General features: G+C 35.7%; 3 protein-coding genes across 3 annotated transcripts; 2 read left to right on the forward strand and 1 right to left on the reverse strand.

Moving 5' to 3' along the window:
* The first annotated feature begins 18,666 nt into the window (after positions 1 to 18,666).
* LOC149252219 (endoglucanase 1-like) lies at positions 18,667 to 26,101 on the forward strand. Its single transcript, XM_089454101.1, has 5 exons — positions 18,667 to 18,756; positions 25,250 to 25,450; positions 25,552 to 25,671; positions 25,730 to 25,891; positions 26,015 to 26,101. The coding sequence occupies exons 1-5, from the start codon at positions 18,667 to 18,669 to the stop codon at positions 26,099 to 26,101; spliced, it is 660 nt and encodes a 219-aa protein (XP_089310227.1).
* Positions 26,102 to 26,861: 760 nt separating this feature from the next.
* Positions 26,862 to 28,795, forward strand: LOC149252220 (peroxidase 51-like). The gene is made up of 5 exons (XM_089454102.1): positions 26,862 to 26,921; positions 27,048 to 27,135; positions 27,345 to 27,506; positions 28,207 to 28,526; positions 28,655 to 28,795. The coding sequence occupies exons 1-5, from the start codon at positions 26,862 to 26,864 to the stop codon at positions 28,793 to 28,795; spliced, it is 771 nt and encodes a 256-aa protein (XP_089310228.1).
* Positions 28,796 to 28,910: 115 nt separating this feature from the next.
* LOC149252221 (endoglucanase 1-like) lies at positions 28,911 to 30,597 on the reverse strand. The gene is made up of 4 exons (XM_089454103.1): positions 30,577 to 30,597; positions 29,388 to 29,588; positions 29,194 to 29,286; positions 28,911 to 29,108 (listed from the first exon to the last, which is right to left on the reverse strand). The coding sequence occupies exons 1-4, from the start codon at positions 30,595 to 30,597 to the stop codon at positions 28,911 to 28,913; spliced, it is 513 nt and encodes a 170-aa protein (XP_089310229.1).
* Between the last annotated feature and the right edge of the window lie 41,492 nt (positions 30,598 to 72,089).

Below are 72,089 nucleotides of genomic sequence, written 5' to 3' on the forward strand. Positions count from 1 at the left end.
TTCGCTAGATAATCCCCTAGCATGCTATCTAAAAGTTTTTCAACTATATTCATCTCAAATATTTTGAACAAAGTAGAACTCATGCATATCATTATTTCTCTCAAACATTTTAGGAAGGGAAACAAGCTTCTTAAATCCAAATGAATGTTCAAATGAACATTTGAGTTGAATTTTCAGTTATATAACTGTAGGTGAGATTTGAAATATTATGAGGAAAACAATGGAGCTGAAAAATGAATGATACATTCCATTCATTCGTATTCATTAAATGCATGCATGTCATTGATGGATGATTGATCTACTTGCAGTCACATTCACAAGATATCTCATATAGATCTTTCATACACAGAGTCCTTAAGTACAGATGACATCCTTTGAACCATGTTATGGGTATGCGGCAACACAATGATGTTGGCGAAAATTTTAATCATAAAGCAAAGGTGAACATTATAAAACTCCTAAAACTTTTGCGTATGGGAGAAAACTAATAGCTCTTCATGGACACCATATGTCACACAATGAAATAAAAAGGAAAGAACATATCACTTTTAAAGACGATGATAGAGTAAAAGCTCAATGACCCATATTTTGTCATGTATGACCACCTCATTACGCTGATAATCCTATTTTGTGTCTATGTCATTATGTTAATACTCTTGTTATTGGATGTTGATAGATGAATATCTCATTTATTCTAATTTTATGATCATAAAATAGGTGGGCATCTTTTGGTTGATTTTTTACATTGATTAATTTCAAATATTCATCTCATTTATTGATTATTTCATATTTATAGTGATAGATACATTTTATTTTGAAATAAATTTTTTTTTTTTATTTTCATTATTTAAAATATAAAAAATTATAGATTGTCTAAATTTAATAATATGAGAATATTCTTGGTCGCATATATGATCTAATGGATGAAATCAAAGGTTTCCAAACAATTTTTACATTTCCCACCTCCACTCTTGTCTTAGACTTACAAATTCTCAACGTTAGAAATGGTGGATAAGCATTTTGATGGTTATCGTTAACCACTTAATTTATATGGTTATGCTAGTTATTTAATGCAATTATGAAATTCCATGCAAGTTATCAAATAACAAATGACATCATGGTAAAATAACAAATAGTATATCATATATGGAAAGTGAATGAAATAACAAATGGAAAATGACATTGATCTGCTTATATTAACCACATTTACTGATGTGGTTGTGATAGTTCATTAACTTAAATTAGTGTGAAAACTTGTTGGGTCCCTATAATACTAGTGATTACCCCATTACTATTGTAGTTGTATCCCTTATTAATATTGTTGTGCCCCTATTGTCCCCATATTGTTATTACTGTGCCCCATAGAATCCCTCTATTGTTATTTTTGTGGCTTTATATTATTATTGTTAGGTCGACTTGGTTATATTGTGACTCCTTAGACTCCTATATATATAAAGGAGGTTTTTTCATTTGAATCATCCAAGAATTGTTCATTTGTGTAATGTAAAGGAGGTTGCCCCCTCGAAGAGGCTGAATTCTAAGGCGTTTATCTCTCTTTTCTATCTTTTTGTGAGCTGGTTTCATAACATTTGGTATCAGAGCTTTGGATTCTAGGGTTTCGCTGCTCCAAACAGGTCATCGTGGAATTTTCGCTATAAGTTTTTTCTGTGACATTTCAGAAGCTAAAAAAAAACCCATTTGAGAAGAAATCGCGCTGAATCTCGGGTCTAAATTTTAGAGATTTTCGTGCTATATTTATGGAGATATGATCTGAGGAAGTTGGTCTTTTTGCAGACTCCTGAATTATATTCCAAACAGGTGACCTGGGGAAATCATCATAACTTTCTCTTTGAGAATCAGATTGAAATTTCATAAGAAGGTACAGAAAGAGGACGGACTGTAGTTTCTTGTATATATTTTTTAGAGCCAAAGGTCGAAACAGTGACTCGTGGCACATCGTACAAGTTCACTCTACTGAACTAGTCTATAATCAGGTCATCTTGGGAGATTGTGCATAACTCTTCCTTGGAGAATCCAATTTGGATCAGACTGGTGGCATTGGAAAGAGGACACAAAGGGCTACTACAAATCATAATTTCAGAACTGTATGATCCGAAATTACAGAGATACATCAGATTCAATATCAAGCTTCTACAAAGTGGACAAATGTGTGTAGTTGTTTTTAAATTTTTGCATAAGCTTGGTTTGAAAAATTAGTTTGAATTGGTAATTGATGCCCCGAGGAAAGAAAATGCAAACACCTAGTAAAAAACCTGAAAACTCTAGCATGAATCATGAGGAAGAGGAAGAAATGCAACATGAAATATCAAAATTACGAGACCAAGTGCAACAAGTGTCACTTGCACAAAAAGCAACAAAATCTAAGATGGATGGTTTAAGGAAAGATGTAGAAGCTAAGATGGATCATTTAAAGAAAGGTGTAGAAGCTAAGATGGATTATTTAAAGAAAGGCGTAGAAGCTAAGATGGATGGCCTGGAAGCTAAGATGAATGGCATGGACACTAAAATTGATGGCATGGATGATAAGATGGAAGAATTGAAGATAAATACGAATAAGTTGCTACAAGAAATGGTCACTAATGGTGAAAGGGTAGTAAAGGAAACTCATGATGAGAAAGAAAGAAATGTTAATCATGATTCCATAGACTCTAATGTTGGATCGAAGACCCACCATATTCCAAAAATCGATATGAGGAATTTTGATGGCAAGGATCCCGCAACATGGATATTACAGATGGAGCAATTTTTCGATCTCAATAATGTGCAAAACACACAAAAGGTACGTATTGCAACTTTATATTTGGAACCAAATCAGTTTGTATGGTATCAATGGCTTTGCTCTCGTAAAAAAATTATCACTTGGGCAATTTTTACGGAAGAATTGACAACACATTATGAGGATACAAAAAGCAACACTTTTTTTAGCCAATTGAAAAGCTCAAACAAAAGGGTTCAATAATGGAGCACATTGAGGAGTTCCAAAAATTGAACATAAGGGTAAAAAATATTCCAGAGGAGCATAGGATTGATGTGTTCATAGGGACTTTAAAGGATAATATCCAACATGATGTTCGCCTTTGGGAAACTGATTCATTAGAGAAGGCATTCAGGTTAGCAAGAAAAATGGAAAGCAAAATTATGGCAACCAGGAAGCATACCACTCACAACTATAAAGATGGAAGTGTTGTTGCTCCTAGTCTTTCACAACCTATAAGGTTGACACCACAACAATTGGAAGAAAAAAGAGAAAAAGGGCTTTGTTACTTTTGTGATAGCAAATACACTAAAGGTCATAAGTGTGCTGAGAAGAAATTATTCTACATAGATTGTGAAGAGGAAGAAGAAAAGGAGCAAGAAAGGTCAAAAGAAGAGGATATACTCCAGGAACAAAGCCTAGATAAAGAAGAAATGAATCCGACCATATCTTGTAATGCATTGGCGGGAATTACCACTCCTCAAACCATCAAGATAGAAGGACAAATCAAGAAGAAAAAGGTAATAGTGTTGATTGATTCAGGAAGTACCCACAATTTTATTCATTGTAAGGTAGCAAAAGAATTGAATTGCTTCATATATCCAACACCAGAGTGTCAAGTGATGGTTGCAAATGGAGGAACAATAAATTGCTCTGGAAAGTGCCATAATATCAAGCTATCCATGGGAGAATATGTATTGACTAGCCCAATGCTTTCCATTCCAATGGGAGGTGTTGATGTTGTACTAGGAGTCCAATGGCTACAATCCTTGGGTACAATAGCTTTTAATTTTCAAGAAATTTTCATGAAATTTTCTATGGAAGGAAAGGAAGTTGAATTAAGGGGTATTGCAGGGAAACTAGGAAAGATAATCAGCTCTAACTGTATGACAAAGCTTTTAAAAAAGGAACAAAGAGGTGTAATTGCACAATTATGTTCACTAGATGTTTCCACATTGGAATCATCTATTTCTCCAGATCTCCAAAAAGTCTTGGACAATCATTCCAAGGTATTTGAGACTCCCAAAGGTCTCCCACCTATTCGTGATCATGATCATGCTATTCATCTGATTCCAGGAAGTGTTCCTCCAAACATCAGGCCGTACAGATATCCCTATGCCCAAAAGAGTGAAATTGAACGTATGGTTGCAGAAATGCTAGAGGCTGGTATAATTCAACCGAGTCAAAGTTCTTTCTCTACTCCAGTAGTATTGGTGCACAAGAAGGATGGATCATGGCATGTGTCCGGATTATAGGGAGCTCAACAAGCTCACTATTAAAGATAAGTTTCCCATTCCTGTCATTGATGAATTACTGGATGAATTGCATGGATCAATTTACTTCACCAAGTTGGATCTTCGTTCAGGATATCATCAAATCAGAATGAAGACTGAAGACATTCCAAAAACAGCATTTAGAACTCATGAGGGTCATTATGAATTTTTGGTCATGCCTTTTGGCCTTACCAATGCACCTTCAACATTTCAAGGTTTGATGAATTCATTTTCAAACCATTCCTTAGAAAATTTGTGTTAGTATTTTTTGATGATATACTAATCTACAACAAGTCTTGGAAGGATCATGTTGAACATGTTGACAGGGTGCTACAACTATTGGAGGAGAAACAATTATATGCAAAAAGATCCAAATGTTTCTTTGGGTACAAGAGGTGGAATATCTGGGTCATATTGTATCTCATGAAGGAGTTAAGGTAGACCCTAGCAAAATTAAAGCCATTAAGGAATGGAAAATCCCCACATCCATAAAGCATCTGCGAGGATTTCTCTGGTTGACAGGGTATTATCGCAAGTTTGCTAAGAATTATGGGAGAATAGCAGCACCTCTAACAACATTATTGAAGAAAGATGCATTTTCATGGACTCCAGAAGCAACAAAGGCCTTTGAGCATCTTAAAGAGGCAATGTGCCAAGCACCGGTCTTAGCTACACCAGACTTCACAAAAACCTTTATTGTGGAATGTGATGCTTCAGGAAATGGAATTGGTGTTGTTTTAATGCAAGATGAAAGACCCATTGCTTTTGAAAGTCGTCCAATCAAGGGAATTTTTTTACACAAAGCTATTTATTAGAAGGAAATGTTGGCAATACTCCATGCACTTAAGAAATGGTGACCCTACCTAATGGGAAGACACTTCAAGGTAAAAACAGATCATGATAGCCTTAAATACCTTTTAGAACAAAGATTATGCTCTGAAGGGCAACAAAAGTGGGTCACAAAGATGTTGGGTTATGACTTTGAAATCATCTACAAAAAAGGGAAGCAAAATGTGATGGCAAATGCACTCACAAGAAAGGATGAGGATGTGGAAGCATTGTTGTGCACCATTACTATTATCCAACCAGATTGGATAAACGAAGCAAGGGAGGAATGGAAGAATGACGAAGAAGTGTGGGCACTTATTCGAAAGTTACAACAAGACTCCAGTACGTTTGATACATTTAGCTGGAAAAATGATTCGTTATGGTACAAAGATCACTTATACCTCTGTAAGAATTCCCAGCTAAAACAAAAGATTCTTATGGAATTGCACACTTCTCCCTTAGGAGGGCACTCAGGATTTTAAAAACTTACCACAGGGTTAAGAAGGAATTTTTTTGGGATGGCCTTAAATCAGATATTCAAAAGTTTGTGGCGGAATTTTTGGTTTTCCAACAAAATAAAGTTGAAACAATTAAGACACCGGGTCTATTACAACCTTTATCCATTCCAAGCCAACGTTGGGAGGAGGTTTCAATGGATTTTATCACAGGTTTACCCAAGTCTGAGGGAAAGAGTGTCATCATGGTGGTAGTTGACAGACTTACCAAGTATGCACACTTTTGTGCATTATCACATCCATTTAAAGCCAGTACAGTTTCTACTGCATTTATGGAAACAATTCAAAAGCTACATGGAAACCCAAAGATTATTGTAAGTGACAGAGATCCCATTTTCACTAGAAAGTTTTGGACAGAATTATTTTCTTGTCTTGGTACTCAGTTAGCTCATAGCTCATCTTATCATCCTCAATCTGATGGGAAAACTAAGATAGTAAACAAATGTTTGGAAGGATATCTTCATTGCTTTGTATCTGATAAACAGACACAATGGGTCAAATGGTTGCCTCTGGCTGAATGGTGGTATAACACTTCCTTCCATACAGCAACAAAAATGATCCCATTTATGGCACTTTATGGATATTAACCACCATCCATCACATCATATTTAAGAGAAAATTCTAAGGTTCAAGCAGTGGAACATCACATCGAACATCAACAACAAGTCCTCCAACTCTTAAAGGATAACCTTGTGTTGGCACAGAATAGAATGAAACAATAGGCAGATCAACATCGCAGTGAAAGAAGTTTTGATGTAGGTGATTGGGTATTCCTACGGCTACAACCATATAAGCAAATGTCCCTCAAGCAAGCTAAGAAGGATAATAAATTATCACCAAAGTATTATGGTCCGTACAAGGTGTTGCAAAAGATTGGTACTATAGCATACAAATTGGAGCTTCCTGCAGCTTCTCGATCGCACCTAGTTTTCCATGTTTCATGTTTAAAGAAGCTTATAGGCGACAATCTCCTAGTTCAAACAATATTGCCAGAACTTGACGAGGAAGGAAAAATTATATTGGAACCAGAAGCAATCACAGAAACAAGAACTCGACAGTTACGAAATCGATCAATTTCGGAGTATCTTATCAAGTGGAAGAACTTATCAGCTGAAGATTCCACATGGGAGGATGAGAATTTTATACAGAAGAATCCAGAACTACTCAAGTGTTGAGGACAACACTTTTTTGAAGGAGAGGGGCATGTTGGGTCCCTATAATACTAGTGATTACCCCATTACTATTGTAGTTGTATCCCTTACTAATATTGTTGTGCCCCTATTGTCCCCATATTGTTATTACTGTGCCTCATAGAATCCCTCTATTATTATTTTTGTGGCTTTATATTATTATTGTTAGGTCGGCTGGGTTATATTGTGACTCCTTAGACTCCTATATATAAAAAGGAGGTTTTGTCATTTAAATCATCCAAGAATTGTTCATTTGTGTAATGTAAAGGAGGTTTCCCCTCGATGAGGCTGAATTCTAAGGCGTTGATCTCTCTTTTCTATCTTTTTGTGAGCTGGTTTCATAACAAAACTTGTCTTCAACCAAATATCTACAATATAGTCTTAAGATACATACACACACACACACACACATATATAATATAATAAAATAAGATAATATACCCACGCCAACTATAATCAATATCTTCTCAAAGAGGATAGAGTATGTACACATTCTTAAACTTCAACAATCAAATTTCAAGTCCCTTATCCCACAAACAAAGGAGTCTAATACACGAATTTGTTGTTTGGCTTTGCAGTAACCTTAAAAATATATCATTTATTATGATGTTGACAATAAATGTGATCACAAATATTAACAACAAACACACACTCTCAAAGCATCTCTATATATACTAGCATGCCTTACAAGCTAGGGAAAGGAAATGCAAAGGGAATTTAAATAATTGTGTCAATAAAGAGAAGAGGGGCATTTTTTGATGGTTCATGAATAATTAATAGAGGATCCATATATTGGAAAATAGAAAGAAAGTGGTAGAGTCAATAGTCATAGCAAAAAGTAATAATAGGTAGATGATATGGGCCACTAAGAGTGCATGTCTTACAATCCACTTTTTTCTTATAACCCCAAAGTAATAAATTAAATACGAGGAATAAACTATATTTCTCCTCCTATAGCATGTCATTTTACTAGTACTCAAATTGTATTGAACACACTTTTTAATGTATCTTCAATTTTTATCAATGTGTGTCTTCTAAAAAGTATGTGCGATGGGTACTCATTTGATGTAAAATTTAATTGAGTGTCTACACTTGAAATTTGAGTAAACCTATAAGGAGATAAGCCAAAAATACAATTAAAAAAATAGTTTTTCTTCTTTTCCCTCCAAAATTTTTACAAGTACCTCTTTTTAAATTTAAAGAATTTTGATTGGTTTACATGTTATGACATGGAAATTACATTAAAATTTCGTGGGAACTTTTAGGCTAAAATTTCCTCTAATGTATAGCTATAATTAGATCCAGGGTCAATCGAAATAGAAATAACTTGATCACAAAGCTTACCGTCCATCTTAATGATAGATGTATGATAGTCTGCATGTTTGCTATGCAATGTTGCATAAATAAAAGGAATACTCTCACCAACATCCCCAACAGTCTGTGCATTCTATGCACTATATATCTAAGGCCTACTACACTAATTCTGTGGGGAACCTCTCTTGTGATGATCTTTGCCACAAATCCAACATTCTATAGGCTTCCAACCTACACCCTTGTTCTTTTCCTCAGATCGATGCCCCTGTCCTCTATCTGATGCATTTAACTTCTTAGATGGCATTATATTCTCTTTATTACCTGTACCATGAAGTGTTGCTCGCTTTTTGTTCCATTTTCATTTTTTCTTTGCATTACTTTTCCTATCTGGCATAGTCTCTGATCTGTGCTCCGATTGTTCATAACAATGCCTTAACCTTTGAATGGCCTCTGCCAATGATCTAGGCTCATCGAACTCAAACCTGTGTTTGAATGCAACCAGTAATCCACTAATGAACCTCTAAATCTTGGCCTTTTCTTCAATGAGATAAGGCTCATACCGTAATAACTCCAAGAATCTACTAGTGTGTTCATCATCTGTCTTTGATCCCATCTTTAGCTCATAGAATTATTTTTCCCTATCATCAAAGTATCTCTCTGACAAATACTTCTTCTTGAATAACCTCTGAAACTCACTCCAAGTCAAGTGTTCCTTATGAATACATCTGCCATTCTTCACATCTTGCCACCAAATGTCTGCTTTACCTTTGAGAATGAAAGTAGCTACTATGGATTTCATTTCTCTGAATAATTGTGAAACCTGAAGAACTTTCTCATGCTAAGCAACCATGTCTTTGCATCCTGTGGTTTCTTCATCTCTCCATCAAAATTAGCTGGCTTTGATTTCTTAAAATAATTTGGCAAGTATCCCTTATCACTCCTCTTATAAGGATGATAATGATGACGATCATAGTGCCTATCTGAATCAGAACTAGAATAGTACATGTGTCTATCCCCTCTCCTATTCGGAGTGTCCAACACTATTCCATTTCAAACCATTTCATCTCTATCTGACCTATGACCATCATGTGATCTACTACCATATGCCCCATTAGTTATGTCCTCCTACTCATAGTTGATCTGACATGGTCCTCATTGCTGAAAACCTAACAAATTCTGAAGTATCATTGAATTCACCACTGCTTGTTTCTCTTGTTCGTGCATGATTCTGTCATTATCTGCCTTACAACTCCTTAACTCTTCCTTTAATCTTCTCAATGTATCTACCAAATTGGAAGAGTTCCCAACACCATACTATTCATTTGATTCATAGGGAGAGTCCTTGTAGTCTACCATCTTGCTATCCATTTGATATTTCTACCTGCAAGGTATGTCATGTCAGCTAAACCAAATCACAATAAACCAACATACCTTATTATAGCTAAAGGAGGATACCCTGTCTGAAAGATCAACAAATAAGTGTGATACATGTATAACATAATCATGACAACATATAGAAGCATAATGCATAAGCATGTAACCATGCAACCATCATTCTAGCTAGGGTCCAGTCATCAATGCATGACCTTAAAAACAACACACACCATGACCTTATGCATCACAACAATCACTATATCACTGCACAATTGACCACATGAAAACATTAACATGCATAAGAAATCTGTAACCAACCACACACATGTATAAACACATGTACTTAAGCATAAACGAACAATACTTGTAATCAAACCTACAAGAATGATATATGTAACCAAGCATACAAGAATGAAAACAAACATACAAGAATGTAACCAACCATGAAAAATGTTACATGAAAGCGACGTATAACAACATTTAACCAATCATACACTCACGATGATGCACTCCACAATAGCAACATCAACTTCCACATGATGACACCACTACAACCATGATCAACATTATGCAAATGCAACAAGCACATGGAATGCAAGTGTAAGAGAGACACATACAAATGACATGCCTTCATGACCAACACACAACCCATCCAATCCAAAGGGTGAATCATGCTTTGATACCATTAAGTAACACCCTCCTCCCACATCTACCCAAGCAATCGGCCAGCCGAGGTAAACATGTGATGAAAGGCCACTATGATATGATTCAACCTCCTAACTCATGTTAAGGAAGTGGAACCAACGGAAACACACCATACCAACATTCAACACCAGCATTAGTACCCTCAGAAACTAGTCCAACCTTTCTACTAACCAGCCCCTAGGTCCCACTGACCTTTTAGACCACTTGAACTCTGGATGATCTCATTCTATGGGCATGCTAGTGTCTAGGGACCTTTGGACACTCTCATAGGCATGCAAGCCAGCGTCCAAGGACTTTTTTACACAATGTTGTGCAATCATCCCCAAGATTTGACCCACTTTTTTAGGCCCAGAGCCCAAGTCATTGACCAAAATAGGATGACATCTTCAGAAAAGTAAAATAACAAAGAAATGACAATATAAATGCAATCACTTGAATGAGACCTTGACTTGACCCTTACTAGCCATGGAAGGCATTTCGTCAAACATATCACGAATATGTAATCTACATGTGTAAATAACATATCTGAGCATAGGGGTCTCATACTTAGCTAAAAATTGCTAAGAGGCATCGATGCCTCAACACATTGACTATTGTTTCATCCATTAGGTCATTGATACATTGTTCGTTCATTTACAAGTAAAAACATGATGAGAGCTATACATAACTACTGTTATAAAACACATACATAACTAGAATAATAACAATAGAAATACCAATGAAATCATAGCCATATAATCCACATATAGACAAGTATAATACTCATAGAAATACAGGGAGAAATAACCTCATATTGATGATGCAAAATCCAAACATGGGACTTCCACATTCCATCTGACTGTAGAATGGTTAAGCCAAATCTCTCTTCAACTATTCACCCTCGTGCCATATTCCAAGCATGAATGTGGGATCTCATAGAACACATCAATCCAAAACCATCCAGGGCTTTCATATGCCATCCACGTCAACCCATCAAATAGTGATTCCACCTCATGGATGGACATCAAAACCATCATCATATTAGTCTTCATCCAATCCTTCCAGGGCTTCCAAAGAATTTGTTCCAACTAAGGCTTCCAGGACTAGTAACTCAACCCACAACTGCCACTGGGCTTCCAGAGCATTTGTCCATCTAAGGCCTCCAAGACTAGTAACTGAACTGACAAAGGGCTTCTAGATCATTTTTCCAACCAAGGCTTCCAAGACTAGTAACTGAACTCACAAAGGGCTTCCAGAGCATTTGTCCAACCAAGGCTTCCAGGATTATTAACCCAACCCAAGCTGTTACAGGGCTTCCTGAGCATTTATCTAACTAGGGCTTCCAGTAACTAATAACTCAACCCAAACTAAGGAAACATGAGAACCAACCAAAAAAAGACAAGGAAATAAGCCCACAATCTCCATGACTATCCAGAAAATGGAAAGTATAGGAAATCCATTTGTCAATCTAGGCAATCCTCCATGCTAGTGACAGATCATGGCCAATAATCCACATGCATATTCCATGCATGCCAAAACTAGTGAGGAAAACATACACGCAACTCGGTACATGTAAGAAAATCCTCTTGTAGTCGTTGATCTTGATGTCCTCTTTCCCTTTCCTTCTCTTCCTTTGCCTTCTTGCTCCAAAAATCCAAGTATTCCACACCCTCCAAGAGTGCTCCAAGAAAACCCTAAGTATCCAAGAGTATGAGAGAGAGAGAATAATGAGAGAACTTTAACAATGAACTAACAAAAGGTTACCAACTGATTCTCAAAGGCCTTTTTATGAATGAGGCCTCTATTTTCTTCATTTTCTATTATTTTCCTTCATTTTCCTCCTCACATGCAACTTGTGACCTTTCACCTCCCTTTTTTCTCCTAATTTCCATTATTTTCATAAATAAATGTGCCAAGAATACCATTTTGTCTTTCCAAAGCCTTAGGCATTGCCTTTTCCAATTTCCTTAGCCATTAATAAATCACAATTGATCCCCATCACTAGGATTCTTCCCAACATTCAGCTTGGAATAAGTGTCCCATCAACTGTGGTTATTATTTTTCCTTTATTAACTTTTATTACATGGAATTTTCACCAGGGTTGTTACACATCAGAAGCTCAATTGAAATTATAACATTGAGAAAATGATACGTTGAGTTTGGAAAGTAAATTGTGGGCTTGAAAACAATTGTAAATTGGTAGATCTTTGGATATAGGAAAAAAAACTCCTCTTTGAGATTCTCTTCACTCCTATTATTTTACATGGATTTGATGTGTGGGGTTGCAGTACATCCTTGGATTCTTAGAGGAAGATTGATCGGATCCAAAAGCAGCTTATAGCCTTCAATATCAATATTAAAGGAAATACTCAATATTCTATCCTCCTGATTGAAGCCATCCTTCCCCCCATTGAAACAATGGAAATTACTAGGTAACTTATGGAAAGGAAGAACTTATTCAACATGGAAGCAAAGAGATTTTCCTAAAATTAATTCTAAATCTAGTAAAAACCTCTGCCTTCCACTCAAGTGAGGATAACATAAAGATGCCCAAGCTTGGCTAGCACATTTGGGGATAAAGGAGGATATCATTTTGTAGAATAAGGATAATATTAAACATATTATTACTTCTAAATTTAATGTGAATTTGTGGGGAAATAAAGAGTTAGAGGGAAAACAAAAAGTAATCTATTATAAGGAGGTGATCAACCTCAATCTAGAAAACCAAAATTATCTTTTTGTCTTAACTATTGTTAAGAAAAAAAATGAACATTGCTAAAATTAGAACTAATTCACATGAGCTCCACAGTAAAACTTGGAGTTTGTAAATTCCCAAAACATGTTGGGATGAAAGAGTCTATCACCTATGCGATGCCAAGAGCATTGAAGATGAAAATAATTTTCTCTTAAATTGTGTTTTTTATACTCACATTTGATCTAATTTTCAAAATATTTTCCTTGATACTAACCTTCTTGACTTTTTAAGTTAGCAAAAAATTTGGCGACCTAGGGACACTTCTCTCACTTATTTTCAAGTATAGAAAGAAAATGTTAAAGAATCCTAATTAACCTCTTACCTTCTTAATGTTTACTATACCATCTAGGTATTTTTTTGATGTTAATGATCATCACCATCATCATTAGAAGTTTGATTCCTTCATAATCAGGTATGATTATACTAGCAGTGACTATGGGAAAAAGCATGGATGATATCAGCATGTCGAAGTCTCATATGGCTAGGACCTTTGATATGAAGGATATAATGATAGCAAAACAAATCTTAGGCATAGAAATACATATATACAAGAAAAATTGTAAGCTTGAGTTTTCACAATATAATTATAATAGGAAAATACTTGTAAAATTCAAAATAAGTAATATGAAACTTATAAATATCCTTTTAGCTTCTCATTTTAAGATTTCTTTAGTTTTATGTCCTAGTAATGCGGAAGAAGAGGATTATATGTCTCATGTACCATAAGATAATGGACTAAGAAGTTTGATGTATGCGATGATATATACTAGAGAAGATAATTTATATGAAGTGGGTGTTGCTTGTAGGTGCATGGAAAATCTAGAAAGAGAGCATTGAATGAAGTGTAACAAGCAATTTGGTATCTTAGAGGAATAAGCGATTACTGCAACACATTTAATGGTTGTAGTGATTTCGTTTCTAGTAATGTTGATTCATATTTGGTAGGTAATTTTGACAATAGGAGATCTACTTGAGGTTGTCTTTACTCTTGCAAGAGAATCTATTAGTTGGATGTGAAAGCTTCAAGAAATAATTATTTTATTCATTACCAAGACAGAATATATCCCTGACTCACATGCTTGCAAGGAGGAAATTTGATTGAATGGACCTTCTAGGTGAGTTTGGAAGAATGTAGGATGATTTAACTATATTTTGTGATAGTTAAAGTGCTATCCATTTGGATAGAAATCCATATTATCATAGTAAGACTAGGAGTATTGATATTGGTTATCGTTTTGTAATACTAATTATTGATAGAGGTGAACTATAACTTAAGACAATCCACACTCTAAATTGTTATCGAGGTGACAATTCTTAGAATTTATGACAACAAAATTAAAAATAATTGTAAAAAAAAAAGAAAATTACATATGTGAATATTTTCGAAGATTGAATAAGATTGTTGGTTTCTAAAACTTATAAATTTATATAACAAATGTAATGGCACATGATAAAATATATCTAGGGCAATGAGAGAGATGATTAGAGTGGGTTGTAAGCTAGATAGATATATCAAGGCAGCGTGAAAGATGGGTGGAGTGGGTTGTATTCTGGATTTTCTTCTTGATAAATAAAATATCTTATGTGAATTATTCATTGCATCATTATTTCTCTATTATTAATATTTTATACAAGATACAATACTAACAAGTACCCTATTTTCGTCGTTTGCATGAAAGCAAAGAAAAATAGCACACTCATTGACATCTCCAACTTGTATAAAATATTAACATCCTTTAACATCTACAAAACATTCAAAAAATATTATGGTGTTGGGCGTGGAAAAACATGAAGAATTGGCTACAACAAACCAAATCTTGTGCCTCTAGTCAATCTAACCATTCGAAAAACAATAGTCAATCTAACCATTCCAAAACCATTAATATTCCATATCCTCTTGATGATTGTAGTTAGCTTATGATTTTCTAGTGCAACTAGAACTTGTAAAATGTGACATAATATTTTGCATAATAAAACACTAGTGAAATGTGACATAATATTTTACGTAACCTTGATAGGTATACTTTTTTTTATATATTTAATTAATATATAAATATTTGATAAAATAATACCAACTATTACCGTTAATTTGGTTTCAGATTTAATTAAACACAATTAATATTAATAATTTATTTTATTTAAAAAACATTTAAAAATAATAATAATTTTTTCCCTTTGATATATATTTTTCTATGTAATTAATGCAAAATTAATATAGTAATTTCGATTATTTATTAACGAGTATGAGAGAAAAGTAAGATATAAGCCAATTTTGAAAATCCAATACCACACAACATTTCTGAAAATGAATGCTACACTCTATAGTTGGAAAGAAAGCGTATGTTATATAAATTTGCCAATCTCGGATTTAATAACCAAAAAGAAGTTGAATGATAAACGAGCTTCAGATAATTTGTTCAAACTTGGTATAATTTTTCAACTATATTGATAGACTTGACAGAAATGTAAAATGCGGTGTAATCAATCATTTTCGCTTCGTGACAAAATGACGTTCGTCCGTTTCTCATATTTTGATCTCTTTTGCAAGTGGGTAAAATATAATGTGTTATTTTTTCATTACTAAATTTGTTTATTAATAAAAAAATTTAGAGTGCAAAATATAATGTGTTATTTTTTATTATTTAAATTAGATGTTTGAATGTTAAATAGAGTATAATTTTTAATTTTAACTATACATTTTTTTCCTAGTTAGAATATATATATATATATATATATATATATATATATTTATTTTTTTTAAGGGCACCCACACATTCCTCATATTGCCCTATAGAATGAGCCTCTAAACTCAATAAAAAGAGATGTGATTTTTTCATAGTAAAAATTAACACAAAATTTCAAAAAATATTAATAACAAAATAATATTTCAATTTTAACTATAATTTATTAATTAAAAAATGTAACTTTCCAATATTTACTTTCTATTTTTAAGAATATGACAAAAATATATAATTTTTTTAAAAATTGATATGAAATTGATATTCTAACAATTAATATTGAAAAAACAAATAACAAGCACAATATAAAAAAAGCCACAATATAATTAAATATAAGTTATAAATAAAATACTTTGATATCAGTATTAATTAAAATAATTTAATATTATTTTTTCCTTTGTTTTATATAAATAAATAACTCTATCATTTTATAGTAAAACTTTATTATTTTATTAAAAATCATTAAAAAAATATTTATGGGAATTTTAATCAGAAATGAACTCATATGAACTCATATTATGTAAACAGAAATCCTTATGGTTCAAGCCAATTAAAACGCAAACACTAAAAATATATTAATAACAATATTAACCATTATTAAAAATAAAATATTCTTATTTATTTAATATACATAATTTTAAAAAAATTGTATAATTATTTTAATACTTAATATAGAATTGAAATTTAAGTAAAATTGATTTTGCTTGTATAAGAGCTCATTTTTCTAATACTTAAAGAAATAAGGTCCAAGACCTAGAACTATCTAGTAGGAAGTAACAGGGTCCAAGGCCCAGAATCATCTAGCAAGAGTGAAAGCCTACTCGTTAAAGGCCACTAACAAAGTAATTCCAAGTGACATAGTTTTCCTTCAATAATAATGATGTGTCAACTTGCATTTATAAATATAAGTCCCTCACTATCAATTTGAAAACTAAATTATAATAAATTTTCAGGGTATTAAAAAAAATGAATTAAAATTTTCTATATATATGTTGTAGTCTAACTAGCATGAGGAATTCAGGAATTGCCCAAAAAAGTATGGAAATTTAGGTCATATTTAGAGAAAATCTGGCAAGAATTTTTAAAAATCCAAGTTATAGTTGTTGAACTTCAAAATTTTAGGCGTCATAGATATTTTTAATGGTACTGAATCCATTTCCACCATCAAAAACATGATTCAAACATTGCCTCTACAAGATTTTTTGAATTTTTTTTGCCCGGATTCGACCACTTTTAGCCGTCCAAGCAATTTCTCCGCCTCCATAAATGACTCCATTAATTAATAAAAAATATATATAACTTACGTTTATAAAACTTAAATATTGAAATTCAAAAAACACATTTTCTAAAAAAATCACAAAACTGTAATATTAATTTTCTAAGTTTGACAAAATTATATTAATTTTTAACGTATTTCTGGACTCCTTAAAATTAAATGTTTTAATATCAATTTTATATATTAATAATATTTGAATATAAATCATAAATAACCACGAAGCTAAATTTTAAAAAGAAATATCTTATTTAAATTAGGGCACTCATCTTAAACATATATGCTCAATGCTATACGGACTTCAAATAACTTGTTCTATCTTCCATTAAATACAAAATCTCAATATAATTTGTTCACCTGGAAATTTGATCAAACGGAGACAAAAACGCCCAGCAAAATGATTTGAGAACCGTCTTCTTACGGTGTAAAACTTTTATTTAAGATAAAACACATGATTTATACGATTCCCGCTCCAGTGTCAGGTTTTCGTATTTCGGGTTGCAATTTAAGGTGTTAGCAAAATCAGCAGAATAGTTTTGAGCAGTACATGAATTATGAATTTGGCTTAATGCATGGTAAATATGAGGCAATATATGTTAAATTAATAATAATTGGTTGACTGTTACTGTATTTTATTTATTAGACCAGAATAAAAAGTTTTTTATTTGTTTTAATGTATTGTTTTTATTTATACTATTTTAATATAAAGATGTAACATTTCTATAAAGAACCATATAAATTTTGAAATGAGTACTGATATTATTTGCTCTTTCGTGGAGGTAGGAAAAAGTCAACTGAGTTTGTTTTGCAGAGCATATTTTGACATTTTAATTTTTTTTGTTTATAAATATTTGTTTTTAAACGTTAGTGATTTTCATGTTTATTTTGAAACGTGTTGATGTAGTATCAACCTTTTCGAACGTATTAAGTGTCACCAACCCATATACAAAAAAAAATTAACATATAATTATTTTAATAGAACATTATGAATTTACTAATTTTTCCAAATCATTTAACTATTATTATACCCATAATTCATATTAATCAAATCATAGTATATGTTTGTAGGTCGTCGTACAAAGGTGATTTGTAAAGTTCTATGGTAATATTTTATGACTCATATTAATTCTTTCGCTCCATACCACTTAACTGTCTTTCTAAGGTTACTGTTATTACATAAACTATATTATAGTTGAGTTAATGTCGGCTTCCGCATTGGTACCATCCATTTATTACTTAAATTCGGGATGACTGACTGCCTAGGGATGCGAATCTACCTTCTCTGCAGTCTTCTCTGCGGTTGGCAGCTGACCCTTTGATGCTTGGGTGAATGTGTTGCATCAATGGCTTTCCTTGATCTCGCATATTGGATGGTGGAGGCTACATCCCCCTATTCTAAGTGCTAGCTAGGTGAGTAGATCGATTACATGTTGCATTTTTCCGACTGTTGGTTCGGCTTCGACCCTCTATGGAGTTCTTCGCCTAGTGAGTAACCCTATAAACATGTCCTCCATCAATGGCGCACATGATTAGTCTAGTGCGTTTTCTCTGCTAACTGAGGAACATGCCCCATCCTACTACTTTCAGCTATGGCTATTCATATCATCGATAGGGGTTCTGAGATGTTTTCTGTCATTCCGAGTAAGAGTGTTTTGTATTATTTTTTTCTCTAATGTTATACTGGTTTCTCTTTCTATTTTGGCATAACTTCTCCTAAGCGTTTGCAATGACTGGTGTTACAAGCTCAAGCGTTGGAGTACCAGGTGGATTGGTTCCTTCTGCCGGCATTCCCAACCCTCAAGTTAAATTCCACCAGGTATGCAAAAGGGTTCTAGCTTGATGAGAAAGGGTGATTTCTTTCTTGTCGATTGTAATTCTTTTGGCTCCGGTACATTGTTTAATTTATTTAAGTTTCGACCTATGGGTCTCTGACTTGTAAGCCTCTGTTTGGATTTTTACTCTATAATTGTAAAACTTAACTCTTAGCTTGGGTATAGGCTACCAATTTCCTTTTTTTTTTAAGTTAAAGGGTACACAGAAACCCTGAAGAAACCTTACGATGTTTAACAGTGTTATCTGGAATTTTAATCCGATTATCTTAATGGCGGTGATAATTTCTATGTTCCATATGTTATTTTCTGGACATGGAAAATTGTGATTTTAAGAGCGACTGTAGGTTATGAATTCTGGAAATTTTAATATATCATCTTGTAGCCGTTTACTATGTAATCGCATGTCCGTCAGTTCTTGTTTTTTCCATATTTCCACAACAAGATTTTTTTATAAAGACAGGGTTTGGTCACCCATTTTTGGGGTTTCATTTACATATGACTGCGACATGTATTAGGGTCTGGGCAAGAGCTTTATCGTTTTCTTGTAAATATATTATTTCGCCTCTCTTGAATTCCAGGCTTTGCGTTTACTAAATCTCTTCGATGATTTTTACCCAACTGGGTGAGCCGAGACCATAGTCGTTTTACCACATCAGTTGAATATGTTAAAGGGTTGTCCTGTTTTTAGTTTAGACACAAGTTATCTTCGTAAGTTTTCATACTATTGAAGCTTCTAGTTTAACTGTTGGAAATTTGTAAATGTTATTGTTTGTAATTTTATCTTATTCGCTTGATTCAATAGTTCTTTTCTATTTATTAGATTCTGAGCATTATTTATAAAGTTTAGCAAAAATTCTCTCTAATATTCCTTCTTTCATTTAAGATTTATGCTTAATAGTAGTTGATGCTTTACTTAACCTAGCTACAGTAGAGACACACAGAATACTTGAAATTTGTAGATAATAACTTCTAAGTCTTTGATTAAAAGAGAGCATATCCATCCTATCTTTAGTAATAAAACTTCTAATAACAGGTGTTAAGGGTTTCCAGATTATACTTATCTCGCTAGCTAAACCGAATTAAATCCTTTAATCTTGTCTTAGCTGAATCGAATTAAATCCTTTAATCTTGTCTTGCCTCCCAACCATGAAACCCGCACTGCTACACCCTTTGTCTACCCCTGATCTACCCTTTTCTAGGTTTCTCCTCAAGAACATTTTCCTTGAACAACAATAGTTATCTGGTCTTGACTAGACTTAACCACTTCATCATTGTTTGTCCTTCTAGCACAATTATCTTTTTCTTTAAGTACCTCTCAATTATCTCTTTTTCCTCTCAAATCTCATATGCCCTCGTCCTCTTGATCCCTTGAAATAAATCTCCCATAGGAGTAGTTAGGGTTGGGTAACCGCCCAACCTAACCGTTTTGAGAAATAAAACTATCACGCTTTTGACAATACATTCTCATTTAAGTTTAATCAAATAATTACTGCAATAATTTTGGTGTTCTATTTTCATGCAATTAAATCAAAATTACTAATTATATAAACTTAATCAGTATTTAGTTTGTTTAAAAATGCAGTAAATAAATATTTACATATATGGGGGACATCACTTCTCCCCCTCCTAAGATTGAACATCGTCCCGATGTTCCTCAATTGGAAATAACCGTGGATAAATCTCCCTCTTAGTCCATTCATCTTCCCAGGTGGCCTCCTCAGGCCCAAAGTGTTGCCACTAGATTTTAACTTGGGTGATAACTCGTCTTCGCAATATTACTTCTCTCCAATCGAGTATACCCATTGGTTCTACTAAGAACTCGCCTTCCGGTTCGACCTGTATGGTGGATTAAAAACTTCAGTCAATTAATGAAATCAAAACATAAATTATATATATATATATATATATATATATATATATATATATATATATATATATATATATATATATATATATATATATATATAACAGGCCAATGAGAATTCCAACTTTTCTGACTCACCTGAATGTCCTGCCAATTTATTATGTGTTTAGAGTCATATATATATATATATATATATATATATATATATATATATATATATATATATATATATATATATATATATATATATATATATATATATATATAATACCGAAACATGAAAGATGTTGTTCACATGAATATGGATGGGTAAGGCGAGTTGATATGCCACAGGTCTAATTCGTGCTAAAATTTGAAAAGGACTGCAGAATTGAGGTACCAATTTGGTGCATCCATTCCATTGTAGTGTACTCTTCTCAGCCCAAACACGAACATAGACATGATCCCCCACCTGAAATTCTTGAAAATTCCTTTTCTTATCAACAAAACTCTTTTGTTGGTCTTGAGCGGCCTTTAAGTTAGTTCGTACTTCTTTGACAATCTCTTGCATTTCGGCTAGCATATCAGGCCCTAGAATTAACTTATCTTCTGGGCCACCCCAATTTGAGGGAGTCCTACATTTACACCCATACAGTACTTCAAAAGGACTCATCTGTAAAGAAGTGTGATAGTTGTTGTTATACACAAATTCCACTAAATGTAAATACTCTTCCCACTTAGATGGTTGTTGCATTACATAAGCTCGAAGCATGTCCTTGACTACCTGGTTTACTCACTCAGTATGCCCATCCATCTGAGGATGGTAGGCAAGAATAAAATGTAGCTGAGTGCCCAGCCCTTCAAACAAGGCTTTCCATAAAGCTGATGTAAATTTTACATCGCGGTCTAAAATGATAACTCTTGGTATACGTGCAACTTAAAAATAGTTTGCATAAATATGTTAGCAATATGTACCGCCTTATATGTAGATTGCACAGGTATGAAGTGAGCAGATTTTCTCAACTTATCCACTACCACCATTATTGAATCATTTGGTTTCCTTGACTTGGGAAATCCAGTTATGTCTGGTTATAAAATCGATAGAAATGACTTTCCATTTCCATTTCGGAATAGGTAATGGGTGTAGTAAACTAGTTGGGTGACGGTGTTCTGTTTTGAATTGTTGGAATTCCAAACAGCGGGCCAAATATTTAGCCACCTCCTTCTTCATGACGAGCAAGAAATATTCCCTTCTAATTGCAGTTATCATTTTTTGATATCCGAGATGACTAACATAAGGGACTTTGTGATATTCATCTAAAATTAAATTTTTAATAACCCTTATATTAGGTACATACATTCTTTCCCTATAGATCAACATGCCTTCTTGATTTATTTCGTATCCGAGTGATTGTTATTTTTTGTTCAGAATTTTAGTTTGTTGCCACAGAAATTGATATTCCAAAACTTGTACTGTTGCCTCCTTGATTTGTTCTTTGAATGTGTTCTGCACTTCACTAAATGATATTTCATATAAACAATTGACTTTCCTACTTAGTGCATCAGCGACATGGTTCTCTTTTCCTTTCAAGTGCTTAATTTCAAAGTTGAACCCGCTTTGGAAATTGACCCAGCGAGCTTATTTAGCATTCAAGGTGGATCTTTTAGAAAAATTAGTAAAAATATGACGGTCAATCATCAATATAAATTTCTTACCCATCACATAATGTTGCCACATCTTTAATGCATGAATGACTGCTGTCAATTCCAAATCATAGGCTAAGTACCTTTGCTCATGCTCCTTAAGCTTCCTAGACTCGTAAGCAATGACCTTGCCTTCTTGCATTAGTACACCACCTATTCCTTCTTTGCTATCAACAATGTAAACTTTGAAACGGGAACTATAAACTCAAAACGGGAACTCTGGCCCAAAAACCCCAAAACAACCACAAAAACAGTGCTCAAAACGAAAAGTGTGTATACTGGAACGATGTTTTTTTTTTTAGGTGTCAATTTTGCGGCTGTTTTAAAAATGGCAGTGACTATGAAATTTTCTACGAAATTTTCCTGCAAAATATAGCTTCAGAACGAAAGTGTTGATACTGGAATAATGATTTATTTTTTTAGGTGTCAATTTTGCGGCTGTTTTAAAAATGGCAGTGACTACGAAATTTTCCTGCAAAATATAGCTTCAGAACGAAAGTGTTGATACTGGAATCGACCCGCCGCCGGTCCGGCGGAGCGGGGCGGCTCGGGGGTGCCGCTGCGTGGAATTGGTAATGTGGATCGTCATTTGATGCGTGGAATTGGTAAAACCCAAGCTGCCCGTCAATGGAGAATGTCTGCGTCTTTTCACTTTGCCGAGTCTCTCTGTCGCGTACTGTCTCTCTGTCCGTTGTATCACACATACAAGCTGACGTCCACCCTCGAAACATGTAGTTGGGGATGCGAAGGCAACCTAACGTCACCTTAAAATTTTCATCAAAACTATAATGCTAACTATATATAATTGGAGTACAGACAAAATAATAGAGCTCGACCAAATATAGATATCGTTGCTCAAACATTCACATAATAAATAACAAATTTAATATATACAATTAATTTTTCAAAAACATGCTACTTGGACCATTGCTGACCTAAGAGGCATCCTTCACAGTATCATATAATAAAATACAATATATTACAATAGTCTTTAAGAGTCCATGAAGTGTAATATGGTCTTGAAATACACTATACATGTGAGGACTTCCAACCAAAGGGCGTATGCATCACTAAAGAACTTATCCAATCCTAATATTTGTATTGTTCCAAAGCATAAGGGTTCAATGAATATGCATGGTTGTTTTTTAACTAAGCGCAATCATATCTATGAGAATCCTCCTATTTGAATCCTCTCATGCATCCCCTAGCAACTTCCCCTGAATCCTTCTTCTTATTCCAAGAATGGAGGTGAGACACCTCTTTAGTCTTCCTAGTCAGAATTTGCCTCCAAAATTTCTTAGGAGCTAGCTTAGAGAGGTGTAAGAGATTCCCTTGTCTTTGACGAATGTATTGCCTCTTTTTCCTTTTAGTTAGGGCTTTATATATTTTTATCTTGTCCATTTTAAGAGATTCATCAACAGCTTCCTTAATTGCTCTCCTCGCACTTTTACACTCTTTGTCATACCATGGATTGGTTTTGCTATTTCTTTTATTATTTGATATAGGAAAAATTATTTGCAAAATTTGATAACTAATTCTCTAAATCCCTTTCCAAGACTAACACTTGAAAAATCAATTAGGTAACAAACATGCTATTAGATAGAACTATTTGTTTCTTTATTTCACCAAACCAAATTGAAAAAATAATTTTATAAATTAAAAATCAATAATACAATCTTAGAAGGAGTTTAAACCTATTATTATAATCATGATGTGAAATTGAATAGCTAGATTCTTAGCACATCTAATATTCTCTTTTATTCTGCTATCAATGATATCATATTTTCCAACGTTTGATACATTGTGCAAGGCCTATCTATATAAAAGGATCATGAAATACAAAAAATGGAGAACCTTTTCCCACGAGCATGTGTGTGCTTGACACAATGGGTGTTCTGTATGTACAGGTAATATCATAAAGTTAGAAAATAATGATATTACCTGTACATACAGAACACCCATTCTGTATTCTTAATATACATATCATCAATAATTTCAAATTAATCTTTCTTGTCAAGTGGAAATTTGATTACAGTCATTAGATAAGTTTTTGAGAGTGAATAGGCTTATAAGTAATTATACTCAGGGAGAATTTTCTAACTATAATAGCTAGTTTAATTTTATAACATGTTATGTCAAATTTTTCTTTTTCTTTTTATAAATTTTTTCTTTTTATTTTTATAAAAATCTCATTGCCAACTGATTTACCAACCAATGGTGACAAGAAATAAGTACATTTTTATATAGTCAACAAAAAAAAAGCAATATAACTAAACAAATTGTTTAAGTTTGTTTTTGTTTAAATCACTAAATAAATAAAATTTATGATAAGCAACTTAAATACTTATAAATCGAATTTATAATTTCAATAATTTTTGTAAACCAACCTATCAAAAATGCTGCCTTCCTTAAACTCTCAAGTACTTTTAAATGAAAAAACTTTTTCGTACAAAGTCAGATTCCAGAGAATTCCAAAGCTGCATGGAGTTATTAAGTCACATGGAGTTATTAAGTCACATGTAGTAAGTTAATGATAGTTGCATTATATTTTCCTAAGGTTGATTGAAATATCACAATATTCTCATAAGAAAAAGTAGTAAGTCAATGATTTATTTAGTTATTATATAGAACTAAACTTAACTGAATTGTGGTTTCCCAAAAACAATTGTTCTGACTTCATTCATTTGTCAAATCCTAAAATATTTCCAAAAATTTAAAAATTAATGGTTTTAACTTCGTTCTTTGTCAAAATCTCTACAATGAAGATAAAAATGACCATTAAGATAAAAATGACCATTACAGAGTGTTTGCAACTAATGCTTTGATAATGTAAACAATGAACATAAAAATGACCATTACATAGTATTTGCAACTAATGCTTTGATAATCTGTCTAAATTATAACTTGAACTGTATTTAATAACTACACAGGTAGGCGAGCCAAACCAGGATCACCAGTGTTGGGAGAGGCCCGAAGACATGGACACACCTCGCAATGTCTATAAAATAGACACACAACATCCTGGATCAGACGTTGCTGCAGAAACTGCTGCAGCGCTTGCAGCCGCCTCCATAGTTTTCCGTACAACGGACAGTAGTTATTCTCAGCAACTCCTTCAAACTGCAATACGGGTATATTAATTACATCTACTGAACTTCAAACATAATATACTTATTCTTTGCAATCTTTTTTTTTAAATCTTACCGATCAATTTTCTGTTTGGTGAGGTCAGGTGTTTGATTTCGCGGATAAATACAGAGGCTCTTACAGTGATTCTCTAAATTCGGCAGTTTGCCCATTCTACTGCTCTTACTCAGGATATCAAGTAAGAACTCTTTTGATTAGCATACCTGTATAAAATAGGTAATAGATGATGATATGATTGTCATGGCACGGGCCTTTGCTTGCAGGACGAATTACTGTGGGGAGCAACATGGTTGCTAAAAGCCACGAATAAAGTATCATATTTTAACTACATTCAGTCAAATGGCCCGACGCTTGGCGCCGATGATAACGGTGATTTGTTCAGCTGGGATCAGAAGCATGCAGGAGCCAAAATTCTTTTGTCTAAGGTGAAATTATGCACCAACCTAAACACACAGTCGTAATTTTATTGGATTATGCCAGCATCATTCTTTCCCTCTGTAATGTTACTCCAACGTATTATTTACTCTAATTTTGCCTTCGTTGCGTAGGAAGTTCTATTGAGAAATATACAGTCCCTTAACGAATACAAGAGCCATTCAGACATAGACATTCCCTCACCTCGAGAGAGATTGTAACTCTCTCTTCTGTATAGAGTGAAAGATGTTGAATTCCACTTTTGCAAGTTCTAACAGTTTCTCTCTCATCAAATATGGCGTCCTAAACCAAAAATTTGTGAACTAGAGCTCACAAGCTCGTACGGTCGATTCCCGGAATCGACCCGCCGCCGGTCGGGCGGGGCGGGCGGCGCGGGGGTGGCGGGGCGGCGCGGGGGTGGCGCAGCGCCACCCCCGCGCCGCTGCTGCGCCACCCCCGCGCCGCCTCGCCCCGCCCGACCGGCGGCTGGTCGATTTCGGGAATCGACCCGTACGGAGCTTGTGAGCTCTCACAAAAGCAGTTTGAAAAGAATCCGCACTCGCTGCAAAACTATTCACAGTACTTGAAGAACGCGAATCAGTAAACAGGATTTCATCAGAACTGAACAGACCTTCAGAAGATTGTAGAAGTTGGTAGTAAACATTATCAAACTGTGTGGGCGTTTGTGGATCCATGTTTACGAAGATGCCAGAATTTGCGTTCATGGGACATTCCTGTTGCAGTTGCGTGGCATAAGAAGGATCCAGCGTGGGATCAAGTTGATTTGAGGATGAAAAGTTATATAGTCTGTTGGAAAATCCGCTGCAGTGACTAACTCCTATAGTATGAGCTCCTTCACAAGACAAACAAGGCAACTATTAGCATGTAAAGGTTAACTATCTGCATCTAGATTTATTAGGTTGATGGTAGATTTTGAAATATTTTTGAAGTGTAATTTAGATTTACCACAACATAAACGAAATGGCACGAGAGGCACAGAAGATTCAAGGCCGAGACACAGTCAGCTATGTTCGACAATCTGTATGAACAATTATAATAAAGCATACACGTAATACAAATATTTCTTTGTGAGAACCTTAACTTGGGGAAATATTTCACCCAGTATGATCAGTTAATTTTGTTTCGCTTGTTCATGTGCATGTCCAGTGGGAGGATTATTTTGATTCGTATATGGTAGAAGCCAGGTCGATTTCCACTGGTTATCTTCCGACGTTCGAGGAGTACCTGGAGAATGGTACTCATTTAAAATACCATTATACATGTGGTATTAAACTATTAAAAGCCTGTGTTACATACCATGAATAAACATGGAATTCAACCCAACTTAGTTTTTATATATTAAATCAATATGAGCGCTTCTTGGTGCAGAAAATGAATCAGATTCAACGAAACTTAATTTTTATATATATTGAATAGTATAGTTTTTTTTTTGGTTGCAGACAGGAGGTCCTTCATATAGCGTGGAGTTGGGCCGTAGAGATGGATTAGTATCTCTAGCCTCTGAAGTGGCGGCCAATATACCTCCACCGACCTTCGATTTGGACCAGTTGAATGCTTTCTTTTCTGTAAAGGGCCTCTCACAAATAGACATGATTGCTCTTTCAGGTAACAATTTTAAATTATACCTATCTTATAGGTTCATAAGTACGTAGTTTTCAGATTTCAGTGTGAGGTTCATGGGAATGTCAGATTAAGTTTCTTTATGAATTTATTTCAATGAAGTTTTTCTATGAGCTTATTCCAATAGCAGATTTTGGAAATATGATGAATGGGAAAAGGTCAATAGTTTTTCCAATTTTTATTTGTATTTTGAAATTTTTAAAAGTTAAGTTCAATAAGTAGATATAATGTTAATGTTATTTTTGTTAAACATTAAAATTATATTGGTTTATTAAAATTAATTTTAAAATATTGTTTATGTGAGCAATATTTGACTGTTTTCTTTATCCGTTATTTTTCAAAAATATTTCAAAATTTATTATTAATTTTGTTGAAAAAGTAAAAAGGAGAAACACAAAAATTAACACACACAAAACACACTAGACTCTTCTCTATTGATCACACAAATTTGATTATTTAACTTTTTTAAAACTTTAACTTAACTAAAACTCATTTAGTTGACTCAGTTAACTAACTCTCTAAATTCAACTAATTCTAACATGCCAAAATAATTACAATTTCTAACCAACCTAATAAATCTAAATTACACTTCAAAACTATTTCAAAATCTACCATCAACCTAATAAATCTAAATCCAGATAGTTAACCTTTACATGCTAATAGTTGCCTTGTTTGTCTTGTGAAGGAGCTCATACTATAGGAGTTAGTCATTGCAGCGGATTTTCCAAGAGACTATATAACTTTTCATCCTCAAATCAAGTTGATCCCACGCTGGATCCTTCTTATGCCACGCAACTGCAACAGGAATGTCCCGTGAATGCAAATTCTGGCATCTTCGTAAACATGGATCCACAAACGCCCACACAGTTTGATAATGTTTACTACCAACTTCTACAATCTTCTGAAGGTCTGTTCAGTTCTGATGAAATCCTGTTTACTGATTCGCGTTCTTCAAGTACTGTGAATAGTTTTGCAGCGAGTGCGGATTATTTTCAAACTACTTTTGTGAGATCTCACAAGCTCCGTACGGGCGATTCCCGGAATCGACCCGCCGCCGGTCGGGCGGGGCGGGTCGATTCCGGGAATCGACCCGTACGAGCTTGTGAGCTCTAGTTCACAAATTTTTGGTTTAGGACGCCATATTTGATGAGAGAGAAACTGTTAGAACTTGCAAAAGTGGAATTCAACATCTTTCACTCTATACAGAAGAGAGAGTTACAATCTCTCTCGAGGTGAGGGAATGTCTATGTCCGAATGGCTCTTGTATTCGTTAAGGGACTGTATATTTCTTAATAGAACTTCCTACGCAACGAAGGCAAAATTAGAGTAAATAATACGTTGGAGTAACATTACAGAGGGAAAGAATGATGCTGGCATAATCCAATAAAATTACGACTGTGTGTTTAGGTTGGTGCATAATTTCACTTTAGAGAAACGAATTCTGGCTCCTGCATGCTTCTGATCCCAGCTGAACAAATCAACGTTATCATCGGCGCCAAGTGTCGGGCCATTTGACTGAATGTAGTTAAAATATGATACTTTATTCGTGGCTTTTAGCAACCATGCTGCTCCCCACAGTAATTCGTCCTGCAAGCAAAGGCCCGTGCCATGACAATCATATCATCATCTATTACCTATTTTATACAGGTATGCTAATCAAAAGAGTTCTTACTTGATATCCTGAGTAAGAGCAGTAGAATGGGCAAACTGCCGAATTTAGAGAATCACTGTAAGAGCCTCCGTATTTATCCGCGAAATCAAACACCTGACCTCACCAAACAGAAAATTGATCGGTAAGATTTAAAAAAAAAGATTGCAAAGAATAAGTATATTATGTTTGAAGTTCAGTAGATGTAATTAATATACCCGTATTGCAGTTTGAAGGAGTTGCTGAGAATAACTACTGTCCGTTGTACGGAAAACTATGGAGGCGGCTGCAAGCGCTGCAGCAGTTTCTGCAGCAACGTCTGATCCAGGATGTTGTGTGTCTACTTTATAGACAGTGCGAGGTGTGTCCATGTCTTCGGGCCTCTCCCAACACTGGTGATCCTGGTTTGGCTCGCCTACCTGTGTAGTTATTAAATACAGTGCAAGTTATAATTTAACAGATTATCAAAGCATTAGTTGCAAATACTATGTAATGGTCATTTTTATGTTCATTGTTTACATTATCAAAGCATTAGTTGCAAACACTCTGTAATGGTCATTTTTATCTTAATGGTCATTTTTATCTTCATTGTAGAGATTTTGACAAAGAACGAAGTTAAAACCATTAATTTTTAAATTTTAGGAAATATTTTAGGATTTGACAAATGAATGAAGTCAGAACAATTGTTTTTGGGAAACCACAATTCAGTTAAGTTTAGTTCTATATAATAACTAAATAAATCATTGACTTACCACTTTTTCTTATGAGAATATTGTGGTATTTCAACCAACCTTAGGAAAATATAATGCAACTATCATTAACTTACTACATGTGACTTAATAACTCCATGTGACTTAATAACTCCATGCAGCTTTGGAATTCACTTTGCACGGAAAAGTTTTTTCATTTAAAAGTACTTGAGAGTTTAAGGAAGGCAACATTTTTGATAGGTTGGTTTACAAAAATTATTGAAATCATAAATTCGATTTATAAGTATTTAAGTTGCTTATCATAAATTTTATTTATTTAGTGATTTAAACAAAAACAAACTTAAAAAATTTGTTTAGTTATATTGCTTTTTTTTGGTTGACTATATAAAAATGTACTTATTTCTTGTCACCATTGGTTGGTAAATCAGTTGGCAATGAGATTTTTATAAAAATAAAAAGAAAAAATTGACATAACATGTTATAAAATTAAACTAGCTATTATAGTTAGAAAATTCTCCCTGAGTATAATTACTTATAAGCCTATTCACTCTCAAAAACTTATCTAATGACTGTAATCAAATTTCCACTTGACAAGAAAGATTAATTTGAAATTATTGATGATATGTATATTAAGAATACAGAATGGGTGTTCTGTATGTACAGGTAATATCATTATTTTCTAACTTTATGATATTACCTGTACATACAGAACACCCATTCTGTACATACAGAACACCCATTCTGTCAAGCACACACATGCTCGTGGGAAAAGGTTCTCCATTTTTTGTATTTCATGATCCTTTTATATAGATAGGCTTTGCACAATGTATCAAACGTTGGAAAATATGATATCATTGATAGAAGAATAAAAGAGAATATCAGATGTGCTAAGAATCTAGTTATTCAATTTCACATCATGATTATAATAATAGGTTTAAACTCCTTCTAAGATTGTATTATTGATTTTTAATTTATAAAATTATTTTTTCAATTTGGTTTGGTTAAATAAAGAAACAAATAGTTCTATCTAATAGCATGTTTGTTACCTAATTGATTTTTCAAGTGTTAGTCTTGGAAAGGGATTTAGAGAATTAGTTATCAAATTTTGCAAATTATTTTTCCTATATCAAATAATAAAAGAAATAGCAAAACCAATCCATAGTATGACAAAGAGTGTAAAAGTGCGAGGAGAGCAATTAAGGAAGCTATTGATGAATCTCTTAAAATGGACAAGATAAAAATATATAAAGCCCTAACTAAAAGGAAAAAGAGGCAATACATTCGTCAAAGACAAGGGAATCTCTTACACCCCTCTAAGCTAGCTCCTAAGAAATTTTGGAGGCAAATTCTGACTATGAAGACTAAAGAGGTGTCTCACCTCCATTCTTGGAATAAGAAGAAGGATTCAGGGGAAGTTGCTAGGGGGATGCATGAGAGAATTCAAATAGGAGGAAACAAACTAGAAAAAAAGGAATGAAAAGAGAAGTTTAAGAGAAGAGAATGGGATAAAATGAAGTGCGACGAGTATATAGACTAGATCAACTCTTAAAAAAGGTGGATCCATTTTCAACATTGTCCCTCCTAACGTGCGTCTAGAAATAAAACAATTGCATGTGAAGGTGGGAGAATAAAGTATTCATTGTTTGATTCGAAATTACTTGAAGATTTGGGTAGATGTGTTCTAGATCCGCGCAGCGCCACCCCCGGGCCGCCCCGCCCCGCCCGACCGGCGGCGGGTTGATTCCCGGAATCGACCCGCCGCCGGTCGGGTGGGGCGAGGCGGCTCGGGGGTGCCGCTGCCGCGGAGGGGGCGGGGGAGGGGGAGCGGGAGAGGTGGCCGGGGAGGGGGCGGTGGCGGTGGAGGGGTGGGCAGGGGGCCCGGGAGGGGGCGGTGTTGGGGGATGGGTGGGCGGGGAGGGGTGGGCGGGCAGGGGGGGGCGGTGGCGGGGGATGGGTGGGCGGGCAGGGGGTGGTGGCGGTGGGCGGGGAGGGGGCGGTGGCGGTGGAGGGGTGGGCGGGGTGGCGGTGGAGGGGGGGCGGGGAGGGTGTGGGCAGGGTGGGCGGGGGGGCAGTGGCGGTGGCGGTGGAGGGGGATGGGTGGGCGGGGTGGGCGGGGGTGGTGGCGGTGGAGGGGTGGGCGGGGGCGGTGGCGGTGGAGGGGTGGGCGAGGGAGAGCACAACTGTGATTTTCGCATTGATTTTTAAGTTAATTATTATATTTTGAAAAAAAAAAGCTGTTATTATTATTTTTTTGACATGAAATTCATAAAAAAAACTATTATTTGACCATTTTTAGTTAATATTTTTGTATAAAAATTGTGATTTTGACATGTTAATTCTAGCAAAAAATTATCAAAACGTTTAGTTTTTTTGTTATATTTATGTTAAAAATGGTTATTTTTATGTCCATTGTTAAAAAATGTTGTTTTTTAGAAACAATTATTTCATGTGGATTGAAAAATTAATTAAGGATGTATAAATATGTAGATTATCTAAAATTCAAACTATCGACTTTCTAATTTAAAAACGCAAAACAATAAAAACCCCACTAAAAAAAAAAAAAAATTAAGATAGAGAACAAGAAAATATGAATAAAATGACCACTTCAAAAACTATCAAATTTAGAAAATAATTTTTTACATTTCACACACTAGAAAATTTAAAGTCAAAAAATAGGTCTTTTAAAAAAAGGGTGTGATGCAGAATACTCACTTTTTAAAATCAGGATGAAAATCACTACCATTCACTACCATTCTAAAACTTAATGCACATGAGAAAATTAAAGTGCCAAAAACCATGTTCTAAAAAAAACATGTGTATTCTGCATCACCACTTTTGAAAATCGGGTCATTTTTTTGCCACCTCTACAAAACGGGTAACAGTATCAGTTCCCGTTTCAAAGTTTACATTGTTTATCGTCTATACATACCACATCATCTTTATTTGGATCAACGATGCTTAATATGAGTGCGGTGGTGAGTAAGTGTATAAGTTGATCTAAACTCTTTCGACAATCCATGCTCCATTTAAAAGCCCTTCCTTTCTTTTGCAGTGATCTAATAGGATAGGCTACCCTAGAAAATCCTTCAATGAACTGTCTGTAGTATCCAGCTAGACCCATAAATGACCTTATATCAGTTACATCTTTTGGTACCGACCACTCTAATATGGTCTTTATATTTTTCGGATCTACGACTATTTCATCTTTAGTAATGACATAACCAAGATATTGAATCTGTTATTTAAATAAATCAATCACACTTGATGTATTTGGCATATAGCTATATAGCTATCATTTCCTTAAAACTTGTAGGATGATACAGAGGTGATCTTTGTGCTCTTCTACAGTCTATGAGTAAATGAGTATGTCATCCATAAAAATTAACACAAATTTATCCAAGTATTGATGGTATATGTTGTTCATAAAGTACATGAAGGTTGCGGGTGCATTTGTTAATCTAAAGGGCATCCCAACAAACTCGTAATGCCCATATTAAGTTCTAAAGGTTGTTTTTTCTATATGCTCCTCCTTAATTCTAATTTGGTGATAACTCGAGCGAAGTTCTATTTTTGAAAACACAGTTTCTCCTTTCACTTGATCAAACAATTCGTCTATGCGAGGTAGGAGGTACTCTTGATGGTTAACTTATTTAGTTGGTGGTAATCCATGCACATTCGCAGGGTCCCATCCTTCTTTTTAACAAAAATTACTGGGACTCCCCAAGGTGATACACTTGGTTGAATATATTTTTGTCAAGCAGCTCTTGTAACTGCATCTTTAGTTTTGTTAACTCTGGTATACTCATACGATAAAGGGCTTGAGATATCAGAGCAGCCTCTAGTACTAATTCAATAGTAAAATCTATATCCCTCTTTGGCTAAAGTTCTAGAACTTCTTCAGGAAATACATCTAGAAAATCCCACACTACCAATGTATTTTGTAAAGCAACCGAATTTTCTTTTGAATTAGAGTACCCTACTTGTATTGCATAAATCTGGCATCCTTTTCGAATACATTTGGCCAATTGGGAGGCTGTGACTAGCTTCAGCTTTAGGGGTCTTATTATTCCCTGAATTTCTTGTCTCTTTCCTTCCTTTTCCATATAGTTAATAGTTTTAATTTTACAGTTAATAAGAGACCAGTTTTGTTCCAACTAGTCCATGTTGATTAAAATATAATATGATCCTAAGGGCAGTACATTCAAGTCTGCCATAATAGCCTCTCTTGCTATCTATAGGGGAAATTTTCCGACCTTGGCTAGCGCTCTTCTCTTGGCTCCCGTAGCTAATTTCACTAACCAGGGAGTTTTAAACTTAACATCTTGTAAACAACATCATTCTACTATTTTAGGACTAATGTAACTCAATGTAGCTCTAGGATCAATTAAAATAGATAGTTTAATGGAATATTTTACCTTCAAATTCTATCATGGTCGGCTAGTACTCCGACTAATGATCCTCAAGAGCAACATTGATTTTTGGCATGCTTTTGGCCACTTCTTCTATTGTTGATGCTTCTTGAATTTGTGCCACCTGATTGGTTCCCTTTCGGCGTGGACAAATTTTAACATAATGAGGTCTTCCCCATCCCTAACACTATACCGGGGGTCTAGCTGCCATCTCTACTTTAGTCCTTACCGACTGTTCATTTGTTTTTGTCTCACTAGGAAATTTGGGCCTGGGTTGATTTATGTTTATGTTTCTGTGAGTATATCCTTTAGGAGGTTTATTTACCATAAACTTATTTACTTTAATGTTGGAAGAAAACTTTCTCCCCTTTTTTTCATTCCATCTCTTACTTCCTTCCCCTTTTGGCTTACTTTGTTGGTAACATATTCTAGCCTTCCATATGACCTCATCCATGGTTTTCGGGTTATCAAAATCAAGGCACTCTTTCATAAACAATGACAAGCTACTGATAAACCACTGCACCTTAGCCTTTTCTTCCTGTATATATGGAACATATCGCAATAAAGATGTAAATTTGGTTATGAACTCGTCCATAGATAGTTGACCCAATCGAAGGTCATGAAACTCCTTGGCCTTCTCATCATATAACCTTTCGGTCATATATTTTTCCTTAAAATATCTTTGAAATTTGTCCCAAGTTATGCTCTACTCATTTACACCCCGAACTATCTTTACTTCCTCCCACCATAGGGTGGCTTTTCCCTGTAGCTGAAAGATGGCCAACCAAGCTTTCAAGTTAAGATCATATTCGTACAACTGGAAATACTTGTTCATGTTTATGAGCCAAGCCTTTGCTGCCTCTTCTAGTTCACCATCAAAGAGGGGAGGCTTTATCTTCCAGAACTCTCCATGCAGTTCCACTTTTTGCCTCTTTTGCTTGTTATGTTCTGATACATTACTTGATTGTTCTTCCTATTTTTCTTCACCACCTTCCGTTTCTGCCCTCTCAGTATGAAATTCTTGTTCTCTAGTCATGTTTCCCTATTCAGGACTAGGAATTGTTTGTCGCTAGTTCTGTCTATCTGATAGACCCTTCACGATATTTTCCTGTTCTTGCATTATTCGTTCATTGTCTGCCTCCAGACGAGCCAGGGTTGGTCTCCGGAAAGGTTGCTGCTCCTCTTTCCATCATCATTCAGTGTGGTATGGTTCCCATTCTTCTCATACTAGCTTTTTTTCTACTTTTCTCTGTAAATCACAAACGTTGTTAATCCTTATTTTCCAGAGGCCTTAGTTTTGTAACTTGAGCGCTTTGATACCACATGTCACAAACCCATATAAAAAAAATTAACATATAATTACTGTAATAGAACATTATGAATTTACTATTTTTTCCAAATCATTTTAATATTATTATACCCATATATCATAACATAAGCAGAATTCATATTAATCAAATCATAGTATATGTTCGTAGTTGATGGTACAAAGGTGATTTGTAAAGTTATATGGTAGGATTTTATGACTGACATATTAATTCTTTCATTCCATGCCACTTAACTGTATTCTAGTTGAATTAATGTGGGCTTCCGCATTGGTACCATCCATTTATTTCTTAACATAAATTCGGGATGGCCGACTGCCTAGGGATGCGAATCTACCTTCTCTGGAGTCTTCTCTGCGGTTGGAAGCTAGATCTTCGATGCGTGGGTGAACGTACTGCATCAATGGCTCTCCTTGACATCGCACATCAGACGGTGGAGGCTACATCCCGTGGTTCTAAGTGTTAGTTGGGTCAGTAGATCGATTACTTGTTACATTTTATCGGTTGCTGGTTCGGCTCCGGCCCTCTGTCGAGTTCTTCGCCTGGTGAGTAACCCTGTAAACATTTCCTCCATCAATAGCACGCATGATTAGTTTGGTGCTTTTTCTCTATTGACCTAGGAACATGCCCCATCCTACTGCTTTCGGCTATGGTTATTCATACCATCGATAGGGGTTCTGAGATATTTTCTTTCATTCCAGGTAAGAGTCTTTTGTATTATTTTTTTCTCTAATGTTATATTGGTTTCTGTTTCTATTTTGGCATAACTTCTCCTAATCGTTTGCAATGACTGGTGTTACAGGCTCAAGCACTGGAGTACCAGGTGGATTGGTTCCTTCTGCTGACATTCCCAACCCTCAAGTTAAATTCCACCAAGTATGCAAAAGGGTTTTGGCTTGACTAGAAAGGGTGATTTCTTTCTTGTCGATTTTAATTCTTTTGGATGTGGTACACTGTTTAATTTATTTAAGTTTCGACCTATGGGTCTCTGACTTGTAAGCCTTTGTTCAGATTTTTACCCTATAATTGTAAACCTTAACTCTTAGCTTGGTAGAGGCAACTAGTTTTTTTTTTTTTTTTTTTTTTTTAAGTTAAAGGGTACACAGAAACCCTGAAGAAACCTTATGCCATGTAACTATGTTATCTAGAATTTTAATCCAATGAGTATGCTATTCCTTTTATCTTAATGGTGGTGATAATTTCTGTGTTCCATATGTTATTTTCTTGACATGGAAAATTGTGATTTTAAGAGCGATTGCAGGTTACGAATTTTGGAAATTTTACTATATCAACTTGTAGTTGTTTACTGTGTAATCACATGTCTGTCTGTTCTTGTTAGTGCCATATTTCCACAACAAGATTTTTTTTATAAAGACAGGGTTTGGTCACCCATTTTTTGGGTTTCGTTTACATATGACTATGACATGTATTAGAGTATGGGCAGGAGCTTTATCATTTTCTTGTAAATATATTAGTCTGCCTCTGTTGCATTTCAGGCTATGCATTTACTAAATTTCTTCGGCTATTTTTCCCTAATCAGATAAGCCGAGACCATAGTCCTTTTACCACTTCAGTTGAATATGTTAAAGCACTGTCCTGTTTTGAGTTTAGACACAAGTTCTCTTCGTAAGTTTTCATACTATTGAAGCTTCTAGTTTAACTGTTGGAAATTTGTAAATGTTATTGTCTGTAATTTTATCTTATTCACTTGATTCAATAGTTCTTTTCTATTTATCAGATTTTGAGCATTATTTATAAATTTTAGGAGAAATGCTCTCTACCATTCCTTCTTTTCTTTAATATTTATGCTTAATAGTAGTTGATGATTTACTTACCCTAGCTATAGTAGAGACACACATAATACTTGAAATCTGTAGATAATGACTTTTAAGTCTTTGATTAAAAGAAATCATATCCATCCTATCTTTAGTAATGGAACTTATATTAACAGGTGTTCAGGGTTTCTAGGTTATACTTATCTGGCTAGTTGAGCCGAATTAAATCCTTTAATCTTGTCTTAGCTGAACTGAATTAAATCCTTTAATCTTGTCTTGCCTCTCAACCATGAGACCCGCGTTGCTACGCCCTTTGTCTCCCCCTGAGCTACCCTTTTCTGGGTTTCTCCTCAAGAACTTCTATCTTGAAAACCAATAGTTATCTAGTCTTGATCGGACTTAACTACTTCATCATTGTTTGTCCTTCCAGCACAGTTATCTTTTTCTTTAAGTACCTCTCAATTCTCTCTTTCTTCCTCTCAAGTCAGATGCTCTCATCCTCTTGATCCCTTGGAATAAATCTCCCATAGGAGTAGTTAGGGTTGGGTAACCACCCAACCTAACTTTTTTGAGAAATAAAATTGTCACACTTTTGACAATACATTCTCATTTAAGTTTAATCAAATAATCACTACCATAATTCTGGTGTTCCACTTTTCATGCAATAAAATCAAAATTATTAATTATATAAACTTAATCAGTATTTAGTTCATTTAAAAATGTGGTAAATGAATATTTACATATATGGGGGACATTAAGGGTGGATATTTTTTTTAAATGTTACATTTTTTTGACACTTTAATTCTTTTTTTATGTCCAATTATTTTTTAAATCCTGATTACTTAACGATGTTTCTATTTGTCTTATTTCTGTTTTCTTAAATGCAGACTACATAGAAAACAAATATAAAAATATATAAAAAAATAAAAACATAAAAGCATAAAAAATGTAAAAAAAAAAAATCTTTAAAAAATTGGAATTTTTTTTTGAAAAACTATAAAATTAAGTAAATAAAAATACACAAATTTTAAAAACCTTTAACAAAAAAAATTAAAACAAACTAGATTTAAAATAAAAAATAAAAAAAAAAAACCAAAAAAAAAGAAAAAAAATTAAAATGTTTTAAATAATAATAATAATAATAAAAATATACCAACCAAAAAAAACTAAAACTAAATTAAAAACATTTAAAAAACATAAAAGCAAAAATTAGAATAAACTTTAAAAAACGAAAAAACTCAAATTAAAAAAAAAAAACAAAAAAAAAAAAAACAAAAAACAAAAAAACCATTAAAATTATTTAAAAAAAATCAACCTTAAGAAAAAAATTTGTGCCCCAATGGGAGGCTAAGAATTGGCCCTTAGTCGCCTGATGGCTCATGGGACCACAACTTTAAGTGGCGGAGCTGGACGGAATTGGTGCTCAGCCACCCAGTGGCCCTTGGGGGCGCGGGCTTCGGCGACAACCAACCACCTAGCGGCCCTTGGGGACACGACCCTGGGAAGCGGAGCTGCACAGAATCAACCCTGAGCCAACCTGTGGCGGTGCAACTTTTTATTTTTTTTTAAAGTTTGAACTTTTTTTAAATTATAATGTTTTTTTGGTTTTGTTTTTTTTTTTCAAATTTGAGATTTTTTTTTTTGGGTTTATTATAATTCTATGTGTTTTTTTAAATGTTTTTAATTTAATGTTAGTAGTTTTTAAATTTTTGTTTGTTTGTTTTTTAATTTTGTTTTTAAATTATTTAAAAAATTTTAAATTTTTTTGTTTGGTAATTTTCTAGTTTTTTTCTTAAATCTAGTTTGTTTTCAATTTTTTTTGGTTAATTTTTTTTAAATTTTTGTATTTTTAATTACTTGATTTTATATTTTTTTCAATTTTGTTTTTTTTTTTTCCAATTTATTTATTGTTTACCAGATTTTTTTTTTTTTTATTTTTTATACTTTTTATATTTTTATATGTTTTTGTTATTATTTATTTCTTTATATTTTTTTTAGTTTTTTTAATTCTTATATTTTATAGGTTAATTTTGTTTTTTTGTTTTTTTAACATTTTTATGATTGATTTTTTTGTTTGTTTTTTATTTTAATGTATGTTTGATTTTCTTTTTTGTCTTTTTTTATATATTTGATTTTTTTGCCTTTTTGTTTTTAATATATATTTTTATTTACGTGTTGTTAATTTTTTTTTCATTGTTTTCATTTTTCTTTTTATTTTTAAATTTATGTCTTCATTATTCTTTTGAAATTTTAATGTTTTTTCAGAGTTATCATAAAAAAAATTACGCCATTATTTCAAAATGTTATCCTAAAAAAAGAGACCTATTTCATTATCAACACATGTTGAAAATTTACCCTAAAAAAAAAATATTATTTTAACACTTGGTTTTCACGGTTTTTTTTGCACAATTTTGCAAAAAAAATTGGTTTTCACTGTAATTTTTAAAACATGTTGAAAATTTACCTTAGAAAAAAGGTGTTATTCCAAGATCAACACTTTTAGTTTTTAGCACTGTTTTCCATGTTTTCTTGGGTTTTTTTTCTTGGGTTTTTTTTGTAGAGTTTCAGTTTTGAGTTTATAGTTCCCGTTTCAAAGTTTACATTGTTAAATATATTATGATGCATTATGAACCAATGGTTTCACATAAAATGTAAAAATATCATTTATAAGATATCATATATCAATAACAAAAAAAATTAATGATTGAGGTGATTTGATTTTATTGTAAATTTTAAATAGATTTTATTTTATGTTGCAATTTGCTTCCTAACATATAATGTATATGTACCTTGACTTTATTGTAAATTTAATTATTAAACTAATTTTTTATTGGGTTGAAAATGGTTTTTTATAAGATATTTTAAAAAAGATATATAATTTTTTCATTTCTATATATATTTATTATATTTTTCATATTAAAAAGGTTGAAAATCCAATGGTACTTTACATATAGTTAGACTAAATTTTAAATGTAAATTATTATTACATTATAAAAAATTTAAATTTTATTTAAATAAAATTATTGCAAATTTAAATTTTCTTTTTAAAAATAGATTATATTATCTAAAAAATAAATTATACTATTTAAAAATAAATTGTAAAAATTCTAATATTTTATTGTATCCTAATAAACTAAATTTGAACCTGAACAATCACCATCACTTCTTTTGAATCCTATGTTACAAGATTGTAAACTACTCTAATAAAATAAATTAATCGATAGTAGATGATAACTATAACACCCAATCATGTAGGTCAACATTTATTTATTACCAAGTTTTATTTATTACTTTTAATTTTATTCTGTTTAACCTGGATTGTTAAAGAATTAAGGTTGAGAAGCCAGAACATATTTTGTTAATTATTAATTAAAATAATTTGATTAGTTTGTAAAAGGACTAGAGGAATTAGTTAAATAACTCTTGAAATAGTTACAAGAAGTTGCCCATCTTTTCCCTCAAAAAGGGAAATGACAAAACCCTGAGGGAGTTGGAAAAAGAAGAGCAAGGAGTATGTTGTTGATAGTTTCCTTGAGCTGGACGGATTAGCTAGTGGGAAAGGATCGTGAATAACAATAGAAGGGTATGAGACTTGAGGCTGGACCATAGCCTTGATGCCCAAGGTACTAGAATCATTTTATTCACTGTTAGGAGTTGGAAGATCTCGGTGGGGGATTCTAGACGTAATTGCCAAATCTGTGGTTGGGTGGTGAGGCCTTTCAGACAGAGGAAATACATGCATGTTTATAGTTAAAGCACGAAAACAGATAAGTAGTATTTCTATGCTTGGTAATCACTAGTAGGAAAAGATGATTTGTTTTATTATTACGTAGTGAACAGTTATCATGCTAACTAATTACTAGTAAGACTCTGTCATTGAAAATTAATAGCTATATTCTATCTTCTGTTACATTTCTAGCACATTCGGATATTTGCAGATATCGATGCATAAAAGAAGTAGCGATAATAGTGAACCTTCAACCACCGTAGAATAAAAATGCATCAGCTATTTAAAGCAATAAATGAAAGAACAAGTTACAGTAGAAAGAGCAATATCCATGTTACTTTTCTAAATATATATTTCCTTGCTGAAGTTTAAAAAGCATACTGTGTAACTAGAACCATAACACGCATTCTGGAATCATGGTCGAACCATAGGAATTAACAAGTTTTACTCTGATTAACCTCAATAGAAAACATACAAAAATGTCAGAGACAATGAAAACTCACCCAAAAGGATGCTATTCCAACATTGTCTATTTTAAAGATTACTGGAGCTCTAACCAGAGCTGTACATTAAATGAAGTAATCTATGAGGGTTCATATGGCTCTCGATTGAGTTCTGGATGAACCCCCGTGAGCCAACCACCCAAACTAAAATTTATATAATAAAAAATAATGAAAACCCCAAGCTTTAACAGAGAAGCAGAAATATAAATAATCAATATTGTTGATGTCCGATAGTGAAAAGCCAAAAAAAAAACCAATACAGGTTTACATGTGACCAACCCAAACATTAGAGGAAACCCTAATCGCGAGTCCTCATAAAAAGACACAAAGAGAATATGGAACCAGATAAATAACAATTATGTATATATAAAAACCATCAAATAAGTGATATACATGTAAACCATCAATAAAACCCATAATGACGATACTGCAAAATTCGTATCACACTTATGAAGCAGTTCAACCATTGCCCATTATTTTACAACAACTACAATTGCAATTTCGATGAGAGCCATAGCATCCCAGCCGATGAAAACCCAAAGATTTCAACACAATGAAATAAACCAATCCCTTGGCTAATTGAGGTTGGTTTCCTGAATAAAAAATTGCTAGTACAAGTTGGAGTCATGACCAACCTAAAATTGAAGTTAATAATTGTGGTGAGAGAGTCGTCTCGCTCTGAAACCCCTTCCATATATATATATATATATATATATATATATATATATAGCATCCAAAACATACCTGCAGTTAATAGAATGCCAGGGGTTAAACCCTTAAGCCACACATAAGTGAGTATTTTGCAAAGATGTATTTGTGTGGGAAATGTGCTTACCAGAGATGAGGTATATCAAGTGATGGGAGGCGAGGCATGCCTGAAAGAGAACGACAATGTCGTTAGGGGTTCCTAGGGGTAAAAATTGCATGAATACACTCCCATTACAATATCCATTACCTCTTGTTCACCTTAGGATTCCAAATGCGTTCTTCTGGGGCGAAGACACCGGCTATAAATGGTTTTACTTGTTACAAGAGCCGAGTAAGTTAATATGGGAACATATGCCAAACAATGAAAGAATTAAAATAACAGGTGGATTTTGGGTGTTTTGCAATACCTGGCAGTCGGTGGAGATGGCTCTTGTGGGAAAGTTGTTCCATACCATCGCCCGTCATTCCGGTTTCCCATAGTCATAGAGCCGAGATGCAAACCTCTCTATGTGTCCAAATGACCCCGACTTTGATTAGCATTTGAATTATTCCACAGGAAAAAACTCAAAGTTATGGAAGCCATAGATCTCCTCCGATCCGATGGTGTAGGTTAGGCCAGGTGTGGTCTAGATATTTCAGCCAGTCCCTTCTTCACTAAATGCAGGACTACCGTGGTGTCAGCGAAAGGGACTCGAGGTTCTATCCACATTAATGGAGACTCATGCCACCGAATGTATGCCAGCAAGGAGGGAGTAAATGTTGCAGGGATGATTTTACACTTGGGTCTTATAACTTTAACTGCCAACTAACCGAAGCACCTTGATGAAATTCATAAAGTGTGATGGTAATACTATTTTTTTTTTTTTGTTTCGTGTATTAGTGTGTTACAAATGGTATCAAAGTGACAGGCTCGCACACTGAGACTTTTGGGATCAATATAAAGATAAAAATATGAAATAATAATAATAGTAATATGTTTGTATATAAATTTGTAATAAATAACTGAGTAAGTGTGAATGTGAACACAGAGACAGAGATCTGCACCCAAAAGGCAGAAATGCAGAGGAGTTCTAGAACATTAAACCAGTCAAAAGAAACGTATGTAGGGACCAACTGAGACATATGGATACAACTGGGAGAGGAGTCTTGCCAAGCCAATGCTGCTCTACTAGACATAGTTCAACAATTACGTGTAGAGACGAAAAATCTAATGACGGAAAATGAACGATTGAGGCAGCAACAACAAAGAATCCTCAAAAGTCTGTCTGACCGAAAAAATCAATGAGGGCCAGATCCCAGCACAGAGGATAGGGAAAGGACTCCAACAACCCACCATGGTGAAGATAATGCAGAGCCAGCCGAAGGCCACAGAGAAAATGAGGAAGGACGTTCAGATAGCATTTCTGACCAGTGTAAAACCAAGAAACAGGAAATGGAATTACAAGGCAAATTTAAAAATATAAAACCATCGCTCTTCGAAGGAGAATCTAAAGAAGCAGATGAAGCCTGGTTAATCGACATGAGTAAGTACTTTCGGATTTATGACTACACTGAAAAACTTAAATCTCGGCTGGCAGTTTATCAACTAAGGGGTAAGGCCACCCTTTGGTGGGAGCAAATCAAAACTCTAAGAAAAATTGATGAGGAACAACTTACGTGGCAGGAATTTTAGAAGCATTTCAAGGATAAGTATCTAAGGGAGCGGTACTATGATGAAAAGGCAAAGGAATTTCATGAACTAAGGTTGGGAACCTTAACCATGGATGAATACGTGAAGCAATTTACTTCCCTATTAAAATACGTTCCGTATATGCAAGAAGAAAATGCCAAGATTCAATGATTTATTAGTAGTCTGCCAAATTTTATGAAGGAAAAATTAGAATTTGACTATCTGAGGACAATGGATGATGTGGTTCGAAAAGCCCGCATCTGTCACAAACAAATGAGACAGAAGAACGAAGGGTCCAAAGGGGAAATAAGTAGAAAAGGAAGGAATTTACCCTCAAGCAGGTAGATAAAGAACACTAATGGAAAGAATATATAGCAAAGAACATTCAGCAAATTTCCCAGGAACCAGCCAAAAGTTATAGCCTACACCAAGAATAGACAGTCGAAGGGAGTCAATCAACCTGTAAATGACCAACAACTAGAACAACCACTGCAATGTTGGGGATGTGGAGAATCCCATTACTACAAAAATTGCCCGCACAGGGCGAGAACAAAACAACTTTCAAATATGCCATAGGCCTCCACAGTTGGAGACGTAGCAAGGAGCATGCCCAGTATTAATGCTACTCTAGACGATCATCAAGCAGAATACCAGCCCACCATGATCGGATGTGAAGGTATGATTGTTGATCAACCTGTTTCTGTTTTGTTTGATCTAGGTGCTAGCTTAAGCTATATAAGTCCTAAAGTGGTAGGGAAATTCCAGCTGCAAAGGAGCAATTTCAAGAAACCATGGTTAGTCCAACTAGCCACAGGGACGAAAATAAGAGTATCTGCGAAAATAGAATGTTGTCCTATAATAGTTTCAGGACAATCAATCCATGTGGACCTTAATGTGATCCCTTTAGACCTATGATGTACTAATACAGATGGATTGGTTGGAAGGGCATTGGTCCCTAGTTGAATGTAAAAATAAATATGTATGTTATCTCATGGAAGAAAGACAGAGAAAAGAAATACAAGGGATCCTGAAAAATATTAAGCTACGCCCTATTTCTTCCAACTAGTTGGGAAGATGTATTAGGAAGGGTTTTCAGGTTTATGCCATCCAAATAGGATATACCAATTCAAAGATTAAGATGACTTCCCTGGAAGATATTCCTGTAATCCATGACTTCAGGGATGTGTTCCCTGAATCCATTCCTGGATTGCCACCTAAGCGTGACACTGATTTCACCATTGAATTGATACTGGGAGCAGCTCTCGTTTCAAGAGCTCCTTACTGCATGAGTATCCTTGAGCTAATAAAACTCAAGATGCATCTTTAGGAACTTTTGGATAAGGGATACATTTGCCCCAGTGTATCCCCTTAGGGATCCCCCGTGCAGTTTGTGCAAAAGAAGGACGAAACCTTGAGGCTATGCATTAATTATCATCAATTAAATAAAATGACTGTCAAACATAAATATCCCTTACCACACGTTAACTATCTATTTGACCAAGTGCAGGGAGCAAGTGTATTCTCAAAGATTGATCCGAGGTCTGGCTACCACCAAATAAGGATAAAGGAAGAAGATATTTGTGAAACTACATTTCGAACTCGTTACGGCCCTTACGAGTTCGTAGTATTGCCTTTTGGCCTTACTAACGCTCCAACTACTTTTATGAGTCTGATGCATATTATCTTGCAGCTGTTTTTAGAAAAAATTGTGTTGATTTTCATTGATGATATACTGATTTATTCTAAAAACTGGGAGGAGCATGAAAAGCACTTGAAAATAGTATTGCAAATTTTGCAGAATAATCAGTTATACGCTAAGTATAGCAAGTGCGACCTTTTCAAAAGTTAGATACAATATCTAGGTCATGTGATTTCGGCAGAGGGAATAGCAGTGGATCCAGAAAAGATCAAAACTATTATGAAATGGACCACCCCGAAGAATTTTGCTGACATTAGATCCTTTTTGGGCCTAGCTAGCTACTATCGTCGATTCATTAAAGGTTTTTCGAAAGTAGCCTTTCCTATGACATCTCTGCAAAAAAATGGGCGTACCTTCCGATGGACAACTGAATGTTAGAAAAGTTTTAGGTAGTTAAAATAGTTACTTACTACTGGTGGGGTACTAACTCAGGAGGGGAAAGTTATAGCCTATGAATCATGAAAATTGAAAGAATATGAACAATGATACTCTGCTTATGATCTCAAATTGACAACAACAGTGCATGCACTCAAAATGTGGTGACACTACCTCCTAGGGAAGAAATTTCTACTGCTAACTAATCATAACAACCTTACTAATTTCTTTAACCAGTCTAGTTTGAACGTTTGACAGGCTAGATGGACTGCGTTCTTGAGCAAATTCAACTTCGAATCGAGTGGTTGATGCATTAAGCAAAAAATTACATTGCATTTATGAAGTGAAATGCAGTCAAGTATGATCTCATAAGGAATTTCAGTTGGCGGATCATGTATACCTGAAAGTCAAACCCCGGAAAACCACCTTACAGTGGAAGGGTTATGCTAAATTAGCACCCCGGTACTATGGACCATTTCAAATCTTGGAATGGATTGGACCAGTAGCATACACGCTAGCACTCCCAGGCCATATTCAAGTCCATAATGTTTTTCATATCTCTTTATTAAAAAAATATGTGTACGACCCTTGACATATTATTAACTGGGAGAATATACAAGTAATAAAAAAATAGAAATTGGTAATTTATGAATTGTTGTTTTGAAAAAAATTCTAGCAACAGATTATATTTGTGCAGGTCGAAGCCGAGGGAGAATTTCTAGCAGAGCCTCTTCGTACCCTGTTGTTGGGAAAAGTATCCAATACGGAATGACCCTATCCCACTCTAAGGGTGATAGTACCTCAGCAACAACTGAATGCAAAGCTATTCAAGATTACTTCTTTATGAGATGTAAGAGAGAGGAGAAAGAGATCCACTAACCGTTGTCTTCTGCTAATGATTGATCCAATCTTCCTTCTTTGTTGTTTGCTCCCAGCTCCTTGCTCTTTCACTGGCCCAGCTACACAAAGATCCTGTAAAAGCACAAGAAAAGGAAACTACAAGAGGCATACATCCATAATTGATTCAAGGATTAGAATAAATCAAATATACACGCATCAATACGCCAGAGAGACATGCATATAGAAGAACCTCAAATGCTTTATTAATGGAAGAAGTAAAGTTCTGAGAGTGTTACAACCATAAGAGGCCCAATCCAGCAACACCTCCCAGCAGAAAGAAATCTCCTCTTCACCTCCTTCAAAGCAATCACCCAATAGTTATATACTCAAACCAACAGCACTTCCTTACATTCACAAGATTCCCGCCTCCCTAGAACTCATGAGAGAGCTCTATATATAGGAGATTTGGAGAAAGGATGAGTCAGCTTGAGGCTGGCATGAAGCTGACTAGTGTCCTCTCCCACTTCAGTTATACTTCAGTTCTTGAGTCCACTTGGAGTTTCTTGCTTCCACTTGGAGATCTAGATCCTCTTACTCATCACAAGGCGAATTCCCTGATCCAAGTGTCATTTTGGAAGCTTCCTGGGCATTTGACACCTTGCAGAATGACTGTGCCACTTGGCCAATCTCACCCAGCACAGGTAGCCTTCATTAGATTTGACATTCAGCGCAGGTACAGAGTGGAGCAGTTGACATTCAACGCAGATGCTTAGTGGAGCAGCTGACATGATCCAGAATTAGCTTGTTTTTGAGTGTTTCCAGGTGGAGAACTGATTTTCAGTGCTGTGGTTTGCTGACCTTGTTCCTCTAGGGGTAGGAACAACATGTTTAGGGACTTTGGATCCCTTAGATTATTGACATTTCATGCTTCATTCTGTTAGGCACAAAAATGTCTATAACAGTTGCCCTCTAAAGTATGAGGTCGTTTGTCGGGTGAAATGCTTTATCAGGAGGATCTGAAGTTCATTCAATCGCTGAGAGGTGCCCTGTAATAAAATACAATACAATACATTATTTTTCATTCTGCTTTCATGATCTAGCTGAGGCGGGCATTCCCATGCTCAGCTTTATAAATTCATTTTGGTACATAGAACAGACGATCGTCTGATGGTAGACTGATAATTCTCTGCTGAAATTATCATCCTTTGAGTAGGATGATCATCTGCTGCAATGATGTACATATCAAATGTCTTTATATTTCCTGAATATATATCGCAGCCCGGATGGATGAAACTAGATCCGGGGTCTTCAAACTCGTTCGATCTTCACTCTAAGTACAAGTCGATCCATGTGAGAATTGCGCTGAAGTCAAACATGGAAAGACATCGCTTGATTACCGGTCAATAATGTAAAACCGTTAACAAGCGCGAGAGGAATCACCAATAATGACAATGACCGTCAAGGTACTGCAGTACAATTCACGTGGTGTGAATAAAGGACTTGGCGTCGAACACCACGCAAAATCTTCTGGTCGAAGGTCATTAATGTATACCTATCGCCGGAAGTGAGAAACTTGCCATTGAGGCATGCAAGCTTCAAAGTACTGGGGGGGGGTGTCCCTAGATCAACTTCTTGGATGATGAGCTGAAGTCGACAAGAAGCGATCCGTCAAAGGAGGGCCTTAATGAATCCCACATCAGTGACACGGAATAGAGCTAATGATTTTAGTGGAGGTGAAAACAATCTGTGAAATATGATTCAGGGTGGCGATCATGGGTGGATGAAGGATAATGTATGGCAGTGGATGGGACATGGTTGACTCTTTCTGAACAACATCTCTTGAACATATAACGACACTGATGTGATGGATCGGTAGCATTACCCCAAATGTGGATGGTTTGGCGAGGACCATGGTGATGAGACCGGTGAATGAAACAACCCAACCCGATGTGATACGGAGGACAAAGTGTCATGTTCAAGAGCGACTTGCTACCATTAAAGCTTTGAGGTTCTCCCAATTTTTCCCCAGTCATTTCTGACCAGTACCTCTTTATTTTTGTCAAGCTTGAGGAGGATAACATATGCTTGTTCTATAACCTGCCCTTCGGGCAAGCCCATCGCTATGTTTTAACGAGCCTAGCGATAGGGAAACTCGTTCTCGTCTAAAGACAAGTTTGTCGCTATTTAATCATTTTAACGAGTCTAACGACAAGGAAAACTCGGTCCTTTTCATTTTTAGAGAGTCTGAAAAGGTACAGAAAGTTAACTCCAAAATTCCTTTTTCGTCATCTAATCCCTTAAGTCTGAAAAAGTATAAAACAATACAGAAGGGATGAGTTTTCGATAACTTTAACAAGCCGAATAAAACAAGCGCTCAACCTTTTTGTGCAATAATCCCTCAGGTCCAAAAAGATTAAAATCTAGAGGAGGGATAGCTCTTCCAGTCATTTTAACGAGATGGAAGGCCAAAACTCGGCAAACTTTTCATATTTTACGAGTCAGGAGAAAAGAGCTCAAAGAAGACTCGTCTTTTGAGGAACGAGTGATAAACAGGGATAGCAGCAGATTCCAGGTACAGGTTGGAATTTTCCAATCACGGCAGTGTCACAAGGATGGCTAAATGAAATCACTCTTTGCAGCTGTTCCTCAAAATGGGTAAACAATCATATGGGGGTGAACGATCGGCCAAATGGAATGGAGGTGGCAAGTGCAAACACGACCAAGGCTTTTTATGGCTAATAATTTACGATCACAATGGTTATTTACCGGAATAGGTTCATTTTTTAATGAGCTTAAACTCTGGAGGAAACTCTTGCTCACGCTTTTCTATTTTTTAATGAGCATAAATTCCACGGTAAAACTGCTCGATCTTATGTTTATTTTTTAACGAGCATGAACTATGTGCTAAAACTGCTCGGTTATATGGTCAAATTTTGATTTTTTACCATTACTAGCTTTTCTCTTTTCAAATATAGTACTGCATTTTCAATTGCTGCTACAAACTTTGTTAGAAATGAATAATATTTGCATGAAAATGAGATTATAACCCTAATATTTCACTTTAAACTGTGTAAAAAGCCATTAAAAGGTGTTTTTACCTCTCATTTACCATTTCATTTTCATTTGGTTTGTTGGAGCTCTGGAGGTGCCTCTTCCCCCTTGATTTTCACCAGCTGATTCCGGGAGATTTTGTGGACGATTTTCGGCGCCGTCTGGACCAGGTAGGAGCTAAACCCTAGCTCTTTCTTTTCATGGTTTCATTTTCCTGTTTCATGCCTGTTTTCCACTATTTCTGAGCCCCATGGGTTTTGCAAAATCGCCCTAGTTCCAGCGCAGGTTCCCCTTTCGAAACCTGCGCTGAAGGTCAAGCTGCCTTAATGTAGCCTGACCCTCAATGCAGGTGGGAGACTCTCTGCCTGCACTGGGCTCAAAATCTGAGTTTTTAAGGTCATTTTTTGATGATTTTTTCACCAGTTTTTCATCAAAATCAGGAACTTACTCTTTCTCTTGCTTGCTTTGCAGGGAACTTTGAACAAAATTTCCCTTACGTGGCGAGAACGAGAACATGAAGAGGAGGACATGATTGCCCTCCATGACCCTGTCACGGTGAACGCGTTGCGGAACTGTGGCATGCTGAAGTTCTTCCGTATCTCTAGTATGAGAGCACAGATTTCTTTGCTGCAGTACATGCTTGACGCTTGGGATCCTGTTAACCAAGTGTTCCAGATTAGGGGAAAGGCCATCCCCTTGACCATAGAGGACATGTACTTCTTGACTGGACTGTCAAGACGAGGTGCCCCCATTTCCTTGTCAGGTACGGCCCGGGGGACTGATTCCACCAGAGATTATGTCCGCCAGTATTGCAGGGAAGGTTCTCAGCCGAGCAGAGACGGCAAGATCGTTATCCGTGAGATTATTGATCGGGCTCTCAGGTCCATTCTGTTCACTATTGGTAGGATGGCCGGTAGTGCAGCTCTACATGTTGCCAACAGGTCTTATATGCAGCACGCCTTGGAGTGTCTCCAACCGAAAGTATTCAACTGGTGTGATGCAGTACTTGTTCAGATGAAAATTCAATTGACCAAGGTAAAGGACGGGAAGCTGAAGAACTTTGGATTTGGTTCTATTCTGACTGCCTTCGCCTTGGAGAAAATCCCACTGATGCAGCCTCAGTACATCATACTCGACTTGCCTTCTCCGACCGAGCCACGCATGCAGAGGTGGGTCGACCACATGTCTAGGCATGCTAGTCAACCTCAGATTACTTTTACTGAGGCCTTCTTTAGGTGGTTCGAGCGTCAGGAGATGGCGTTTTCCGAGTATCCATATGTGGGTATGGATTTCTGAGGCGATCCGGATTTGGTGCTACCGGATGGCGAGCAGTGGGGCGCCATTGGTAAACTCCTTGACCATATTACTGTTTACTGTTCTTATTCATAATGTTGCTGTGCTTTATTCTATCAAGACTTTTAATTGTACTCTTGGGTGCATGCAGATATTGGTCCTGTCCGTCCAGCAGTTCGTCCGAGATCGCCAGCTGCTGCCCTGGCAGTGGAGCCTGCTAGGAGAGTTGTTATTCGCGATCTTGACGATACTGAGACCCTTACAGCTGTGCAGGAGTAGGTTGAGAGCCTTACTCGTGGTCTTCCGGATGTACAGATTGACGAGTTACCTTTACAGCTGCAACAGCATACTATTGGTGTGCCTAGATGATGGACTCGTCTCTTGCGCATGATTGCACAGGCCGTGACGTACTACCATGAGCACCACTAGGCTAGGGTGCCCCCTAGCATCTTTTTGAGTTTTTAGGTCATATGACCAATTTTGTCTTGGTTACAGAACATTATGTATGAACTTATATAAACAGCTTATATGTATTTTGATTTTCGAGTTTTATTCTGGTTGACTTATGTGATCCATATGTACAATCTTTAATGATGTGTCCTTTTTATAAATGTTGCAAATGTCTATCTAACACATAGTTTGCTAATGAGTCAGTTAATGTGTTTAAGTTTCTTGAAATATGTTGATATTGAATTGAATCAAATCGTCTTTCCAAGATCTTAACCCTTAGGAACATGCGATAAATAGCTGGATTGCGAACACAATATATACCATTGAGTTGTAGTATTACGAGCTATGAATATAGCCTGACAATTAGTCGGCGTATGCCACGTGTGATGGCATCAGAGAGTAGTTCTACCAATGCGCTATACTCAGCGATGTTATTCATCGATTGCCCAATACATACACCTCTGAAACTTACTAACTCGCCGCTTGGATCAAAAATGGCCCAGGCTGCGGAGGATAGGTTCCGCGAACTACGACTCGCTCCGTCGGCATATCCAACACATGTCTCCAGAAGGTTCGACATCTGCAACGGACGAAAAAGGGGATCACTCGACCAGAACAAACACTTTAGCGAAAACAAAATACAACAAAAGCATGCAGGTTACTATTTAAGCATAGTAACGCTTGAGGTACAACCCGTTGCGGGGCTGCGCCAGTGGAATTCCATCGTAATCCATTAACTCGTAGGCTCCTTTTGCTAACACCCTTTTAACAATATAGGGGCCCATCCATAAGGACTTGAATTTACCTGCTCCCAATTTATCGGATTCTTGGTCATAAAGCAAGACCAAATCACCTTCTGAGAAGACACGGGGTTTGACATTTTTGTCGAACTGATCCTTGACTCGTTTCTTATGGGCCTCGTTAGCCAAAGCGGCATCACGACGGGTTTCATCCAACTGGATTAATTCCAAGAAACGAGCCTCTTCCTCTGAAGTTCCAGGGAGGAGATCGATTGCGAGTTTAAGCGACGAAATTTCTCACTGGATTGGCAAGACTGCTTCTAGGCCATACACCAGTTGAAAAGGTGTGAACCCGGTTGCGTTCTTTACCGACGTTCGGTAAGCCCACAAGGCTGAGTACAGGATTAGGTGCCACCTTCTTTTATGAACCCCAATCATCCTTTGCAACATACGCTTCAGGACCTTGTTGATTGCCTCAACTTGTCCGTTGGCTTGCGGATAATATGGGGTAGAGCTGTCGTGAGATAGCCCTAGCTTGGCAGCTAATTCGACCATCATGTGATTGCGAAAATGCAACCCATGATCTGTAACTATAGCCTGTGGTACGCCGAACCTGGCGACTACATGATTGAAAAAAAAGGGCAGCTGTTTCACCAGTGTTATCCAATGTAGGCATCGCCTCAGCCCATTTGGTAAAATAGTCGACAGCGACTATAACATACCCATGCCCCCCGGTCGAGGTGGGGTTACATTGCATGAAATCGATGCCCCACTTGGCGAAGGGCCCAACAGCAACTATCAGCTGTAAAGGTGCGGGTGGTCGTCTGGTTTTGCTATCAAAGATTTGACAAGCATGGCAACTTCTGACTGCGGTTATGCAATCTTTGAACATGGTTGGCCAGAAGTATCCTGCTCGTAAGATTCTTTGTGTTGTTGCATATCCAGACTGATGCCCCCCACACGCGCCTAAATGACAATCATTCAGGGCTTTTTCGGCCTCCTCATGGGTAAGGCACCTCCTCATAATTGTATCGACACCACGACGGTAAAGTGTATCATCGGCGATCATGTAGTCTTTTGCTTGGTATCGTATACGTTTTTGTTCGGAGCGAGAGGTGTTAGGCCTAAACTTTTGGGTTTGGAGATAAACTATGATATCTCCATACCACTCATCGCTTACAGATATCAGAAACAAACTTTCGTCCACGATTGACTCTTCCGATGTTTCATCGTTGGATGATGATGGGAGATCGCACAATAATTCTGCGAAAACTAGAGCTTTCTTTGATTTGGATTTTACAAATTCCAGATCAAACTCTTGAAGGATCGCTATCCATTTTGAATACTTGCCCCCCAGCAACTGTCGCGACAGTATATAAGTCATGGGGTTGCAATCTGACAAGATGGTAGTTTTCCGAAAGAGGACATAATGTCGAAACCTTTGAATCGCTTGAACAGCTGCAAGCGCTAGTTGTCCAACATAAGAATATTGACTTTCTGTATCGTTTATGTCTTTACTTAAATAATAGATAGGATGTTCAATTCCATCGACTTCTTGAACTAAAACCATCGCAATGGTCGTATCCGCTGCAGCCAGATACAGGTTAAAATCTCTTTGATAGTCCGGGGCGTACATTAATGATGCTTTTACTAGACAATCTTTCAGAGCATCAAAGGAAGCTTGCGCCACCTGGTCCCAGACAAAAGGTACATCCTTTTTCAAAAGATGAGTATAACCCTTAGCAAGTTCTACGTAATTTGGAATGAACCTCCTCAGAAAGTTTGCTTTCCCTTGGAGTTTCTGAATCTGAAGCAAATTCGAAGGTGGAGGCAAATTACTGATTGCCTGAACCTTGCAGGGATCGAGACGAATCCCATCCACAGAGACTACAAAGCCAAGTAAACGACCAGAACCGACGCAAAATACACATTTGTGCAGATTGAGTCTTATCTTGTAGTGTCGGCAACGTAGAAATATCGCTCTTAAATGCTGCAGATGATCAGTCCGCTTTCGTGAATGAGCCGGAAGATCATCGAGATAAGGTTGAACAATGTTCTTGATGTCATGGAAGGCATAATTCATCGCCCTCTGAAATGTCGCCCCTGCGTTCTTTAAACCAAAGGGTAATTTTCGATAAGCGAATGTGCCCCACGGACAAATAAATGCAGTCTTTGACTGGTCCTGTGGGCGGATATTTATTTGATTATACCCGGAAAATCCATCCATAAATGAAAAGATTTTACATCCGGCGCAATCATCAATTATCTGGTCGATGAAGGGTGTAGGGTAGTTGTCCTTCGGACAAGCTTGGTTTACATCCCTATAATCAACACACACTCTAATCCTCCCTTGTTTTTTCATAACAGGGACAATATTCGATACCTAATCGGTTAGAGGAACTGGGTAGATGAATCCAGCATGGAGGAGTTTTTCAACTTCTGCCTTAATGGTAGCAACTTTCTTCGGGTGCACTTGCCGAAGCCGTTGTCTTACTGGTTTGACATCAGGATACATTTTAATTTCATGTTCAACGATACTCGAGTCAATGCCTAGCATTTCATCATATGACCAAGCAAAGAAATCTCTAAATTCACGAAAAAGAGCGTTATATATTTCCAGTTCTGAAGGGGAACAACCTTTGCCGACATAAATATTCTCTACAACATCTGTTTTAGTCGAGATATTTATGGCTATAGTCTCTTCAATATTGGATAGGTTTCGCTCGGAATCCACCATATTTACAGTATTCGTTAGGAACTCAAATATTGAGGGGTGATAAAGGTCACTTTGAGTATCTTCTTCGTATTCCGGAAGAAGGGAACGATGGTGGTGATCATTCCATGGTGCCCCCTCAATCATCATTGATTGTAAGATTCCTTCGTCGGTCCCATGTACTTTCCACCAAGGATCTAATGGAGTTCCATATTCTCTAGACCTATCTACCCAAACGCTTGACGAGCGTTGATTTGGGCTCGCCTCCCATGCTTGAAACATTGATTGCTACAATATTTCTAAAGGGCTTGGGGGCCAAACCATTGAACGATCCATGTTGACCTTCGTGGAAGATATCATGTTGCAGGTTGCTACAAACGGTATATTTCCCATATTGATAGGAGGTGGTAGCGCGAAAGTTCCCATCAATGTGGGGTCTTTCAATAATCCTACTCCGATATCTTGAATTGAATGGTTGCTCTCATGGATCATGGGAATGCTTCCTGTAACTTGTGAACCATTAGGGAGGAAGTTCTGTTGGTCGACGATTGTAATCCCTCCTTCAAACGGGAATGCGATCTTCCTAAAATAATTTGACAAAACAGCTGCCATGGCATAAATCCATGGTCTTCCCAGTAGAATGTTATAGTCAAGATTTCCATCAATGACCTCAACATCAATTTCTACTGTCTTTCCTCCTAGTTCAACTTTCAAGTTATTAAGGATACCGTAAGGGGTATAAGTCCTTCCGTCGAAAGCTTTTAATGTCATCGAAGATCGCGACAAGGTTGGAGATCCTAATGTTTTCCAGCAACTCATCGACATAATACATGTCGTTGCTCCCTCATCAATTATTGTTCTGTGAACAGTTTTGTTGAGTGCTTTCACTTGAATAAGGAAAGCTAGCTGAGCTGGTAACTGAGGATCATATCCCTTGTGATCAAAGGATACAAGATTGGAATCCTTACGATCGACCCCACCAATTGCTGATAACAACGCCTGCCTTTGGGTTGGACAATTTTGTAATACTTCAAGAGTCGACATAGCGGATGGCGATTGGGCCAAATCTTCCACTATATTATAATGCTGCGCCGCTCTGGCGCAAGGATTAAATGTCGACTTATGTACTACACCCTTTGGTGGTTTTATTGTTAATTCAGGGATGGTGGGCGTTACAACTTCTGTTGAAGTTGTTGTCGAACTACTTGGTTGATCTTTACCTTTTTCGTTCGACAGCTGAGGATTCCCATAATCTTTGTTCCTTGTCGAAATCAAAGCATCATTCGGCTATTTCGAAACTGACAACATAAGTAATTGTGACGGGGAAGCATTTACACTATCAACTAGATTTTGACCTGGGTTGGGAAATGGATCAGTTAACACAACTGAGGTTTGGGAACTTTTAAAGAAACTCTTTAACTCAGCTTTGAATGGGAAATTCTTTGTGTAATGATCCTCATCATCACATATTTGACATGGATAATTTTGTTTCCCTTTCCCAGGAGGGTTTGAAGAATTTTTCCGAGGAGATGATTCACCTTGTTTCTTCTTCTTCCCTTTGTTTTGCTTCTTCTTGCTTCCTGGTTGATTGGTTTCTTTGCCTTTATCTTCCGATACGGCATTTACTTCCGAAGCAAGAATTTCTTCTTTTGCATTTTGGTCCGAATTCTTACGGGCTTTCTTTGACGAAACCTTTATCGATTTCGTGTTTGTTGTGCCAATCACGCCATCACCAGCATGAGAGTCACTATTTGATTTAGGAGGGGGAGGAATTGAAAATTCCGGTCTAGGGGCGTCAGGTATTTTGTCATAGAGCGTGCTGGACTGAGTATAAACTAAGTCCAAATACTGCGCACGAGCAATGACTTGCTCCTCTGTTACGAATCCCCCCTTGGCCACATCCTTCGTAATAGCCGGAAGTAACGACTTTATAAACCATTCAGCTAAAAGCTGATCGGGAACATATGTTTTCACCATCCTACGACGACGACGCCACTCATGTATATGATCAGATATATGGGTAGCAGTTGTCTGTTTGAAGTTGGTTAATATTTCTGTTCCCGTTTCGTACCTTATCGGTAATTGAAAATGGGTTAAGAAAGTCGTGGCTAGGGAACTAAAATTGTCGAAAGAGGCTCTTGGCAATTCAATATACCATTTAGCCGCTGGACCTGTCAACGTCCTCTGAAAAAGGCGAAGCCTTATCGAATCGTCGTTTAGGGTGTTCGACGAACACCACAGATGAAAAGTCATCACGTGATTCGAAGGGTCTTCACCTGGATTTCCATTGAATTTAGGAATGTCAGATGGAAGTTTATGAGGAATCGCTGGCCACCAAGGGGCATAAGCAATCGGATCGTTTGTTAAACGGTGTAAATCGGGTAACTCTAAAGTCGCCACGAATGGTAACTGTTGATTCAGGTTAGGCGAAGCGTAACCAGGGTACGATGGAATCGCTTGAGCAGTGGGCCCTTGCATACCAGTATAATGTAATTGATGTTGGTATGACTGATATGGTTGGTGGACTTGACCACTGTAAAGTGGTTGGTTTTGACCGTTTTGGATATACGGTTGTCCATTATTCGCAAAGATCTGCTGCTCAGAACCTTGGTACACCTGCTGGAATTGCGGTTGTTGGTATTGCACAAGCCATGGTTGTGACGCCATGTTCTGTTGTGCTATGCTAACCGTTGGACCGAGGTGTGGGGTAATTGTACCCGTTTGGACCTGTGTCGCCCCACCAGTTGGCGATTGTGGTTGTGACCCATGTTCAAGAGGCTGTTGCATTACAACCTGAGAAATCTGAGGTTGACATGCAACAGGTATCGCTTGAACTTGTGACACTGTTACAATAGCCGGCGTGGTTGGGATGTTCGTCACAGGTACACACTATTGCATAGAATATACAACCCTTGGTTGTTGAGGTAGCATAGGTACCCAACTACTTGATGCAATTCCAGTATAACCTGAATACTATTGCGAACTCACGTATGGGTACCCTCCTGGAGGGGGTAATGAAAGGGCATATTGCCCCCCATACGGTATCAATCCCGAACTCAAGGGGATTGATTGCCCAGATTGACCTCCAAAAGGATCAATCTGTCGAGTTTCAACATAAGAATTACCGGGTGTTACTCCGGATGAACAAACTGGAACAAACCATACTGTCGAAATAGTCCCTTGGTGGACTCCTTCTAGCTGCTGAGAGCTAGTTGGGACAACTGGTATGCCGACAAACATCGTTGGAATGACGGCAGGGGCTTCTGTTGTCGCTGTGTCATTTGACACAATCCTAGATGATGACGGTTGTTCAGACATTTTAAGTCTATCCAATATATTACCTAGCGATTCTATAGGGACTTCCACTCGTGGTCGATTAACTTCTAATGAAGGAAATAGAGTGACCCCGACTCCAAAATGAGTTGGAGTACTTGCTTGCAGATCCTCTGCAATTTCCTCTATCGCAATCAAACCCGGTGGAAGAGGAAGACCGTCAGGTCCGTAAAATATTTCTGGTGCCGAAGAAGTGGTTGTTTCGACAGCGACAGTTGTTTGAGGAACAAAACTCTCTGGACCGGTTACAGATGGAACTGGTTCAGTTATACAAGTATTTGCCCCCAGACTAGGATCAGTATTACTGTCCTTCTGTGGCTGTTGAACTTCTTCTATAGAGGCAGGGTTTCCAAAAATGTTAGGAGTAACCGGAACCTCAAATGCAGTTGGAACACTTGTTCTAACTTTTATAGGAGATTTTGAACCAGTTAAATGAGTTCGCTTTGTCCGTACTGTTTTCGATTCCGGAGACAAAGACGGTTGACTCGTAAGCCTCCGCGAACGACGGGGTTTCAATTGACTTTCTTCCACGATTGCGGATTACTCGATCAACTAAAATATTAAAAGGGGAATTTTGTGTTTCCGAATTGAATGAATTTTTTTAGACGCTTTTAGACACAACTTGCTTTTTCACTTTTTAAAAGTCGAGAAAAAGCTAAAGATGACTCTAGTCTCCTTCGATGTATTAACGAGCCCGAAGTGACAAATGCTCGGATGGACTTTTTCAGTTATAGAGTTTGAAAAAGGCCAAAAGAAACTGCTCTGGAGTTCTAGGCAGAGGGTGTGCCAAACTTTTCGCAAAACCACAGATTACGTTTTACGGTACGAGTGGTCGATCTTCGTGAATGCTGTGTTCACTGCATTGCGATCAGTAGGGCGGCCGACACGGTTTCCTATGGATAAAGGCTTTATTCCTATAGGGGTCTCCCAATATATACGCGACGGTACGTGGGAGCACAAGGCCGTATTGATACTTATCGCTTCACCGTGGAGGAATCACCCAACCACTCAACGCTAAGATATCACGTTTAATGATGCCAGAACACGTCTCTAGCTTAGACCTCTATGTGTTTGTGTTATGTTTCAATGCGTTGTTATGTAAATTCAATTTATTTTAAGGTTGATCTTGTTTAGCAGTTTGCCTTTATGGATCACCACGAGATGTATGATAACACTCCTAAATGCAGTCTAAGATGATAAGCAAGCTTTTCAATCTTTCAACTTTGAAAATCTTAACTACTGAGGGAAAAGAAAGATAACATCTTTTCACACAGATCATAGAGCACACACTAATGCACTTTTTCCTAAATCAACATGTAAACTGTCATAATGCACATGCACAATGCAGGTATTTCTTTTCTCTTTCTTTAATGTTGGCGTGATACAAAAAGAAAGCTGTTGTATAACTTTGAATTCAATTTCAAGCGAAAGCAAACAAGCTTGTCCAAAATCAAAAGACACCTTAAGGTTTACTTGTTTCAACACTAGAAATATATAAATTCAAACTAAATGACGAAAGCAAAAGCTCAATCAGCTATGAACAACAAACAAACTAACTCTTAAGATCAAAACGACACTTTATCACAGGTCTAGATCTAAGAGGTCACAGCAAGACTAGTTCACTTTCGTTATGGGAAACTGTAAATGATACAAGAAATACACAAAGAACAAACACAGTTTCTTTATACAACCGAGGTGAAATAGTGGCAAGGAAAGATGGTTTCAGATAGGCACATTGACTGGTAACAGGCAGCAAAAACAAGAGTGAGAACAGGGCAAGAAACAGCAGGAAACCCCATTAGCACAAGGCAAGACTGGTCCAGCGCAGGTAGTACACAGGCAGTTTGACCTTCAGCGCAGGTAGCCCCTTCGGGAACTGCGCTGAAATGCAGAAAGCCTTCACACAGCTTGCACTGAAGAACGAAACTTTCGTTTCTCTTGGTTTCCGGGTCAGAGATTGCTCAAAAATTCATAGTTTTTGGCCAAATCAGAAGCTATCAGTCAAGGACACACGAAGGGATGAAAAAGAGGATGAAAAGCTATCACTAAGAGCTTATTAGAGTCCTTGTGGATCAGCTCTTCAAATCATAAACTTGCCCAGAAACTGAGCTAGAGTAGCTGCCCTCTACTTTGCATTTGAAAGATCCAAATGCGGTTCGATTCGGTACTCCTTTTGTTTATGAAATGAATAGCAAAAACACAAACAACCAACAAGATACGATCCCCAGTGGAGTCGCCAATTTGTTGTTGGGAAAGGTATCCAATACGGAATGACCCTATCCCACTCTAAGGGTGATAGTACCTCAGCAACAACTGAATGCAAAGCTATTCAAGATTACTTCTTTATGAGATGTAAGAGAGAAGAGAAAGAGATCCACTAACCGTTGTCTTCCGCTAATGATTGATCCAATCTTCCCTCTTTGCTGTTTGCTCCCAGCTCCTTGCTCTTTCACTGGCCCAGCTACACAAAGATCCTGTAAAAGCACAAGAAAAGGAAACTACAAGAAGCATACATCCATAATTGATTCAAGGATTAGAATAAATCAAATATACAAGCATCAATACGCCACAGAGACACATGCATATAGAAGAACCTCAAATGCTTTATTAATGGAAGAAGTAAAGTTCTGAGAGTGTTACAACCAGAAGAGGCCCAATCCAGCAACACCTCCCAGCAGAAAGAAATCTCCTCTTCACCTCCTTCAAAGCAATCACCCAATAGTTCTATACTCAAACCAACAACACTTCCTTACATTGACAAGATTCCCGCCTCCCTAGACCTCATGAGAGAGCTCTATATATAGGAGATTTGGAGAAAGGATGAGTCAGCTTGAGGCTGGCATGAAGCTGATTAGTGTCCTCTCCCACTTCAGTTATACTTTAGTTCTTGAGTCCACTTGGAGTTTCTTGCTTCCACTTGGAGATCTAGATCCTCTTACTCATCACAAGGCGAATTCCCTGATCCAAGTGTCATTTTGGAAGCTTCCTGGACATTTGACACCTTGCAGAATGACTGTGCCACTTGGCCAATCTCGCCCAGCGCAGGTAGCCTTCATTAGATTTGACATTCAGCGCAGGTACAAAGTGGAGCAGTTGACATTCAGCGTAGATGCTCAGTGGAGCAGCTGACATGATCCAGAATTAGCTTGTTTTTGAGTGTTTTCAGGTGGAGAACTGATTTTCAGTGCTGTGGTTTGCTGACCTTGTTCCTCTAGGGGTAGGAACAACATGTTTAGGGACTTTGGATCCCTCAGATTATTGACATTTCATGCTTCATGCTGTTAGGCAAAAAAATGTCTATAACATATCCTCGATCAGAGAAAAACCATCTTGGGGAAATGAGCCATCACCCAGGTTAAAGTGTAGTGGAATCACTTTGGCCTAGATGAGGCTACTTGAGAAGAAGACGAAACTATGCAGAAAGCCTATTCGACATTGTTTTCCTGAAAAGAACACCAATGACGGTGTTCCTCTCAAGGGGAGGGAGATGTAACACCAAATGATGCACCAACATTTATTTATTACCAAGTTTTACTTATTACTTTTACTTTTATTCTGTTTAACCTAAATTGTTAAAGAATTAAGGCTGAGAAGCCATAACATATTTTGTTAATTATTAATTAAAAGAATTTGATAAGTTTGTAAAGAATTGGAAGAATCAGTTAAATAACTCCTAAAACAGTTACAAGCAGTTACCCATCTTTTCCCTCAAAAAGGGAAATGACAGAACTCTTGGGGAGTTGGACAAAGAAGAGAAAGGACTATGTCATTGATAGTTTCCTTGGGCTAGACAAATTAGCCAGTGGGAAAGGATTGTGAATAGCAGTCGAAGGGTATGAACCTTGAGGCTGGACCATAGTCCTGATGCCCAAGGTATCAGACTTCTTTTATTCACTGTCAGGAGTTGGAAGAGCTCAGAGGGGGATTCTGGGTGTAATTGCCAGATTCGTGGCTAGGTGGTGAGGCCTTCCAGACCATGGAAAATTTTAGGGGAAAATTTTCGCCCTTAGGCGAAATTAAGGGGTTTTAAATTTTTAGTGGGCAAATATTTTGTATCATAGTACATTTTTACAAATCGCCTAAAATTTATTTTATAGAAAAATCAGGTATGGAGGTTAGCCCACCTTATTTTAAGGGAGAGGGTAAAAAAGGTAAATTTAGCCCTTGAAATTAGGAGTTACAACCCTCCATTCACCCTAATTTTCAAGAATAGGTTTTATTTAAGTGAATCCTATGGGCCAAATACCATATTTATAAAAGAGGTATGGTAAATTAATAAAAATATAAATAAATGAGAGGTATGGTAAATAAATAAAACATTTTTTATATTTACTCCATAAGTCACCTTATATACATGCAAGGGTGTAAACAAATAAAAATATAAATAAAGTGGAGGTATGGTAAATAAATAAAACCTCTTTTTATACTTACTCAAAAGGTATGGTAAATAAATATAAATATAAATAGACTAGAGGTATGGTAAATAAATAAAACCTATTTTTATATTTAGTCCATAACCCTCTTTCTATTTATGAAGGCTCAAAAAAGAGGTTTTATTTAAGTAAATACTATGGGCCAAATACCATATTTGTAAAAGAGGTATGGTAAATTAATAAAAATATAAATAAACAGAGAGGTATGGTAAATAAATAAAACATTTTTTTATATTTACTTCATAAGTCACCTTATATTTACAAACACTCAAAAAATGCGTTATATTTAGGTGAAACCTATGGGCCAAATATCGTGGGCTAGATTATTATTAAACCATGCAAAAAAACATTATTAACTCTAATATTAGTATTAATAAAAATAAAAATAGCACATGGTATTGACCCATGGTATTCACATGGAATGTAGCCTATTTAAAGGGGGGAATTAAACTAGCATAGATCCATCTTTACTCTGGATCTACTAAGCCCCGAGAAGGATAAAATATCGTGATATGCAAACTAGCATAGAGTGAAAAAATATTTGATCCCTCTTTGGGCTTTGTGGATCAAGAGTAAAAATGGATGTTGTAATTTAATGTATGTTAAAAATTTTAACTTGGTTAAAATAAAAAATAAAATAAAAATCAATTATTAATTTTATTAATTTTTATAAATTACTAATAGTAATTTTTAAGCTCCAGGTTTATGATAACCCATGGTATGGACCCACGGTAATACCATGGTATTCATGTGAGCATAGACTATTTAAACGGGAAATTCTATCATCTTAGATCCATCTTAATTCTGGGTCTACCAAGTGCTCAGAGGGATAAATAGATTTCATCCCTCTATGAGTGGTAGATGTGGAGTTAAGATGGATATAGGTTGGTTTTTATGATAATGAAGATATTAAATAGACTTAGGAAATTATATTGTAAAAACATCTTAAGGTGAATGGTCAAAGCTACATTTAGTCACTTCAGAAAATTTAGTAAAAAATACCAATATCTCCATTAATATTGGTTTTTCTGATTTAACAAAAAAAATTCAAAACAGTGAAACCTTATCACTCTTTCTGCATCACCCTCGCAGAAGATTTCCCACCATTTTTCAAACATTCTCAATATGATATCTTCATGAAAAAGTTTAGGTACTGATGTTGGATTAGTTGTTTGAAAAATAAGCTGGTTTGTACAACATTTCATCTTTTGTGCTATTCTTAGTTTGTCCTAATGATCTATAGGGGTTGGAGCCACTGCACCATATTTTCCTAAAAGGTGGAGATTGTTCACCAAAAAGGAAATTAATCTACATGTTACAACGCTGTTAAAAAAATGTGAAACCTATGAGGGTAGCGAATTATGCTAATAAGCAATTTAGATTGGGAGAGACGTAATTAAATTTTATTATTTAATTGAAGATTTCCAATAAAATAATAATAATAAATATACATTTATATATTCATATCTTGATTGGAAGGTTTCTCACAATGGTCACTTCTTTCAATTAGATCCCCTTCAAGCCTTTGGGATACCTAATACTTTCTTATATAGTATATTTGGGGCTTACTACTTGTTGGCGTGTTGGGGTAAACAAACTTGATGTGTTTTTTTTATCTTGCAGTTGGAGTCTATGGAATAAGAAAGAAGTTTGATAACTTGAAAAAAGTGGTAGCTTGACAAAAGTTGTAGAGAAAAGGTTAATCTCTCCTACCTTGACAGAACTCGTGTTCAATATCAAGACCTACAAGAACTTTGTTGTGGAATATTATCAAAACTAATAGGAGGATATGAAAGAGTGTATTGTAACAACCTTAACAAACATGGCCACTGAAACTTGGAAGATTGTTTGTAGGAATAGAAAATTATGTTTCTTTTTTCTAAACATGTATGTTAGTATATTACAGTTTAATGAATATGTTTTCTTATTATCATATATGGTTTCATACTTTAACAAAACATTCGCCAAGACTTCACAATGTTTTATTATTCAGTAAAAGATTTGCCAAGATCTTACAAGATTTTATAATTTAGTGAAAGATTCTCCATCACTGTACAAGATAATATAATCTGGTGAGAGATTCGCTAAAAAAATTATATATACATATTATATTATTGATAAAATTACCTCCCATTTTTCCTATGTATCATGGGGATTAGCCCATTTATTATACATATAAATTTAGGGTGGTTCTTAAAATTTTCCCTATTCCAGACAGAGGAAATATGTGCATGTTTATAATTAAAGCAGGAAAACAGATAAGTAGTATTTCTATGCTTGGTAATCACTAGTAGGAAGAGATGATTTATTTTATTATTACGTAGTGAACAGTTATCATGATAATTAATTACTGGTAAGACTCTGTCATTGAAAATTAATATGTATATTCTGTCTTCTGTTACATTTCTAGCACATTAAAACATTTGTAGACATCGATGCATAAAATAAGTAACGATAATAGTGAACCTTCAACCACTGTAGAATAAAAATGCATAAGCTATTTAAAGCAATAAATGGAAGAACAAGTTACAGTAGAAAGAGAAACATCCATGTTACTTTTCTAAATACATATTGCCTTGCAGAAGTTTAAAAATCATACTATGTAACTAGAAGCATAACACACATTCTGGAATCATGGTTGACCAATAGGAATTAACAAGTTTTACTCTGATTAACCTCAACAGAAAACATACAAAAATGTCAGAGACAATGAAAACTCACTCAAAACGACATTATTCCCACATTGTCTATTTTAAAGATTATTGGAGCTCTAACCAGAGTTGTACATTAAATGAAGTAATCTGCGAGGGTTTGTATGGCTCTCGATCGTGTTTTGAATGAACCCCCATGAGACAACCACCCAAACTAAACTTCATCTAATAAAATATAACAATAGTCCTGAGATTTAACAGAGAAACATAAATAGAAATAATATATATTGTTCATGTTCGATAGTGAACAGCCAAAAACAACCAATACAGGTTTATAGGCGACCAACCTAAATGTTAGAGGAAACCCTGATTACGAGTCCTCATAAAAAGACACAGAGAGAATATGTAACCAAATAGATATCAATTATGTATATACAAAAGCCATCAAATAATTGATATACATGTAAACCATCAATAAAACCCATAACGATGATACTGCAAAATTGGTATCGCACTTATTGAGGTCGATTTCCTGGATAATAAATCGCCAATGCAAGCCGGAGGAATGACCAACTTGAAATTGAAGTTAACAATTGTGGTGAGAGAGTCGTCTCAATCCGAAACCCCTTCCGAAGATATATATATATATATATATATATATATATATATATATATATATATATATATATATATATCTATATAGATATATATATATATATATATATATATATATATATATATATATATATATATATAGATATATATATATATTGATTGTAGCCAGAACATACCTGCAGTCAATAGAATGCCAAGGGTTAAACCCTGAAACCACATGTAAGTGAGTATTTTGTAGAGAAGTGTTTGCGTGGGAAATGTGCTTACCTGAGATGAGGTATACCGAGTGATGGGAGGCAAGGCACACCCGAAAGAGCACAACACTATTGTCAAAGGTTCCTAGGGGTAAAAATTACATGAATACACTCCCATTACAATATCCATAACCTCTTGTTCAATGTAGGATTTCAAACACATTCTTCTGGGTTGAAGACACTGACTATCAATGGTTTTACCTGTTACAAGAGCTGAGTAAGTTGATATGGGAACGTATGTCAAACAATGAAAGAATTGAAATACCAAGTGGGTTTTGGGTGTTTTGCAATACCTAGCAACCGATGGAATGTCTCTTGCAATAAAGTTGTTCCATATTGTCGTCCACCATTCAGGTTGCCCACAGTCGCAAAGCCAAGCTACAAACCTCTCTGTGTGTCCAAATTACCCAGACTTTGATTAGCATTTCCATTATTCCGTAGGAAAAAACCCCAAGTTATGGAATTCGTAGATCTCCTCCAATCCAACGATGTAGGTTAGGCTAGGCGCAGTCTAACTCTTTCAGCCAACCCCTTCTTCACTAAGTACAAGACAACCGTGGTGTCAACAGAAGTGCCTCGAAGTTTTCTCCGCATTAATGGAGACTCATGCCACTGAATGTATGCCAGCAGGGAGGGAGTAAATGCTGCAAGGATGGTTGTACACTTGGGCCTTATAAATTTAATCGCCAACTAACCAAAGCACCTTGGTGAAATTCATAACTTGTGAAGGTAATAATAATTTTTTTTAGTTTTGTGTAATAGTGTGTTACAATACAGTTAGGTGATTTGGTTTTACTTAAATCTTCAATAAATTTCATTTATGAGATATAAAATAAATACTTCATTTTGTTTTACTTATAACTTAAATAAATTTCATTTTTTGAGATATAAAATAAATAGTTATATAAATAATATAACATAATTTGTTTTTTAATTATATTTTTTATTTTTTTATAAAATTCTAAAGAAGATTCGCTTATACATGAATGCTAACTTTATTGTGTTTAAAGATATTGACCAAAAACTCAAAATGCACTCGATATATGATATTTGAAAAAACATTAATCACACAAACATGATTCAATGTCAATTTATTATGCATCAATTGAGATATATCAAAAAGAATAAAAATAAAATAAAAATAATTTTGCATTTAAAGGATTTAATCTTTTTTCATTGGTGAAAAATCTAGAATTATGAAAAATAATGACGGTTACATGGTTTTTTTAGAAAATTAAAGCTAAATTCAATAATACATTTCATTATAGAATTTCCTTTAATAATAAACATTTATCATATACTTTCCTTTTCCTTTAGCAATATATTTTTGTTATTTTAAAAAATATATGCTTATCCTACTATTTCAAGTTCTTTGGTATTATGCTTTTACAGTTAATTTATTCCATATTTTTTATTCATAATTCATGTAATTCACTACCATTTTTAACATAAGATTACTAATATGTGCACCAAATAAATACAATAGGCTTCATATGCATGTTGAGCATGAAAATTTTTAGAACTCTCTTATATTTAACAAACTTTTCATAAATTTTTTAATTCTTTTTTTTATTTCACTCTTAGTTTTTAATTAATTGAAGATATACATTGTGCTGGCCCAACAATCTATAGTATTATTGTAACCCTCTTCCTTTATGCTATTCATATTTTTCTTTTGACTGAGAGTCATTAAGACTAATAATACTGTCAAGATTAAATTAATGACACTTAAATCCAAAAAAATCACTTACACTACTTTCCTATATTACAACAACTACAACTACTTTGAGAGTACAAATATCTTCGACTTTATTCCTTATTTGGATTGGATTGATCTGCTAGGTATCAAGCTGCTCATGAAGGATATCCACAAAAAATTCAATGAATTTGCAGAGAAAATAATAGACGACCACATTGCTCATCACATGGCCACGACTTCAAATCACCAAAAAGATGAAGAGCCTCATGCCAAAGATTTCATGGATGTTCTACTCGAGAAAGCTGAGGCCAAATCCAAAATCACATGGGAAACTATCAAGGCTCTTGTGCTAGTGTGTCTCTACGACGTCGGCTCTCGCATCTAATTAACAATTAAAAAAAAAAAGTTACCATACCCTAGGTAAATCAGTCTCAATATTATGGTTAAAGATATTGCAATATATATATATATATATATATATATATATATATATATATATATATATATAACTTAATAGTTCACATTATGGTGATTTTTTATTTCTCGTACTCCAGGTTATAATATTCAATAGATTACATGTATCTCCAGACCATACCACTCATGTTTTAGATCTATGGCCTGATACACCTTACACATGTTTTAAATGTTCTGCAATTAAATCTGCTATGTACGCATGGTTTATCATTAATTTCCCTTTACACTTGTTGGCTCGAATGCGGTGTGATGGCCGCCAGTTTTCGCGTCCTTCATCCTCCGGTTCCCGTCTATAATTCGCCGTATTGTATGATCAAAGGACTTCATCCAACGACTTACCGGGATCTAGGTTACCTGGGTAACAAATTGGGTATGTCGTCCCTATGCCTGGTCATTTGTCTTAGTTCTGTTCTTGGAGCTCTGCTCTGGAGAAACCTGGTTATGTCGATGCTATCTTTCCTCTGGCCACTCTGGTTCTTATTGCTACACCGTGTGGTCTGTTCTCCTAGAGCTCCATAGATCCAATCGTTTTTTCATGGGCTTTTCCATGGTTGTGTCATGGATTGTGTATGCTCTTCAGGTGAATGTTACTAGAAGGGTAATTCATTTCATTTCCAGATTTTTTAGTTCACTATAGTGAATTTTTGGGGTTTTTCTTTTGCATATCATACTAAACTAAATACACCATTGCAAGGACCACGTCTATGGTTTCTTCAACATTATGAAACTATGGACAAGATGCTCCCAGTCTTGGAGATGGTAAGGTATCTAAAAGCTAAGGTTTTCTCCTCAATTGCTATGATCTTTTGTATTATCACTTGGTTTGACCATTTTGTTACTTTTCTACAAGGTACAATTTGCCCCAAGGAGCTAGGTGCACGTGCTCAAGCTGCCAACGTTGATTATCAAGGTTCTCGCCTTTATTTTGGCATTTCTAAATGGTATGAACGCATTTCTTTAAAGTTTGATGGCTTGGTCTACTTGCATGTAGGCTTCTAAGCTCTATGCACGAGGGTTTTATTCAAGACTCAAATAGTTTTTGGTTATAAACCCTTGTTGGTCTCATGGGGTGGTTTGAGAGGTGATGGACTTCGTTACTCTATTCTTTTGGAGGGTTTTACTACCCGAGGGTTTTTTCGACCTCATGATTGTAATTGAAATTCTGAAATATATATATATATATATATATATATATATATATATATATATATATATATATATATATATATATATATATATATATATATATGTATATATGTTTAGTTACTTAGCAGTTCTCTCTTTTTGTTACTCTGTTAACCAAATGGATTTTCTCGCTTGGTTATGCAACAATTTTCTTGTTAGTTCTATCTTTATAATATATGGTTAACAACAAGAACTCATTTATTATGGAAGTTTTTATTTCTATTTGGCATACAATGTAGTTATTACTATTTTTCACCCAAACCAACCCTACCAGAACTCGTCCCTCAGTGTCCACCCTAGACTGGCCAATGGGGTCAATCTAGAAGGTGACCTGACTGAGTCGAAGCCCTAGTTCCTAATATATACATAGTTTCTTGATCATATTTTGCTAAGGCTTTCACTGTCGTTACTGTTTTCTTGGTTTATTACTCGATGTTCTGAAAGATGGTTAGCACATGTTCCTTATTTTAAGATTTCATTTCCTAGAGGGAAAACATTGTAGTTATGTGCACTTGTATCAATTGGTTGCTTGTAAGTTATCATAGGCATGCATAACCCTAAAGGCCTCTTTCCACCGCAACTTTCTTTCTCAAATTATAAGTTTGGTATTTGGTTTTGTTGCAAAATGTAGTCAACGTATTACTCTCTAGTAGCACAGTATTGTTGTGAGGATAGTGATGGATTGCACAAACCTATGAGTGCGCCCATTGTTCGTCTGTAAGTAGGCATATGTTAACATTTGTTCTTTTCAAAAAATCCCTTGTTTTTCTATGACATAATTAAGTTATATTTCTTGGAGTAATTAGTTTAACCCAGCTTAAACTCTGTTCTTTCTAGTGGCATAATACTAGGGCTTGACAACAGAGGTTGTTCCACCATACATTATTTTAACCTCTATTTGACTATGAACACTTTGAAATCATTACACTAAATTACACCACCCATATTGTGGTAAGTAAGTATTTATGAGCATATAGTCATTTTCCAAATGAATATTAACTTTATTAATAAAATCATTGTATTCCATAGTCAACAATATAATAGTATGCAATCATATCTATTAACAGGTTTATACTTTTACCCAGCAATATAATCAAGTTTATGTTTCTCTTACTTAACCATTTGAAATTCTTATATTAAACAAAAAATCAACACAAATGCATATTTAACACTTATCTGCCATCGAAAGATTGATTCCCAGTCTGATGAACCTCTCCACCCTACCAATGAGAGTTTGGCTATCACGTCCAATACTCTCACCCCAATCTCCTCTTCATTCCTCAGATCAGTTTCTCAAGGCAACAGTCTGTTGCTTAGGCCTCAAGACCCCAATTCTAGCCTGCAAAAATGATTGTTCCTTCTAGGAAGTCACTCTTAAGGGTTTCCCGCTGAGTCTCATTCAACTCAATGAATCTTTCCCCTCATTCTTTTTCCAACCCCCTTCGCCTCTTCTCTCCTCCTTCTTGTAAGGAAAGAAACATGTAAGGGATAACTGCTCCTAACTGATAACTATTTGGTGAAAAGAGAGTTACTAAGGTTCATCAATAATTCCTTAAATATTTCTTAGAGCCAATGGTAATATTTTCTTAACTTAATTTATTATTCATAACTAATAACACTATACTTAACCAAATCGTTTATCAGTTTTACTCAATCGTAAAAGTAAAATCGAAAAGTACAAAATGAATAAAAGGTCTAGGAGTGTCACATGTCCTCCCCCTTAGCGGAACATCGTCCCCAGTGTTCAGTCTCCCATCTGTTCCTGAAATAGTTTTGGATATGCCTCTTGCATAAAATCTTTATCCTCCCAAGTGGCTTCTTTCGGGTTGAAGTGCTTCTATTGCACTTTAACCTAGATGATAGCTCACCTCCACAACATTACTTCTCTCTGATCGAGTATGCGCAAAGGCTCAACTAGGAATTATCCTTCTGGTTTGACCTGCCATAAACACAAATGTTTATAACTGACGCACACATAAGCATCATACACAGATAACAAATAGATTTTCCTGGTTAAATACTTAATATATATATATATATATATATATATATATATATATATATATATATATATATATATATCTATATATATATATATATATATATATATATATATATATATTATATATATATATATATATATATATATATATATATATATATATATATATATATATATATATATATATATATATATATATATATATATCTTTACCTGAAGCTCTTGTTAGTTTATGATGTGTCTGGGGCCATAAACATACTTCTTTAAGAGGGAGACATGAAATATAT

This window comes from Pinus tabuliformis, chromosome 7 (assembly GCF_031772625.1).
Source record: "Pinus tabuliformis cultivar Carrire ecotype Pingquan chromosome 7, CPIR1, whole genome shotgun sequence".
NCBI classification, from domain to species: Eukaryota; Viridiplantae; Streptophyta; class Pinopsida; order Pinales; family Pinaceae; genus Pinus; species Pinus tabuliformis.

What these genes read in the sequence shown, in the direction of transcription:
- LOC149252219 (XM_089454101.1), top strand. Translation starts at nt 18,667, where the DNA reads ATGACTGGTGTTACAAGCTCAAGCGTTGGAGTACCAGGTGGATTGGTT. An exon ending in CTCAAGTTAAATTCCACCAG is followed by an intron (nt 18,757 to 25,249) that starts GTATGCAAAAGG and finishes ATAACTACACAG; the next exon opens with GTAGGCGAGCCAAACCAGGA. An exon ending in CCAAAATTCTTTTGTCTAAG is followed by an intron (nt 25,892 to 26,014) that starts GTGAAATTATGC and finishes TTCGTTGCGTAG; the next exon opens with GAAGTTCTATTGAGAAATAT.
- LOC149252220 (XM_089454102.1), top strand. Translation starts at nt 26,862, where the DNA reads ATGGCACGAGAGGCACAGAAGATTCAAGGCCGAGACACAGTCAGCTAT. An exon ending in TCAGCTATGTTCGACAATCT is followed by an intron (nt 26,922 to 27,047) that starts GTATGAACAATT and finishes GTGCATGTCCAG; the next exon opens with TGGGAGGATTATTTTGATTC. An exon ending in ATTATTTTCAAACTACTTTT is followed by an intron (nt 28,527 to 28,654) that starts GTGAGATCTCAC and finishes TTTTTGGTTTAG; the next exon opens with GACGCCATATTTGATGAGAG.
- LOC149252221 (XM_089454103.1), bottom strand. Translation starts at nt 30,597, where the DNA reads ATGGGTGTTCTGTATGTACAG. An exon ending in TCCTTCAAACTGCAATACGG is followed by an intron (nt 29,287 to 29,387) that starts GTATATTAATTA and finishes TGGTGAGGTCAG; the next exon opens with GTGTTTGATTTCGCGGATAA. An exon ending in GCTCTTACTCAGGATATCAA is followed by an intron (nt 29,109 to 29,193) that starts GTAAGAACTCTT and finishes CTTTGCTTGCAG; the next exon opens with GACGAATTACTGTGGGGAGC.